Source organism: Lampetra fluviatilis, chromosome 62, assembly GCF_964198595.1.
Source record: "Lampetra fluviatilis chromosome 62, kcLamFluv1.1, whole genome shotgun sequence".
Classification (NCBI taxonomy): Eukaryota; Metazoa; Chordata; class Hyperoartia; order Petromyzontiformes; family Petromyzontidae; genus Lampetra; species Lampetra fluviatilis.
The window spans coordinates 853,413-925,501 of NC_136336.1; the positions used below are offsets into that span (position 1 = coordinate 853,413).

Below are 72,089 nucleotides of genomic sequence, written 5' to 3' on the forward strand. Positions count from 1 at the left end.
AAAGTGTCCATTTAGTGGTGGCACAGCACCCCACCTCGGCACCCCCCCCCCCCGGTTAGCATGGCAGGTCCAAGCGGGGAGCAGTCGCGTATCTGAATAAGAGGTTTATTTTCATGTTTTTGGGTTGGATCGCGTCAATATTAATGCGTGTACTTAAAACCATCACCCGACACAGCCCAATTAGTAAGAGGTTTGTTCACGTAAACAAAATATGCCGATTAGTTGCTAGTTCAGCACCACCGGTTGTGTGTTGGAGAGTAAACCCACATTTACAATTTAAGTACCGTGACGTTTCGCCCAGCAATTACAAATCAGCCTCATCAGGTGACAAACCAGAATTGTGGTTAACGACACATTTATATTTTATGCGATCTAACCCAAAAAACCCTCCTGTATGGTAATATTAGTCGTAAAAGTCACTACTACGTGTTAAACTGGTTTTATTTCGTCTGCTTCGACCACAGTTTTTTTACGTCCTATAGTCCATCAGCCAGCTACCGTCTATACTCGGTGACCTCCAGTTCACTTCCCTCTGTGTTTTTTCCTTGTTGTTGTTTATTTATAGATCTAAACAGGTCCCTATGCCCCCTTAACTTTCACAAACCCACACTGACCCGCATGGTGAAGTATGGTGCACCTCCGATTAGCACGATTCATATTGGTCGCAAAAAGCCCCACTACTACTAGTACGTGTTTAAACTGACTCACGTATTCGTCTTGCACCTGCTCCAGGTGGGCCAAGATCTTGCTGCACAGGCCCTGCACCGTGATGATATAGGCGGTGGAGCCCGACCAGGAGGAGCGTGGGGCTCCCTCCAGGGCCCCCCACAGCAGGGCGCACATCCAGCACAGCACGCCCACAGAGGAGCGCAATGCAGACACTGCGATTGAGACAGAGAAAAACCCGTGGAAGAGCGAGTCATGTAGGGGGGCTCTTAGTTCTGCTGCCCGGTGCTCTGGGAGTTCTGTTTATATGACCAGATAAGGGCCTACTGAGCTGCTATATAGTAGCAGTTTTTTTTGCTAGAAGCGACCTGCCGATCACAAATGATAGCTCAACGAAGTTGGCTTATTATCATCATCATAATCACGTGTGGATTTATAGTAGCAGCCAAATTACTCTAAACGCATGCCGTTCATTATAAATGTGGAGGGGGCCAAACTGGAGGGACCTGGACATAAATCCACGTGACCATGGGGAGAGAGAGAGAGACACCGCAAACTCCAAATATACAGCAGGCATTGTCAGGGTCGGGATCGAACCCAAGACCTGCATAGCAGGCGAGGGAGATGACATCTAGCCACTGTGGGTTTTCTCAGGGTTCTGCTGATACCACGGTGGCGAGATGTTAACTATCTCGCCTGGCATACAATAAGTCGTGGGTTCGATCCCGACCCTGAAACCTGTATATTTGGAGTTTACATGTTCTCCCCGTGGTCGCGTGGAATTTTCTCTGGGTTCCTCCGTTTTTTCCCTCCACATTTAGAAACATATCATGCGTTTAGAGTACATTTCCACGTGATAAGCCACTTCGTTGAGCTATCATTTGTGGAGAGGTCGCTTCTGAAAAAGAACTACGTAGCTCAGTAGGGCTTGCCTAGTAAAATAAAATAAAAAGTTTTAGATTAAGCCCCACACTGATTTCGATTTAAAGCTTTCGTGACTGCAGGGATTCATCTTCTTGGTTCTTTCGGTAAAGTCACGTAGAAGGGAAGTAATAAAATAATAAAAATTAAACATAATAAAATATTTTATTATATTTTTATTATTTTATCATGTTTTATTTTTATTATTTTATTACTTCCCTTCTACGTGACTTTACCGAAAGAACCAAGAAGATGAACCCACACTGATTGTTAAGGGATTGGCCATTAGAACATTCGAGCATCTACTAAACGAATCCTGTTGCATCCCAAACCAACTGGGTTTGTGTGTGTGTGCGCATGCACGCGCTGCAATAACACACGTGCTGCAGAGATGAATTCACATACTCGCCACAGGAACGTGTAAGTTGAACGACTGACTGAGAGCCAGGAATGGAGTCGATTGCAAGTGACGCTCCTCTTGAGTGACTAACTCTGTCGGTAAGTCCACCGTTGGCCTTATACCGAGGGCGAGAAAATCCAGAATTTCATACGACTCTCGCCTAAGCCTACAGTCTATCTAATAAAAACAAAGACTCCCCGTTTAGCCTGAACAGACTGTTGGGGCAAGTGCTATTGGCGTGTAGGACCTATGAAGGCCGGCACGGCACATGATGGGGGTGGGTGGCCAGCACCTACAACCGGCTGCCTTTGTCTCCCCTAGTGGCGATGTTTGCGCATTTGAGGCTGAGTCGACCTAGGTAAGGCCCAGGGCCATTTCAGATAATCGTCACCGGTGTCGGTGACGATTAACCGCTGCGCCGCCGTTCATATAAGCGCACCCCAGGCTTCCAAGCCTGACACCAGGGGTTCGACGTCCATGAAAAATGAGCCTCCTCGCTCATATGATTCCTGCGGGATAAATAAATACAGTATTCTGATTCTAAATTAGACGGATGGGCTCCATCTGTCATCCCTTTCATTCGAATACTCGGACCCGCCTGAGTGTTTGCGCAGAGAGATGTCACTCAGGGGCACAACTATGGTTGGGGGTATGTGGCAACGTTATGCAACGCATAGGGGCACAGTCGGTCACAATGGGGCACCCCCCGACTCAACAGATAAACAAGTAAATGTTAAGAAAAAATATAAAAAATATTTTCATAAAAATGTACCTGGGGTCTACCATGGACCAAGCCCGACTAACTGGCTATCGTATCAAGAGAGCAGTGTAAAGTTGCGCAATTCACTCCCTTTGAAGACATTTTACAAAACTGTCTAATTTTACCAGGTAAGGCCCCAAATACTCTAAATGGGTGATGTTGATTCTAAATGTGAAGGGAAAAACCGGAGGTCCCGGAGAAAATTCCACGCGACAAGGGGGAGAGAGAAAGAGAGTCCCACAAACTAAAAATGTAGAACCGGCGTCAGGGTCGAGACTGAACCCACGACCTCCTGTATACGAGGCGAGGTAGTTAACATCTCGCCACCGCGGCGCCCGCTTGTCCAGCGGGTTTGGGGATTCGATTGAACCGACAGCACGGACACGACGACCCCTCGCTCCTCCTGGCGCACACGGAACAAGAACGTGATCAACGCACCCCGTGGGAGGTGTTCCGACTCCACGATGCGTGTTCAGGACGCGACCGAGTCTACATCGCTGATACTCCCCTCCCCTCACCCCATCGCCCGATCACTCTACCGGGTGGCAATCAGTTTCAAGATGCAACTCACAGTCTGCAAGATCCTCCACAGGGGCACTTGAACACACACGACCTCTCGCCCTCTCACACTACTCTCCTACACACACTTTCCTAACACTCCCCTCTCGTCTCACTCTACACCCCTACACAAACTATGCTAACACTCCCCTCTCGTCTCACTCTACTCCCCGACACAAACTATGCTAACACTCTCGTCTCACTGTACTCGCCTACACAAACTATGCTAACACTATACTTTTTGGTTATTTCGGTAAAGTCACGTAGGAATAAAATAAAATTAAATCACGACGTTTCGGGCGCAACACAAGCATCCGTCATCAGGTGGGACAACCACAGCAAGAAACAATTGCAGACGTGGGCAAAAGGGTTGCTGTAACAAGCGGCTATATAGGTAAGAAAGGCGGGAAAACCAAAGAGGATGGATCCCTGCAGTCACGAAAACTTCAAATCTATGCTAACACTCCCCGCTCACCTCTCTATTCTCCTCCGCACTCTCGATCTATCTCTGCTCCAGCAATCAAGGTTTTCAGTAGCAGTCTCCCACTCACCATTCTCTCAACGGGAGGTCGCTCATTCTCCTTTGCTGCCCGCGTGGTCGAGAACCCCCTTCCCCAGATCATCCGTGCTATCGACTCCCCCTTGCACCTGGGTTCAAGTCCACGTTATGACTCTGACGAAGACCACGACGACAACAACAATCGCCCATTCTTTCTCTGAATGGCAGTGCATGGAGATACGGGCGAGTCGATATAAAGCCAACAAGTCGTGAAATCACAGTCACAATTACGATAAACAGTCGCACACAAGAACGGCTTGAGCGTTTCCTTCGCACGGGGAGCGGAAACCCAGCAGGCGCTTTTCGCATGAGCGACACAAAAAAATTGATGAAGACCGCTCCTCCCCACCGACCCCGTATAGCCTTTTACAGACTGTTGGGGAAAGTTCTGTCAAACGAGTAGCAGCACGGCACGGCACACGAGGGTGTTGTGTGGCCAGCAGCACGCCCGGGGGCCGCCTTTGTCTCCCCAGTGCTGATGTTTACACACCGCACCAGGGTACTCATATAAGGCTGAGTCGCCATAGAGGTGGGCATAGGCTGACCAGGACCCGGTTCAAATGTTTGCCGTCTCTATTATTGGCCGTGAGTGGCAATCTAACTTCGTCAGAGTCATAACGTGGACATGCCGGGTTCATAGCGTGGCGCGCTAACCGCTGTGCCACCACTCCCTGTGCAATACATACGACACGTGCGCACGCATTCACTTACTTTCGTAAAATGGCGCAGTTGCAGGTAGAGCCTGTAGGAAAATTACGTTAGTGGGAATGACAATACTGCTCCTGCTACCACACGGCACCCAGCTGGGGACTCGGAGTCGCTGTTGCTGCTGCTCATATTGAGTGGGACTCAGCGCCAATTTATATACACTCCAAGGTGGTGCTGGTGTGAGAGCGCAATATTGGAAATTCCACACAAATTTAGAGGAATTATCGTCACAAAAGTAATAGCGTTTGCTCATTCAGCATTCATAGACATTCGTGAGTCAGATTTCGACAAAAAATATATTTTTTCAACAGCTCCTAATATGGGCTATTGCGTGTTCGCAAGACACCCCTTGAGTCATCCATGCAAGGGGTGATTGCGTGTTCACACGGTTATGGCATATTACAGTAAAGACTCAGTCGGGTTGGTGAAGCGACACAGAGCCTTTGCCTTTGCAATACTCAAAACTTGGCTCATTACGGGTGCCAGTCCCGGAGTTTGCCATTGCAATACTGGTTTGTGTGATTTTCATATACCGTTATGTAGGGATTTCTTCCCTAAGACACATCAAAGCCTAAAAGCTTCTCCCACTATCACGCCCCTCGCATTCATCCGGTCAGTTTTTAGTCGACCTTTTGTTCTGGCTGCCTGGACATCCTGACGCCAGTGGTTGTCACCTCGACCATACTTCGATCCTTCGGAGGTCATTCCAAGGCTTGTGAGAACGCAGATGTTCTTAATTGCCCTTTAGAATGTCTTTTTGACTCGTATAACCTGATCCCCAGGTGTGGCGTGTGTCTGTGGCCATGTTTATTGTGAAATGGCCTCTATATTATCCACGAGGTGTGGGATGGCCTCCCTTCCTCTCTCTCTCTCTGGGTTTATCTTGTCGTCCTCTCTGCAGGTGAAGCCAGCGGCGGCGGGCCGTATGGGGGGGGGGGTGCCTGCAATGGACCTGGGTCCAGCAGGCGATCCGCGTGGAGTAGCGGCCTGCCCGCGGGTGCGTCGCCAGTGCCCCCACCGATGGCGCTGCCAGGGGTGCCTACACTGGCGGATGTGCCAGCGGCCGAGTCAGACAAGGCTGGGCATCGCCCTCGTCACCAGAACCCACACGGCCCGGCTTGTCGCGCGCATCAATCGGCGGCCGCTGCAGAAGTGGGGATGAATCCGGGAGGCCCGGCGGTACAACCCGCTTGAGCCTAGACGGGTGAACGATCCACCGGTGGCGACCCAACCTAATATGCACACACTGTGGCCGACGAACCTCCACCACCTCGACGGGACCCTGCCAAGGGCGATGCAACTTCGGGGACGTGCCAACAGGCACTTGGGGGCAGTGCAGCCATGCCAACTCCACGGAAGGTCGGCAGCCTGGTGTTTGGGCAGGCGCTGGTTAGCTGCCTGCCGGCTGGCCAAATTTTCTACCGCCGCTTGCCGCGCCTCGCGCAGCCGATCGAGCGCAACCCTCATGGGCGCAGGGACAGGCGAGCCCTTCCTGGAAAGCCCCAGGTCCAACTGGACATGCATCGGGTGCTCAAGTTCCCTCCCGTACATGAGATAAAATGGGGAGTACCCCGTCGAGGCATGAGGAGCCAACCTGTATGCGGCCAGCACCCCCGGGATGAACAGGTCCCAGTCTGAATGGGACGCGCTTACGTGATGACACAGCATAGACGTGAGTGTACGGTTCAGTCGCTCTACCAACCCGTCGGACTGGGGGTGGTAGGGCGAGGTGCGGACCTTCTTCGTCCCAAGGAGGTCACAGACCTCCTTGAGCAAACGAGAAGAAAAATTCCGCCCCTGATCAGTCAAGAGCTGTTCTGGCGCCCCCTTATAAAAACATACCCCTGAATGAACGCCTCAGTGATGGACGAGGCCGATTGGTCCACCAAAGGCCATGCCATAGGCCAACGCGTGAGGTAATCCACCCCCACCAAGCGGTACCTGTGGCCCCGTTGGGATGCAGGGAATGGCCCCAAAATGTCGAGTGCAACCAGCTCATTCACACGAGAAACCCGGATGGACTGCAGCGGGGCCCGATCTTGACCCACTGGGGCCTTCCTCCTCGCACAGTCGTGGCAACCTTTCAAAATAAGGGCCACATTATCCTCCACATCCGGCCAATAGTCATCCCGTTTAAGGGTTAACAAGGTCTTATGGTAGTCGAAGTGCATAAGTTTCTCGTGAATGGCCCTGGTCAACTTACCTCGCAAACCAATGGGCACAACCACACAATAGCATTCCAACTTGGCATCCCAACGCATGAGGAGGCCGTCAAGTGTGGCGATCACCGGGGCAGCCGACAGAGCGGAGCTCCGGGCCTTCGAGTCCACACGGCGTCGCAGCCTCAGCAGAGAGGAATCCTACATCTGCAACCATACCTCCCGGGGGAGTCCCAGGCCGAAATCAACAGGCAATGCCACACCCGGAGGGGGCGCCGCTTCGGCCGATGCGACCAACTGGGCCGTGGTGTCCACCGGGGCCTTACAGCGGCTGGAACCCAGGGCACAAGCGCACCTGCCGTCCGGGGGCAGCCTGGAAAGGCCATCCGCATTCCCATGCCGAGTCCCCTTCCTGTGGATGACATCGAAGGGGTACTCCTGGAGCACCTCGAGTCAACAGGACATCTGGCCCGAAGGTTGGTCAATCCGCAGAGAATACTGAAGGGCCGCGTGGTCGGTCCGGAAGGTGAACCAGCGACGATATAAGTACGGCCGGTAGAGCTGGACAAAAAAAAACAATAGCCAACAGCTCCCTCCTGGTCACGCAATACCACTGCTCAGTGGGAGACAGTACGCGGCTGCCGTAGGCCACCACCCTTTCAACCCCGTCGATCACCTGGGCGAGAACAGCCCCAATGCCCGTGTCACTGGCATCGGTGTCGAGGAGGAACGGCCTAGAGAAATCAGGGTACCCCAAAGGCGGCGCATCCGCCAAGGCTCTCTGAAGTGCCCCGAAAGCAGCTTCCTCCTCCGTCCCCCAGCGAAATTTCTGACCCTTGGCGGAAGAGCGTGCAGTGGCTTCACAATAGTCGCAACATCACGGACGAACCGGTGATAATACGATGCAAAGCCAACCAAACTACGCACCTCATGACAGATGTGGGAGTCGGCCACGTCCGAACACAAGCAGTTTTTTCCGGATCTGTGGCTACACCCGACGCACTCACAATGTGTCCCAAATACTTCACCGATGGCTGCAACAAATGACACTTCTGTGGTTTGAACTTCAAGCCTGCGGCATGCACCTTAGCGAACACTGCCTCCAGACGAAGCAAGTACTCGTCAAATGTGCGACCGAAAACAATAACGTCGTCCAAGTATATTAGACAAGATTCCCACTGCAGCCCCGCCAAGACCATCTCCATGAGACGCTGGAAGGTGGCCGGGGCCGAATGAAGACCCATAGGAAGCCGATTGAATTGGAACTACCCCTGGGGTGTGCGGAACGCGGTCTAAGGTCTGGAGGCCTCATCAAGTGGCAACTGCCAGAAGCCCGAGAGCAAATCTAGGGTCAAAAAGAACCACGCACCAGAGAGAGCGTCGAGGGAATCATCCATGTGAAGCAATGGATATGCATCAGCCACCGAGATCTTGTTCAATTTACGGAAGTCGACGCAGAAACGGAGACTCCCATCTCGTTTCTTGACCAGCACAATGGGGGCACCCCATTGGCTGGTGAATGGAGAGATGATGTCCGCCGCCAACATCTCATCAACCGTGGAGCGGACATGATCCTTTTCCGCCGGGCTAAAGCGGTGTGAATTTAGCCGAATAGGGGCCGAATCGCCCGTATCTATGTGATGTTCCAGGAGAGTGGTACGTCCTAGATCGAATTTACCCTGGCTAAACACATCGGCAAACCTGATGATGAGATCGCGGAGCCGCTGGCGCTCCCTGGAAGACAACGAGACATTGTCGTTGCACAACGCATCGATCCATGATGTGTCGGTCCTCCCTTTGGGCAGCACGCCCGCCACAACCCCTCCCGGCGGCCTAGCGTCGTCGGCCGGAGGACCCGGGACGGCGTGCGCCAACACCGCACCCACCGGAACAATGACCAGCGAGGGCCCCAAATTCAGGACCTGTAAAAAGAGGTCCCGGCCCGCCGACATGGCCGTCAAGGCGCCCACCAACCCGTCGGACCTCGAGAAATAATTGGATGAAGACAGGAGGACACCTGTCAACGGACTGTGCAGCCTGAGGGGTAGCAAGACCTGAGACCCGGGTGGAACGGTGATGGACATCGTGGTTAGGGCCCGCACACTCGCGGCCAAGGGTGGCAACCCAGAGGGGGGTTGCAGAAAATGCAACCGCCCTCCCGACAGCATATCCACGCACCCCTGGTCGACCAGGATCCGCACAGGCATCCTGGCCAAAAAATCTGTCCCCAAAAGGCACGGCACCGCCAAGGTCTTTGAGACCAGAATGGGCCCCACCAATTCAATGTCGCCGAGTGCGATGGAAGCGACGACGTGACCCACAATACCCAGGCTGCCCCCGTTCACGGCCACACAAACCCCGCGAACCGGATGCAGTGGGTCGACGCTGTGTGGCAGCAGCCGATAAATGGCCTCCAAAACCATGGTGGCAGACGCACCCGTATCCACGAGGATCCGCACGTCCACCCCCTGCACGCATCCTGCCATGGCCGAGGACCCCGCAGCGGCAGCCACAACGCGACGCGTGAGGGCCCTCCACTGGTGGGTCCGTCTGGGCCATCCAACCAACGTGCCCGACTGCGCAGCCCGACCCCCTCGAGATGACCCCCTGAGGATGGACCCTAACCCTGCTAGGTGCATGAGGTGAAGGGAGTGGCCGCGCGATTGATGCGTCGCGACTCGCCTGTGGGCGCGAAGGCCCCGCCGTCGGAGACCCAGTGGCAGAAGGGGAGGCCCGCACGAAGGCCCCGGGGTCGTCATTACAGCCCCGTTCAAAGTGGCCCTGCTGGCCACACTGGAAACAGGTGACCTGCCCCGTGCCTTGCGGACGAGGAGGTCCCGCCCGCCACTGCCTCTCCGTCCGGCGAGCAGCGGCGCCCCTCCCGCGGCGGTCAAAGGTGGCCACAGCTGCGAGGGTGCCCTCACCCTGGGGCGCGACCCCCGCCGCCGGCGCTGCCAGTAGCGGGACGCTCACGCACGCCGCCAACACGGCCAGGTCTTGCAGAGCGAGGTGAGCCTGCATGTAAATGAACTTGAACTTGATGTGCGCCACAGCCAGCGAAGTTATCTGGGCCTCCTCCGGGATGGACAACACGATGCCCAGCTCAGCCGCGAAGGCCAACAACCTGTCGAGGGCTAGGGAGTCCAAACCCTTCCCCTCCAGGTCGGGGTAGGCGGCCTGAGCCAGCGCTAAAAGCGCACACCTGAAGGCCAAGGGCGACTCCCCCTCCTCCTGCCGGCACGTGGAAAATTTGTGGCGTGCCCTCGACGGCGGCTCAAACACCGCAGCCATCTGTCAACAAGCTACCTGGAGCGTCGCCCTGTCAGCTGGTGGGATGCTCCGGTATGCCTGCAATGCACGCGCGTCTACGCAGGTCAGCAGAGCCCGCAGCGCCTCCTCCATGGGCCACCCCACCGACTCATAGACGACCTCAAAACGGGCCTGGAAGTCGAGCCAGTCGCCCCCCTTCGCTGTGAACGGCGCGACAGGGGGCAGCCGGCGCAGCTGTGACCCCCATGGCAACCCACCTGGCCGACACTCACCTCCAGCCCCGCCCGACGCCGTCCCCACGGCAGGAGCAGCGACGTCGGACCCCCGGGTCGCCTCTGGCCCCGCGTCTAGCCGGGAAGCCGCAGTGAGTTGCGGAGCCGCGGTCGCGTACGCGGCAGTCGCGGTGCGCCGCGCAGCCGTGCTCGGCGCACAAAATGGCGGCTGGTTTCGGCGTCGCTTCTAAAATGGCGCCCAACTCCCGTGTCGCACCCGCCGATGAGCTGGCGCGAACCCCGGATTTGCCGGGCGACAAACCGGCGGGAACCCCTCGCAGCCCGTCGAACCCCGTGGCCGGCGTGGGTGCGCGACTCCCCACCTCGGCCATGGTGATGACGAGCTGGCCCAGCGTGTGCTGGAGCAGCTCCAGCTGCCCCGGGATGGCCCACCACGCATCCGGCGGCGGCGCGGCAGCTCCTGCAGCCGCCGTCCCCTCCAGCTCCGGCCGAGCTGGCTCCACGGGGCGATGTTCCGGGCCCCCGGCCCCCAGGTTCGTCGCGAGGCCCTCCCCGACGTCCTCCTCATCGTGAAACTGCGCCGCCGACGTGAGTCGTCGTCTCTTGCTGGGTCCTGACATAGCGGCGACGGACGAAGCCACTTCTGACACCAGTTGTTGTAGTGCAAGTCACGACTACGAGGCAGGTTGCTGTTAGGGGCTCACGTCACGTTTATTAAGGGCTTATGCCAGGTTGTTAAGGGCTTACGCCGAACCAACACCCCCTAGCCAATAACTCCCCAGGGGACAGGGTACTGGGATCCCTACACCCTGGCTAACCCGGCTCTCCACCCTGCCCCGGCCCGGGACTACCCCCAACCTCGGCCGGTCAGGCGGAGTAGCCTCCCTAGCCTCGTGTGAGGACCAACTACCCGAGTCCCCACTCCTATCCCCGACGAACCCCGGTTACATCCTGGGTCCCCCTTTAAATACCCCCCTGGAGGCATGACGTCACCGTCCCCCACGGCCCGGCTGACGTCACGTCCCGCGACGCCACTCTCTCCGAAGGCGCGCGTGATGTGATGTCACCCACTACACCTCTACAAATGCACTCCGGAGATTCTTCGCCATCAGAGGGCCGGCCTGATTGTGGAACCAATTTCACCGGAGCATGTAAAGAGCTTAAGATCAATACGGAAAATGTTGAAGATGATTCTGTGGGGAAATACCTTAGTGACCAGGGCTACACATGGATCTTCAATCCTCCTCACTCTTCGCATATGGGTGGAGCCTGGGAACGCATGATCGGGATTGCTCAACGCATTCTCGACTCCATGCTGAGTGATGTCTGGTCCACACGGCTCTCTCACGAGGTCTTGACCACTCTCATGGCCGAGGTCTCAGCTATAATTAACTCAAGATCCCCGCCTCAACTGACCCGGAGTCACCATTCACTTTGACTCCTGCTACACTTCTTACCTAGAAGACAAACGTGCTCACATCACCCACCGAGGAGGTCAGCACTGCAGACCTCTACAGATGTCAATGAAGACGTGCAGAGCTTCGCCAACACGTTCTGGCGTCGCTGGAAAAACGAGTAACTTACGACACTTCAAGTGTGCAGGAAGTGGCAGTCGAACAGACCATAAAGGTGACCTCATCCTACTAATGGACAACCAACTCAAATGGAATGAGTGGCCAATCGGCCGCATCCTCAAGACGATTCCCAGTGCCGATAGAAAAGTTAGAAAGGTTGAGGTTATGATAGCGAAGCAAGGTGTCGCAAGAACTTTCGTCAGGCCTATAGCTGAGACAATACTACTTCTCTCTCGCAAAGATATGGACAAATAATTTGACCTGTTAAAGTTTGTTGTACATTTGTTTATGAGATAGGAAAATAAATGGTGGTATCTCCTAGCTAACAGACGGGGAGTGTTCTGCCTCATGGCAGGTGTGGTGTGTGTACACAGGAATTTCCTGATGTTGAGTTTGGTCACGTGACCAGGAAGTTACGATTTGACATTCTCTAAGCCATGAGGCAGGGTATCAGCCATTACACAGAGTACAACATGGAGGCACAAATAGCGTCTCAGTGAAGACAGGTGCATCTGTTCATTGTGGGACTTTGAGAAGCATTGTCTGAAAGTTCGCTTATGTTCTTATAATACTGGGAATGCTGCTATAATGTTACGATTGTCGTGATAATGCTGTAAATGCCTTTATAATGCTGTTAAATTGTTATGATAAATATGAGGCCTAGTTAACAACAAAGCCTCCCACTTGCATTATTGTGAATGTTACTTGTAATTGAATAAGTCGAGTCAGATTTGATTTGTACCCATGTAACTTTCATGCGATCTTGAGAGCAAGGATGAAGAAGTATCTCATCCACAGTTCAGTGTTTTGTGCAGCACTGTACATTTAGGCTGCAGTATGGTGATTACACGAAGTGACCTTATTCAACACAGCAGCTTATTATTTTTTTACAGCTATTCAGTGCTAATGTAGGTGCCTGGTCCATCCAGGAGCTATTGTGGAGTTTCATGTTATCTAAGACAATGTTATGATACTGCAGTGTTCATTGTGTTGTGTAGTGAAGATGCATCTGTTCATTGTGGGACTTTGAGAAGCATTGTCTGTAAGTTCGCTTATGTTCTTATAATACTGGGAATGCTGTTATAATGTTAGGATTGTCGTGATAATGCTGTAAATGCCTTTATAATGTTGTTAAATTGGTATAATAAATATGAGGCCTAGTTAACAACGAAGCCTGCCACTTGCATTATTGTGAACGTTACTTGTAATTGAATAAATATAGTCAGATTTGTACCCATGTAACTTTAATGCGATCTTGAGAGCAAGGATGAAGAAGTATCTCATCCACAGTTCAGTGTTTTGTGCAACGCTGTACATTTAGGCTGCGGTATGGTGATTACACGAAGTTACCTTATTCAACACAGCTTATTTTTTTTTTATAGCTATTCAGTGGTAATGTAGGTGCCTGGTCCATCCAGGAGCAATTGTGGAGTTTCATGTTATCTTAGATAATGTTACAATACTGCAGTGTTCATTGTGTTGTGTAATGAAAATGCACACGAAAACAGAACTTCATGTAGGGGCTTACGCCAGTTTATTAACACAAGGGTAACAAATCACACCAGAGATAGGTGTCCCTACACTCGGTCCTTCACTCGGACCTCAAGCTCTATCTGTCCCTATCCTCAGCTATCTCTTGGGCTCTCTTACTCGAGTCTGGACGGGGTTCAGCCAACACCGCCCGACCGAGGAGAGCAGAACCCTTCGCAACTCTAGCCGGCTCTCCTAGACTTCTCTGAGCCATACCCCTAGCTATCTCTTCGGCTCTCCTACTCGTAGAACCCGGACGGGGGATGAGCCAACTCAGTCCGGTCACGAGCAGGAGAGACCTCCTTTTCAGACGCTCAGCATCCCGGGCTCCCCCAACGGCCACGCTTACGTCACGGGGTCCCCCTTAAGTACCCGCCTTACAATCCCTGTGACATGACGTCATCCCGCTTCATGGCGCTCATGACGTCATGTCATCCATTACTCTACAATTGTATTAATATTTTAAGAATTAACAGATATGTATTGTGTGCTGTGTTTTTCCATCAGTTTTACCTCGTTCAATTAATTAAATACGTTTGGAGTTGGATGTTCACTCTGGCTCTGAATGTTTATTCAATGCGAGGTTGACTACTCGGATAGTGATGCAACGCAGCGCACAGAGAGGCCGAGACATGCCCCATTTTGCGAGTGCGTGACGAGTGGGAAGAGAATGGCTGGGATGAGAGAGATAAGAGAGAGGGCCTTGACACAATAACTACCTGGCTTGGAGGAGTGGTGTGGATGAGTGGTGGCGCAAGTGGTTAGCGCACTCTGCTTATTACGAACCCTTTTACGAACCCCGGCGGACCCGAGTTCTATTCCCGCTCACAGCGGCGGCTTTCCCCCAAGTCGGACTCGGCCTCAAATGGGGCACCTGGTGCAAGTGTGTGATCATCGGCACTCGGGGAGACAAAGGCGGTCGGGCGTGGTGTTGGCCACCCACCCCCTCATGTGCTGTCTTAATATTTATAGGTGTGTGATGCCACAGCGGCAAAGCCGCTCTGCCGGCGCCGCACCTGCGATCTCACCTCCACCAAGCAGCTTGGCCGACGCTGCTCTTCCCTCACCACCCCCCACATGAACACACGCACACCCCCCCACATAGGGCCTCGTGAGGAAGTCACCTGGCCTACAGGTTTTCACCCAGGAGCCCTCCTCGTGGGGAACCTTCTCCACGGTTTTCTGGGGCCAGGGAATTGGCCGAGGCTTCCCCTAGGTTAAATAGCACTGCAGCGCCGTGAATTAACGTGGAATTACACGGTCACGACGAGGCTACTCAGCTACCGCGGCTAAGACACACACAAACACAGACGGGTTAGCAGGCAGGTAGGGGGCGGAGCCACGAACGGCGGGAAACCAGGGTAAGCATCTGATTGGCAGGACAAATGTGCTTGTGCACGGCTGCCAACCCAGCAGCCCAGCGGCATACCCTTTGATATGGAAACCGGGATGCGGACGGCGCTGAGAGCACCGATACAAGAGATAAGGCACGGCAGGCGGGCAATCTGATTGGCCGGGAAGGCCATCGGATCAGCGACAGGTTTTCTTTGATGTAAAGAACAATAAAAGGGGAGGGAAGGGAGAGATAGAATTAGTCGTGTTCTTCTCAAGCCAGGATCGGTCGACTCTCCAGCACTCGAACGTCTGTGTGACGAGTCGCAGTGCAGTGAGGACTGGCCCGCAAGAGCGCCGTCCGAATCAAACCGTGAGTACAAGAGAGAGAGATAGCGAACAGCGTGATAACTCCTCGAGAGATGCATTCGAAATCGACAGGGTGAATTGGGTTTAGACCGTCGGGAAACAGAGCAGCTTCCTCACTGATTTCGGCCCCGGGTTACGTAAAATATAACATCAGGCACGCCGGCAATAAACCATTAGTAATTAATACACAGTTTCGAGTGGTTTCTGCGAGTGTGGGGAGAGCGTGTGGTGGCGTGAGTAAACTCGTCGTAACGCGGAGATTGGCGCGTGTATAACTATATCGGGGCGACCATTGCGCAAGAGTCCTAAGTGCGCATCCAGTCGAATACCGCGACCGTTGTGCCCGAGTCTGGTGCACGAATCCTGTCGCTAGTTATTCATCATTGCGCAGAGGAGCCGGAGGACGATTAACGTATCTCATTAATTCCCCAACATACAGCAACGCTCGTTCTAAAATCAATCCCGAATACCCGCCCCACAGCCCTTTAAATAATCTCCATTACCCATTCTCAGCGGCAACGCCTGTTCGAGTGACGTCACTGCCCTTTGACCCCTGACCCCCCGTTCAGCGCGTGCGATTGGCGCGCGTGGTTGTGAGAGCGGAGACGTCGCGTTTGAATGGCTGCACGTACACGAGTGTGGCTCGTGGCGTGCAGGGAGTCTCCTACTAACGTTTGGAGGGGGAATGCACGCGGGGAGTGTGGGTGAATGACCCGAGGTGGCCGAGAGCCAGCCAAGAGTTATGTCTCACAGGGGAGACGCAGAGGCAGCGAGGCCAAAGCTATGAGCAGAAAAGCGAGGAGGGAGCAAGAGGAGGATGAAGGGAGAGAGGAATCGGGGGGCAGCAGCCGTCACAGGTGCTACTGGCTGACAGCACTTGCGCCAATGGCCTGGGCCTGTTAAAGGCGACCCGGGGGAACCCTTGTCTTTGGCTGCTACTGTATATATTTCCACGCGATGATGCTAAGCCACTTCGTTGAGCTATCATTTGTGTTAGCCAGGTCGCTTCTGAAAATTAAGCTAATAGCTCAGTGTGCTTTACCTGGAAAGATAAAACATTGCTTAGTTTTATACGTATACATATTTTTAAGTGATTTATTTACGATTTAAAGCTTTCGTGACTGCAGGGATTCATCTTCTTGGTTCTTTCGGTAAAGTCACGTAGAAGGAAAATAATAAAATAATAAAAATAAAACATAATAAAATTATTCTCACGACGTTTCGGCCACAGTCTGCCTTCTCGACAGACCTGTTCTCCACCTGAAGACGGCTGCTTGCGTTGTCGAGAAGAGTCTGCCTTCTCGACAGACCTGTTCTCCACCTGAAGACGGCTGCTTGCGTTGTGGTCGAAACGTCGTGAGAATGTTTTAATTATGTTTTATTTTTATTATTTTATTATTTTCCTTTTACGTGACTTTACCGAAAGAACCAAGAAGATGATTTATTTACCTTTCCTATACTTTGCACTGCTATCGTTTTTGCATTGTTGTAATGTTGTGACCTGCCCGTACGGGGCATCTGCGCAAAAAGAGCTTCATAGCTCATCGGATTCCTCCTGCAGTATAAATAATAATTCTCATCCAAAATTATGAAAATATAAGTTTTTACCATCTAATCTATATAATTCATTTTTTGTCTGTCTGTCCGTCCGTCTGTCCGTCTGCGTACGCTCCCTTCCGGGGGATGTAGCTCTCGGACCGTGGGGTTCGCCGAGATTAAATTTTGCAGGTGGGCACGCCCCCGGCCCTGCGGTAAACTTAGGCATTTCCGATTTTTCGTCTCTAAACTTTAAATCGGACCGATTATATATTTAGTGCGATTTCTCTTTATTTATTTACTATTGCCGACCAGCACGTAACGAAGCACGCCGTTGCGCATGCGGGAAGGCGGTTGCCCCTGGCAACGGGCGGTTGGCCCCTGGCAACGGGCAGCAACGCTGTCGCTGCGGGGTGGACGCCATTTTTAATTCCCGTTAAAAATATGCGCATGCATTAACACGCGACTCTGAGGTCAATTCATCAAAGTTTCACGTCCTCTTCACTCCCCCCCCCACCCCAATGTGTGCAATTACTATTATAGGGTCGGTAGATAATAAAATTATAGCGATTAGACAGTATTATTGTAGCGCGGGGGGGGGGGGGGGGTAACGGCCCCAGTACCCAGCCTCAGCCGGGTGGGCAATCTAGGCGAGGCCGGAGGCTCTGCACGATACTAGGCCTCGACACGCAACTCTGTCAGGCGACGACTTTGTGGTATAAACTCGATATACCCAGCGTTGCCCGGGGGAAAAATACATTTAAAATCTTCTGAAAACTTTAAAACATAACATACCAATGAAAATACAACTGTGTAATTAAAATTCTAAACCCGACCGCGCCAAGAATTGATTCTCTGAATCGCGAAAAGGAATCGAAGGTTGTAGATTCATTTAGAATCGCCCTGTTCCCGTTTAATATAAGTTTGTTATAGAGTCGATGTAAACTGCTACGAATGGGAAATATCCGGCGTTGACCAGGGCAAAAATATAATTAAAAACTCCTGAAAACTTTAAAACATAACATACCAATGAAAATAAAACTCTGTAATTAAATATGGAAACCTCCTACGCGCCAGGAATCGATTCTTTGAATCGCGAAAAGGAATCATCGAAGGTTTTTAGATTCCTTTAGAATCGTCCTATTCCTGCCACGTTTGCTTAACATTTCCCACACACACACATTTAGCTTTTACATTTAACATACAAAACGTCAGCATGTACTGCTGTCATCATAGGTAAAAATATATACACCTTCACCACTCTCCCTCACCACTCTCCCTCACTCACCATCACCACTCACCCTCAACACTCACTATCACTCACCACTCACTATCACTGACCACTCACCACTCACACTCACCCTCACCACTTACCCTCACAACTCACCCTCACCACTATTCCTCACTACTTACCCTCACCACTCTCCCTCACCAATCACCAATCACCATCAAGCATACTTGGCGACACGTAAGTAAGTTTTTAAAACGGGAATAGGGTGAGTGGTGGTGGTGAGGGTGAGTATTGAGGGTGAGTGGTGAGTGGTTAGGGTGAGTAGTGAGGATGAGTGGTGAGCGTGAGTGGTGAGCGTGACTGGTGAGGGTGAGTGGTGAGGAAGAGTGGTGAGGGAGAGTGGTGATTGGTGAGGGTGAGTGGTGAGGGTTTGATTGGTGAGGATGAGTGGTGAGGGTGAGTAGTGAGGGTGAGTGGTTGTTGTGAGGGTGAGTGGTTGTTGTGAGGGTGAGTGGTGAGGGTGAGTGGTAAGAGTGAGTGGTGAGGGTGAGTGACGGTTGTGAGAGGTGATTAGTGAGTGGTGAGGGTGAGTGGTGATTGTTGAGGGTGTGATTGGTGAGAATGAGTGGTGAGGGTGAGTGGTGAGGGTGAGTGGCGGTTGTGAGTGGTGATTAGTGAGGGGTGAGTGGTGAGGGTGAGCGTGAGTGGTGAGGGTGAGTGGTGAGGGTGAGCAGTGAGGGTGAGCAGTGAGGGTGAGTGGTGATTGGTGAGGGTGTGATTGGTGAGGATGAGTGGTGAGTGGTCAGGGTGAGTGGTGAGGGTGAGTGGTGAGCGGTGAGGGTGAGTGTTGAGGGTGAGTGGTGAGTAGTGATGGTGAGTGGTGAGCATGACTGGTGAGTGGTGAGGGAGAGTGGTGAGGGAGAGTGGTGAGGGTGAATGGTGAGGGTGAGTGGTGAGGGTGAGTGGCAAGTGGTGAGGGTGAGTGGTGATTGGTGAGGGTGTGATTGGTGAGGATGAGTGGTGAGTAGTGAGGGTGAGTGGGGAGGGTGAGTGGCGGTTGTGAGTGGTGATTAGTGAGGGGTGAGTGGTGAGGGTGAGGTTGAGTGGTGAGGGGAGGTTGAGTGGTGAGGGTGAGTGGTGAGCGGTGAGGGTGAGCAGTGAGGGTGAGTGGTAATTGGTGAGGGTGTGATTGGTGAGGATGAGTGGTGAGTGGTGAGGGTGAGTAGTGAGGGTGAGTGGTGAGCGGTGAGGGTGAGTGGTTGTTGTGAGGGTGAGTGGTGAGTGGTGAGAGTGAGTGGTGAGGGTGAGTGGTGAGCGTGAGTGGTGAGGGTGAGTGGTGATTGTTGAGGGTGTGATTGGTGAGGATGAGTGGTGAGTAGTGAGGGTGAGTGGTGAGGGTGAGTGGTGAGGGTGAGTGGTGAGTGGTGAGGGTGAGTGGCGGTTATGAGTGGTGATTAGTGAGGGGTGATTAGTGAAGCGTGAGTGGTGAGGGTGAGCGGTGAGTGGTGAGGGTGAGCAGTGCGGGTGAGTGGTGATTGGTGAGGGTGTGATTGGTGAGGATGAGTGGTGAGTGGTCAGGGTGAGTGGTGAGCGGTGAGGGTGAGTGGTTGTTGTGAGGGTGAGTGGTGAGGGTGAGTGGTGAGGGTGAGTGGCGGTTGTGAGTGGTGATGGGTGAGTGGTGAGGGTGAGTGGTGAGAGAGTGGTTAGTTTTGAGGGTGAGTGGTGAGGTTGAGTGGTGAGGGTTAGTGGAGAGTGGTGAGTGGTGATTGGTGATTGGTCAGTGGTGATTGGTGAGGATGAATGGTGAGTAGTGAGGGTGAGGTTGTGTGGTGAGGGTGAGTGGTGGTTGTGACGGTGAGTGGTGAGGGTGAGTGGTGAGGCTGAATGGTGAGAGTGAGTGGTGAGTGGTGAGGGAGAGTGGTGAGGGAGAGTGGTGAGGGTTAGTGGTGAGGGTTAGTGGTGAGGGAGATTGGTGAGGGAGATTGGTGAGGGAGATTGGTGAGTGGTGAGTTGTGAGGGTGAATGGTGAATAGTGAGTGGGAGTGGTGAGGATGAGTGGTAAGGGTGAGTTGTGAGTGGTGAGGGTGAGTGGCGGTTATGAGTGGTGATTAGTGAGGGGTGATTAGTGAGGCGTGAGTGGTGAGGGTGAGCGGTGAGGGTGAGCAGTGCGGGTGAGTGGTGATTGGTGAGGGTGTGATTGGTGAGGATGAGTGGTGAGTGGTCAGGGTGAGTGGTGAGCGGTGAGGGTGAGTGGTTGTTGTGAGGGTGAGTGGTGAGGGTGAGTGGTGAGGGTGAGTGGCGGTTGTGAGTGGTGATGGGTGAGTGGTGTGTGGTGAGGGTGAGTGGTGAGAGAGTGGTTAGTTTTGAGGGTGAGTGGTGAGGTTGAGTGGTGAGGGTTAGTGGAGAGTGGTGAGTGGTGATTGGTGATTGGTCAGTGGTGATTGGTGAGGATGAATGGTGAGTAGTGAGGGTGAGGTTGTGTGGTGAGGGTGAGTGGTGGTTGTGACGGTGAGTGGTGAGGGTGAGTGGTGAGGCTGAATGGTGAGAGTGAGTGGTGAGCGGTGAGGGTGAGTGGTGAGGGTGAGCAGTGAGGGTGAGCAGTGAGGGTGAGTGGTGATTGGTGAGGGTGTGATTGGTGAGGATGAGTGGTGAGTGGTCAGGGTGAGTGGTGAGGGTGAGTGGTGAGCGGTGAGGGTGAGTGTTGAGGGTGAGTGGTGAGTAGTGATGGTGAGTGGTGAGCATGACTGGTGAGTGGTGAGGGAGAGTGGTGAGGGAGAGTGGTGAGGGTGAATGGTGAGGGTGAGTGGTGAGGGTGAGTGGCAAGTGGTGAGGGTGAGTGGTGATTGGTGAGGGTGTGATTGGTGAGGATGAGTGGTGAGTAGTGAGGGTGAGTGGGGAGGGTGAGTGGCGGTTGTGAGTGGTGATTAGTGAGGGGTGAGTGGTGAGGGTGAGGTTGAGTGGTGAGGGGAGGTTGAGTGGTGAGGGTGAGTGGTGAGCGGTGAGGGTGAGCAGTGAGGATGAGTGGTAATTGGTGAGGGTGTGATTGGTGAGGATGAGTGGTGAGTGGTGAGGGTGAGTAGTGAGGGTGAGTGGTGAGCGGTGAGGGTGAGTGGTTGTTGTGAGGGTGAGTGGTGAGTGGTGAGAGTGAGTGGTGAGGGTGAGTGGTGAGCGTGAGTGGTGAGGGTGAGTGGTGATTGTTGAGGGTGTGATTGGTGAGGATGAATGGTGAGTAGTGAGGGTGAGGTTGTGTGGTGAGGGTGAGTGGTGGTTGTGACGGTGAGTGGTGAGGGTGAGTGGTGAGGCTGAATGGTGAGAGTGAGTGGTGAGTGGTGAGGGAGAGTGGTGAGGGAGAGTGGTGAGGGTTAGTGGTGAGGGTTAGTGGTGAGGGTGAGTGGTGAGGGAGATTGGTGAGGGAGATTGGTGAGGGAGATTGGTGAGTGGTGAGTTGTGAGGGTGAATGGTGAATAGTGAGTGGGAGTGGTGAGGATGAGTGGTAAGGGTGAGTTGTGAGTGGTGAGGGTGAGTGGCGGTTATGAGTGGTGATTAGTGAGGGGTGATTAGTGAGGCGTGAGTGGTGAGGGTGAGCGGTGAGTGGTGAGGGTGAGCAGTGCGGGTGAGTGGTGATTGGTGAGGGTGTGATTGGTGAGGATGAGTGGTGAGTGGTCAGGGTGAGTGGTGAGCGGTGAGGGTGAGTGGTTGTTGTGAGGGTGAGTGGTGAGGGTGAGTGGCGGTTGTGAGTGGTGATGGGTGAGTGGTGTGTGGTGAGGGTGAGTGGTGAGAGAGTGGTTAGTTTTGAGGGTGAGTGGTGAGGTTGAGTGGTGAGGGTTAGTGGAGAGTGGTGAGTGGTGATTGGTGATTGGTCAGTGGTGATTGGTGAGGATGAATGGTGAGTAGTGAGGGTGAGGTTGTGTGGTGAGGGTGAGTGGTGGTTGTGACGGTGAGTGGTGAGGGTGAGTGGTGAGGCTGAATGGTGAGAGTGAGTGGTGAGCGGTGAGGGTGAGTGGTGAGGGTGAGCAGTGAGGGTGAGCAGTGAGGGTGAGTGGTGATTGGTGAGGGTGTGATTGGTGAGGATGAGTGGTGAGTGGTCAGGGTGAGTGGTGAGGGTGAGTGGTGAGCGGTGAGGGTGAGTGTTGAGGGTGAGTGGTGAGTAGTGATGGTGAGTGGTGAGCATGACTGGTGAGTGGTGAGGGAGAGTGGTGAGGGTGAATGGTGAGGGTGAGTGGTGAGGGTGAGTGGCAAGTGGTGAGGGTGAGTGGTGATTGGTGAGGGTGTGATTGGTGAGGATGAGTGGTGAGTAGTGAGGGTGAGTGGGGAGGGTGAGTGGCGGTTGTGAGTGGTGATTAGTGAGGGGTGAGTGGTGAGGGTGAGGTTGAGTGGTGAGGGGAGGTTGAGTGGTGAGGGTGAGTGGTGAGCGGTGAGGGTGAGCAGTGAGGGTGAGTGGTAATTGGTGAGGGTGTGATTGGTGAGGATGAGTGGTGAGTGGTGAGGGTGAGTAGTGAGGGTGAGTGGTGAGCGGTGAGGGTGAGTGGTTGTTGTGAGGGTGAGTGGTGAGTGGTGAGGGTGAGTGGTGAGCGTGAGTGGTGAGGGTGAGTGGTGATTGTTGAGGGTGTGATTGGTGAGGATGAGTGGTGAGTAGTGAGGGTGAGTGGTGAGGGTGAGTGGTGAGGGTGAGTGGTGAGGGTGAGTGGCGGTTATGAGTGGTGATTAGTGAGGGGTGATTAGTGAGGCGTGAGTGGTGAGGGTGAGCGGTGAGTGGTGAGGGTGAGCAGTGCGGGTGAGTGGTGATTGGTGAGGGTGTGATTGGTGAGGATGAGTGGTGAGTGGTCAGGGTGAGTGGTGAGCGGTGAGGGTGAGTGGTTGTTGTGAGGGTGAGTGGTGAGGGTGAGTGGTGAGGGTGAGTGGCGGTTGTGAGTGGTGATGGGTGAGTGGTGAGTGGTGAGGGTGAGTGGTGAGAGAGTGGTTAGTTTTGAGGGTGAGTGGTGAGGTTGAGTGGTGAGGGTTAGTGGAGAGTGGTGAGTGGTGATTGGTCAGTGGTGATTGGTGAGGATGAATGGTGAGTAGTGAGGGTGAGGTTGTGTGGTGAGGGTGAGTGGTGGTTGTGACGGTGAGTGGTGAGGGTGAGTGGTGAGGCTGAATGGTGAGAGTGAGTGGTGAGTGGTGAGGGAGAGTGGTGAGGGAGAGTGGTGAGGGTTAGTGGTGAGGGTTAGTGGTGAGGGTGAGTGGTGAGGGAGATTGGTGAGGGAGATTGGTGAGGGAGATTGGTGAGTGGTGAGTTGTGAGGGTGAATGGTGAATAGTGAGTGGGAGTGGTGAGGATGAGTGGTAAGGGTGAGTTGTGAGTGGTGAATGGTGAGGGTGAATGATGAGTACAGTCAATATGCACTGCTGTAATCATAGCAGGTACCACCACCACAGAATGTACTGCTGTCATCATAGCAGGTACCACCACAGTATGTACTGCTGTCGTCATAGCAGGTGCCACCACACTCGGTATGTACTGCTGTTATCATACCAGGTACCACCACCACAATATGTACTCCTCTCATCATAGCAGATTCCACCACAGCAGTAGGCACTGCTGTAATCATAGCAGGTTCCACCACAATATGCACTGCTGTCATCATAACAGGTACCAACACAGCAGTATGCACTGCTGTAGTGATAGCAGGTACGACCTCAGTCGGTATACACTGCTGTAGTGATAGTAGATACTGCTATCGAGTTGGTAGATACCGCTGTAGTAAATACTAAAACAGTCAGTATATACCGCTACAGTCAGTCAATACTGCTACAGTCAGTATATACTACTATACAGTCAGTACATACTACCACGGTGAGTAGCTACTAGAGTCAGTAGATACTATTATAGAGTGAGTAGATACTGCTATAGATTTTGTAGTTACTACTATAGTCAGTGGATACAACTATAGAGTCAGCAGATACTATACAGTTAGTCGTTACGAGTATATAGTCGGTAGATACTACTGTAGGCCCAGTAAATACTACTATGGTCAGTAGTTATTACAGTCACTAAATACTACTACACAGTCAGTAGCTACTACTGGCTCAGTAGATACTACGGTACAGTCAGTAGTTACTACTACAGAGTCAATAGATACCACTTCCTCTGTTGTATGTAAGGTGTTGTTAGTATATATACCTACGAGGGGTAAAGATATTTTTTGAGGGGGGGGGGGAGACCACAATTTTCGGAAACCTTTTGACATCAACTATTTACCCCACACTTTCTAAAACTTTTTGGACTTGTGAAAGCCTCTTATATATTTGTTGGTGGAGAAATGTACAAACAGCCCACCGGGCTTTGACAATACCTTAGTATCTTCTTTATATATAAAAGTCTCCGTGCGCTCGCGCTTGCGGGGGATTTGGCTCTCGGACGGTGGGGTTTAAGACCGAAATAATTTGCCAGGCGGCACGCCCTAAGCCCCGTGGTGGGAATAGACTATTCCGTTTTCCCGTCTGTAAACTTTAAAGTAGTTTAATTAACACATTTGTGCCGTTTCTATTATTCATTATTTACTTATTGCACGACATCGACCGTACCAAGTGACGGCAATTGCGTGGGGGGGGCGGACCCTGCCAAGTCATGTGCGTTCGCTCGAGCTCACGGCAGACATTTTCTTTTACGCGTTTCACAGTCAACACGTACACACATCACGTCCTCTTCGCCCCCCCCCCCCCAACACGCTGCATTCAGTTTATACTACAGACTCCGTAGATAATAATATTTTACTTCTTGCACGGGCGGCGGATGTTGGAGAGGGGGTAGCGGCCCAGCCCCTAGCCTGGCAACGCGCCAACTCCGCGCCTCGCCAATGTAGGCCAGGACGGGGGCTACGCATCGCACAAGGCCTCAACACGCCTATGCTAAGTAAATGTCCTTGCTTCTTACGCTAACCACTCAAGTCCATTGCTTATTATTGTTAAACACATTACTTGACAAACATTACAATAATAATGTTTGTGTGCAGATAAAAACTCAGCTTCATTGTTTTCCATTATAAATCAAGTTCACAGATGTTACAATAATTATGTTTGCGTGAAGATAGCAACTCAAGTTCATTGTTTACCATTATGAAACGAGTTGACATGTTACAATAATTATGTTTGTGTACGCAAAACTCTTTTTGGATTTTTGGGTTGCTCAATTGCCCCTTTTTTTGCTGCGCTTTTATTACGCTGCCACGGTCTACTGCCAGTCTGTGATTTCTGCTTATTTCTTAAATGCATTTCTATTGTTTCCATCGCTCACGTCACGCTATTTACTCATACGTAGTACTGCCATACTGATAGCTGTGCCATCATCGGGGATTGCTGTGCCCGTCGATGTGTGTGTGTGTGAGTCCATGTGTGTGTCTTTGAGTCCATATGTGTGTGCGTGTAGAGCCATGCGTGTCTTTAACTCCATGTGGGTGTCTTTTTCGAACGGACAACGTCAAAGTGTTTTTGTGTGTGTGTTAGTCTATGTGTGTGTGTCAGTCGATCTGTGTGCATGTACGTCGATGTGTATGTCAGTCCATATGTGTGTGTGTTAGTCCACATGTGTAAGTCTATACATGTGTGTGTCACTCGATGTGTGTGTGTAAGTCAATGCGTCTGTGTGTGAGTCCATTTGTGTGTTAATCCATGTCTGTGTATCTAAAGTAGATATCTGTGTGTCACAGTCCATATGTGTATGTGTGTGTAGGGCTATGTGTGTGTCAGTCTATGTATGTGTAAGTTCATGTGTGTGCGTCTTAGTCCATATGTGTGTGTGTGAGTACATATGTGTGTTTACGTCAATGTGTGTTTTAGTCCACGTATTGCTGTGTGCCAGTCGGTGTGTGTGTGTGAGTCGCTGTATGTGTGTACGTCCATTTATGTGTGTGCAACTCCATGTGTGTATATCTCAAGTGGATGTCTGTGTGACAGTCCACATGTGTATATGTGTGTGTACGGCAATGTGTGTGTCACTCTATGTATGTGTGTGTGTCGCTGTATGTGTGTACGTCGATATGTGTGTGTAACTCAAGTGCATGTCTATGTGTGTGTGAGTCCATATGTGTGTGTGTCTGTAAGTCGATGTGTTTGTGTGTGTCAGTCCATATGTCTGCGTGTGTGTGTGTGTCTCAGTCCATGTGCGTGTGTGTTAGTCGCTGTGTGTGCATGCCTCCATGTTAGTCAGCGTAACTCCATTTCTTTGCGTGTCTGTAGGTCTATGTGTGCATCTTAGTCCATGCGTGTGCTATATTGACCTGCTCAAGGCCTATAATACCATCACTAGGCCTGGCCTCTGGGTTTCTCTTCGTGCTTTCCGAGTCCCGAACCCACTCATCACCATCCTGAAGGACCTTCATGATGGTGAGCGGCCCGCGTCTTAACTACGTGGCCGTGAGTCAGAGGCATTCCCTTTACACCTTGGGGTGCAACAGGGATGTCCTCTGGCTCCCACATTGGACCACGTAGTTCGTCGAGCCTTCAATGCCTGTACCGCAAAAAATCCCATCTGCTACAGATACAATGGGAGGCTGATCGATGCCCGGGTGCGGTCAAGGGATGGATCCCTGTTGCTCAACCACGTTATGTATACCGATGATCTGCTAATGGCTGCTCACTCCGAAGAGGAGTTCGAGGTGCTGCTGCTGAACCTGGAGCTTGCCACCAACAGGTGGGGCCTTACCATCAGCCCAACCAAAGCTAAGCAGCTGCCTGGCTATTTTGTACCATCGGACACTCCACCCCCACAACTCCCAATTGGTGATGGGGCAGTTTGGATACAGTGGAGAGTTTCCCTGGGCAGTGTGCTAATGACCGGCTCCGGTTTAACAGCAGAGGTCTCACTCCGAATCAGTCGAACTGCAGTATCTTTTCATTGGCTGCGTAACGCTGTGTGGAAGCTACCTGGTCTATCACTCCGTAAGAAGCTTCAGGTCTTCTCGGCCATGGTCATTCCCTCCCTTCTCTACGCTTGCGAAACTTGGACCCCCCTAATAGAACATCTTCGTCGGTTATAAACATTTAGGCTGGCCTGCCTACGATCCATCCTGGGTTTAACCAGGCTGCATTGTGTGAGGAGCTCACAAATCCTTGAAAGATGTGGACAAAGTCCCATCGGTGACCTCCGGCAGGCAAGGCTGCGTTGCCTGAGTCATGTAGCCCGCATGGCCAGCCACCGCATGCCTAAACAGCTGGAGAAGACATGGAGTGATGTACTACAGGAGGACTTGAAGCTGAGTCCACTTGCAGATGACTGGTACCAGCCATGTCAGATCGGCCTCTGTGGAGGAGGCTCCTGAAGGACGCTACTGGCCAGTTGGAGGCAGTCACCCTCCAACAACAACGGAGGGCGGAGGAGCGATGCTCACAACAACGAGCGGAGCTCCGGGTGGCTAAAGCACAGAAAGTTGCCACAGTAGGGGCCACAGGTGGTGCATCAGCCAGTCGTCTCAATCCGTCGACCTGTGCTATCTGGGTTTGCCCCGTGATTTCCTGCCAGCGGGCTTTCGACACTTCACGCGGCCTCAAGGTGCACATAGCCGGCACAAACGTTGTTGTGACGTCACCGCCATTTTGTGCCGAATGGCGGTTGTTGTTGTTCAGTCTATGTATGTATGTGTGAGTCCATTTGTGTGTGTAACTCTATGTGTGTGTATCAATGGATTTGCGTGTGTAACTACATGTGTCTGCCTTATTCGCCCGGGCAACGCCGGGTACTAACCGCTAGTCTGTGTATATATATGTAAGGTTTTTAAGAAATATATTTTTCACCCGGGCAAAGCCGGGTACTTCCGCTAGTTGGCAATAAAACAGTTGTGTTAAGAAGTTCAAACACCAAAATAAAATAGCCTTTACATCAAGTCTGCATTAACTAACACATTCTTGTGGCAAAACGTGCAAACAAAACATGCTCTGATAATATATGCATTCATCATCTTGGATACTGGCAAAATGTCCCATAGATATAACTGCTCAATCTGAGCTATAAGAGCTCTGATACTTGCATTGTATTTGTACTATGTTCTTGGTTCTTTCGGTAAAGTCACGTAGAAGTGAAATAATAAAATAAATAAAATGGTCTAACACTGGTAGTGAGACAAGGCCATAAAGGACGCCTCTGGTATAAGCCAATCAGTTACAAAGACAATTCGTATATTATCAGAGCATGGTTTGTTTGCATGTTATGCCACAAGTACGTGTGGTTAATGCAGACTGAATGACTTGGATTGATTTTGGTGTTTGAACATATTAACCTGTTTTATTGCCAGAAAAGGGGAAAAACGCAGCATATATTATCATACACAGCATATACATTGACAATGCGTATACCATATGCATTGACAGCATATGACCAATGCATGTAATGCATATATTATACTATATGCATTGTTAATACATATATTATCTCAACGTTCAATATATTATTGACAACGCATATAATATATAAACATTGGCAATGCATATTATTATTGCTATCTTCAGAGGACGTCTCCTTCCGGGTTTGCTTTGCAGGCCGAGACACGCGCATTGGCCGCGTGACGTCACCGACACGGAAGTCGTCTCCCAGGGCGCGGGGCTCGTGACGACCCTTCCGTGTTGTTGTTGTGGGTGCCGGCCGTGTTTGTCTCTCCCTGCAGGGCGGTGGTAGCAGCTTTACTCCTCTTGCCACGGCCCTGTTTGTCTCTCCCTGCCGTGCTGCTGCCATGACGACGAGGCGGCGGCTGCTGCTGGTGGTGGTGGCGGTGGCCGCGCTGGCGCTGTGCGGCCTCCCCGGACTCGGAGCGGCCCAGGGTGAGCGTCGAGATCACCACGGGATTACCATGGGATTACCATGGGATTACCTTGCTATTACCATGGGATTACCATGGGATTACCATGGGATTACTATGGGCTTACCATGCAATTACTATGGGATTACCATTGGATTACTCTCGGATTACCCCGGGATTAATCGGAGTAATGAGGGCATTAATGGATTACTATAGGATTATAAGTCGATTATAAGGGGATTACTCGCGATTACCAGATGGTTATCGGGGGGTAACTATGTGATTACCAGGGGAATACGAGGTGATTAATCGAGGATTACTCTGAGATTACTCGGGGGTTATTCAGAGGTCACTCGAGGATGACTCGCGGTTACGAGGTTACCGGTCGTCACGATGCGACTCATGTGTGGACCACAGTTTGACGATCATCGCTGTGCTATCGCAGTGGTCGATAATCAGAACATTGCATACCTTCACACTAACCCCTTTGGTTCTTTCGGTAAAGTCACGTAGGTAGAAATAAAATATATTGTAACATATGCATTGACAACGCTTGAGCGACTGCCCAAGTGTTTTTTTTGGAGTCACGAAAGCTTCAAATCTAGATTCATTGCATCCCTGTCAACCATACGGTTTACCCGTATTCTTGTACACGGAATTTCAGTTTTCAGGTTCATACGGCGTTACAGCCGTTTCAATATGGGCACATTTTGTCTATTTGTTTGTGTATTTCTCTTGTGATGGGATAAGGGCACGGGGTGGCCAAAAATGTCTGAATTGGTCTGTAATAAGGTAGGGACTGATAAGGGGTTGATAGGTATGACATGCCAGCAGTTGGCGAATGTTGGGTCCTTATTGTTGGGCCATCCTTCTGCCAGTCAACTTATCAGCGATGTTGTATATTGCACACGAGTGTATGATCAGTTCCATCATTCTATTAGTTAATGAATCTGTTCGGAAAATTGTTGGATTTATGATTAGATTATCGGTGACTTTGATTTACTTTAATCATCAATTATATTCAGAGATTATTACAGTGGTAGATGTTGTGAACACACTTGGTTCGCTGCCGTTTTATGTTTTAACTCGATGATCGATTATTCTGTTGTGTTATTTTGGCAGCAATTGGTTAAGCTGCACACGTCGTCACGTCATCTTTAGCAGAGTTATTTACTACGTAGTTAAATATTAGTCGATTGTTATATATATTTTTTATTAGTTGGGGGTTATGGGGTGCGTTGCAGAGGGCAGTAGAGCAAAGTACAATTTTTGTATTGTCCAGGTTTCCCTCGCTTTTATGCAGTTTCGGTTTGTGCTATTTCTATCATCAAGTCTACTCAGAAATTCGCTCTGCTATGCGGTTTGAATTCGTTCTGACACGCGGCCTACGCGGTTCGGACATGGCACAGCAATGGTTGAGTTACTGCAAAGGGGGGTGGGGGAGGTCGGCAACCTGCGGCTCCGGAAGCCGTGTGCGGCTCTTTAAGGACTTTGTTTCGTGACGTTATTTATTCAAGACTAAAACCGGCTCGTATTCACCACGTTGCATTGTGAGGCTCTTGAAAAACAGTAGAATCTCGATTATCCGCGTGCTCTTCCGATTTGTGGATTAACCACGCACCTGAGATTTTGACGCAAATTACTGATTCATGGATTTTCCCTTTAAGCCCAAATTAATAATCTGTAAACAGGTCTACATTTTGATTTAAAGCTTTCGTGACTGCAGGGATTCATATTTTTGGTTCTTTAGGGAAAGTCACGTAGAAGGGAATTAATAAAATAAAAATATAAAACAAAATTATCACGACGTTTCGACTGCAACACAAGCAATCATCATCAGGTGTCAAATCCACAACAAGAAAATATAAAAAAGTGGCGTTTTTTTCTTAACGTCAGCACCACAGACAGCGATTTGGCAGTTGGCCAGATGGACGAGTCCATCTATGTTCGGAAAAGAGGAGGGGGGAGAAGAAAATGGAATGCGGTCTGAAAGTCACCGTAAGCGTGAACACAATCAATTAAGACCCGAAATGGTTTATCAAATCCTTCCAGTGATTGCTAAGCCAGAATCCATCTTCTCGGTTGAAATTGTCTCTGTGTTTGTATATGTGGATAGCCTCATGAACGAATCTTTCATGGTAGCCAGATGGCTTGCAGAGGACCTCTGTCTTGGAGAAGTCAATGTCATGTGGGCCCACTGAATTACAACAGTGATCTGCCACGGCCGAGGTGTTGGTCCTACCGTGTATCAGGTCTGCTTTGTGCTCACGCATGCGGTCCGAGACATGTCGTTTGGTTTCCCCAATGTAACTACTACCACAGATTTCGATTTAAAGCTTTCGTGACTGCAGGGATTCATCTTCTTGGTTCTTTCGGTAAAGTCACGTAGAAGGGAAGTAATAAAGTAATTTTTATTTTTATTATTTTATTACTTCCCTTCTACGTGACTTTACCGAAAGAACCAAGAAGATACTACCACAGAGGCAACTCAGTTTGTAGACGCTAGGGTACTGTAAGTCTACATTGTTATTCTTGGAAATGTGTATTCCAAGTCACGTGCTTAAATCGAGCAAATGTGTGCTCCGGTTAATCTGAAATCCACGTGATCGCCACTACAGTACAGTAGTTGCATATCTTTATAACAGTAGGCGGAGTTTGATTGTTTGATTGGGGCATGGCTCTGCTGTCATCCACTAAGTGAGTGGACTCTTCTGTGCATACAGATCCGCGGAAAATGTATGTTGTTGGATTAATCGCAATGTTTTATTATCCACGGCCAGCCTCCCTGTCAGTAGTGCGGAAAATCGAGAGCCTATTGTATTGAGTTTTTTACTGAATAAAAAAAAATGGCTCCTTGTTATTTTGGTTTTGCCGATTCCCCTGGCGTACACTATATATGTTGCACGGCAGACAGCTGTCTCGTGCGGTGCATTGTGAGTTAGGTGACTTGCAGTCCCGTGGTACACGCAGCCACCACTAAGTCTCGCGTCACCTCGTGCTGTCCGAATACATGCTACTTGCTCTCATTTTTGCGGCGCACGTGCCCCTGTCATTACCTCTTCTCAAGACCACGAAACATCCCGCCAGCCCCCCCTCTCCCTGGCCCGTCAATGAAGCGGGGAAAAATGGGCTGCGTTGGCACCGCCGGAGGTTGTAAGGCGTTGCAGAAACTGGCGAGGGGCTGGCTTCTCCTCGGGCCGCACATTCAAGCTTTGGCGAGTCGACTGTAAAACGCGCCATCGAAAAAAAGCGCTGACGAAAGCAGGAGTTTTGTGACGTCACAAACCTTACTAATTGGGCTGTATCGGGTAGTGGCGGGTTTCACGACACATATTTACGCGATCTAACAAATAAAACTGTTATGGATAATTATTGCTCGCGAAAGCCTACTATGTGTTAAACCAAACGTGGCTCCGTTTTACGCGATTCGCTTCATGCGCCTTTTTTTTTATTTGGAATCCATCTACCGCGTAATGCAAGGGGGAAACTCAGCACTCGTGTGCTCCCCCCTCCATGCCCACACCCCCCACACTCCACCAACCCGCAATGACACAACATGGCTAGATGAACCCCGTGACGCACACCGCTCGCCCGGGGAGGCACTCATCATCCAGCAGCGGATTGACGGAGCACCGTACATGCACACAGTCGGTTTGATTTTTATGAGAGACTACTCGGGCAGGTAGCAAGCTCTGTAGTCCACGGCTGATTACATGGACCGCACAGCGTGCTCTTCGTTGCTTCTCTCTCTCCAGGTTATTCCTCTTAACTCACATGTCAGGTCCTTCTTGACGTGTAATTCTCTCCAGAATGTTTGTGTCGCACTCTCTCTGAGTCGTTTCTCTGACCGTGTGGCGCACTCGCCAGGCTATTCCTCCCAAACCACATTGTCTTTCCCTCCTCGATGTTCCTTCATTGTAACCACGTGTCTCTCGTTTTGCAGACTGTTCGTCCTTGAACAACAGCAGCTGTGAGAAGTGCCTGAAGAATGTGACGGTAAGGGCACCTCGGAATTACGACGCCGTCAGCTCATCGGTATCGAGCTTGCTGCGTGCTCTCACCTGACTGCTCCCGCCTTTGCCCCCGCCCCCCACCATGTAACTGCAGTGCCTGTGGTGCAACACCAACAGCCGATGCATGGACTACCCGGTGAAGAGAATCCTGCCGCACACGGAGGACTGCGCCCTGTCGGCGGCTCGCTGGGGCGTGTGCTGGGGTGAGAGATGCTGGCGGCGTTGCCGTCGCGCGGGGGGTGGGTGGTTGGGGGGAAGGGGGAAGAGGGGGGGGTTGTGACGATTCTCTGTCTGGGCAGCGCATGAGCCGGAGAAACTGGCCCCAAGTCGGTAGGCTCGGAGCGACATCCTGAGTGCGCATTTTTATTTTGTTCTTCGTAACTTCGCTTAGGTCCAATGAGGCGTGGGAAATGCGAGCACCCTGCTCTTTAATATACATACGTATGTTGAGCCTCTTTAAGCACCGTGCATCGCCAATCGTGAGAATCGAAGGTGTGGGGGGAAGGACAACAAACTAAAAGACAAGAAGAAGTTCTAAAGAAATGAGCTTTTAATGTAGATTTTAAATAAAAAATGTGCGACAGGCACCATCTATTTGAGTCTATGGGTCTCAGTGTGAAATAGTAGATCTGTCTTCTTCTTATGGCTGATGTTGATGTAGAGCAACAACTAAATTAAAATTGTGGCTGATGGGCCAAATGATTGTTGCGTCAGGAGTAGCTGTGATGATGATGTCTGTGTGCATGTTGAACTTCTTTCGCACCGTACGGAGGCAACTGCGCCAGTCGGAGGTGCGAGGGGGAAGGACAACAAACTAAAACACAAAAATCAGTTAAAAAGAAATTAGTTTATTAGCTAGATTATTTAAAAATGCACAGTTCCAAGGGATTCCTAATATTGGAAGGTAGAGCGTTCCAGATGGCCACAGAAGCACATTTTAAAGCACGTGATGTGGTGACCGTCTTTATTTGATGGTTAGCCAAAAGCCACTGCTGCTGTGAGGATACTGGAGTTTGCGTGATAGTTTAAACTTCTTGATGAGATCAGCAAGGTATTGTGTTTCGTTTGTGGCGAGTACTTTATGTGTAATTAGCGTGACCTTATAGAAATTATAAAATGTACTGATTCAGCAACCGCTGATGTCACCACTGGAGCTGCTAATTCCAGTCTCCAAGGGGAAACCCAAATAAGTAGGGACTGGAGGTGGTTGTGCTGTTAACGCACAAAAACGGAAATGGCTCTTGCTTGAAATGCTACCCGACTGTACAGGGTTATGGTCCAAATGTGTTGTGACCCCCAGTTTAGTTGATAGTTTGATTTGGACCGATCGGTCGAAGTGAGTCGTAACTTTTTGGCGGCTCCACCACTGCCCCTTCTGTGAAGGTTTTCTGGCTTGGTTGGGAAGTTGAAACTGTGATCTGGGATGTGTGAGACTCAACAGACTTATTTGTCGATGGTGATAACTTTTGTGGGTTTAACACGCAGTAGTCTTTCGCGACCCATATTGTCCATGATAGAGTTTTTTTGTCAGATCACAGAAATATTTTTAGTTTTGATGCCATTTTTTTATTCGTTCATTCATGTTTTATTGTTGCTCGGTGGTGGTCGTAGTAGTAGGGATTTTCATTTGCTTGGTGTGTGTATGTGCGTTCTTTAGCACCGTACTTAGCCAACCGTGTATATGGGATTTGGTCCTCACATATTTAATGTAATTGGCATGAATGACGTCGCTACATTTAACATTAAAGTATTATTATTAATTAATTGACCCCTAACAATTTTTTTCCTTTGCATATTCATTTTTGTTTTTAAAAATAAATTTCCCTTAAAAATAATTATACATTCAGTTTTCGAGAATTAAATGGGGGGTCACAAGACATCTGGACCACCTTGTACAATGCAATACCATTTCAAACACTTTACAACTAAAGTTGAAAAGAGTAAAAAAAACATTGCAACTTGAATTTTAAAGTGTTCACGTATTACATATACAAGAAGGTGGGAGGCACGATTTATCTCGTAAAGATTATGAAACGCGAAGAAAACTTAATCATAAAATAGTTCTGTCTGTGAAACACCAGCCAAGCTGATCGCAGGGTTTTTCCAAAACTTGACTTTGAAAGGAACGAGTGCTTAAAGTATTTTATAAACTATTTAAAACTATAAACTGTCTTACCAGCTCAGGCCCACTGAGCTATGTATAGATATTTTATCCGTAGCAGAATATTTATTTAGCCTTGGAGGAATCTGGTGAGCTATAAAGCTCTTTTTCACAGATGTCCAGTCGAGGCAAGTAAGAATGTTACAACAATAAAATATAAATACACTAGCTTTACTACCCGGCTTCGCCCGAGACTTGGATTCTTGTCTTGGATTAATACACGGCCTACACGGAGGGTGGGGGGGGATGCGTGACGTCAGCAGGCATACTGCGTGACGCTGCTGCATGCGGGTAACATCAAAGATATGACGTCACCGCTCACTTGCTGTGCAAAATATATCTATTATTGCGTCCTCCACCCCCCCAAAATACAAAAGTCTATTTTTATACTTTTTGCATTGTGTATAGTCCGGAAGTTACCCACATGCCAAATTTCAAGTTTGTTGCAGATTGGGAAGTATGCTAAACATTTCGAACAGACACACATTCACTAATTTCCTTTTTATATATATAGATGATAGGAGTGCAAAGTACAAGAAAGCTAAACAAATCATCCAAACACATACAAAAACTAAGCCATCCCCATCCTAGCAGGCAAAGCTCACTGAAGTATTAACTTAATTTTTTTAACTGACCTGGCCACAAATGATAGCTCAACAAAGTGGCTTATCATTTGGACATTTATAGCAGCAAAATAATCTAAATAGTCTAAATGCTTGTTTCTAAATATGGAGGGAAACACCAGAGGACCCGGAGAAAAAAATCCACGCGACCACGGGGAGAACATGCTAACTCCAAATATACAGCAGGTGTCAGTGTCGGGATCGAACCACTGACCTCCTGCATACCAGGCGAGGAAGGTAATATCACTCTACTGTGGTGACCTGGCTCAGAAATGATAGCTCGACTAAGCGGCCTAACGCGTGGAAATGTATAGCAGCAGCCAAATACTTAAACGTGCGGTGTTGATTCTAAACGTGTAAGGGAAAAACGGGTTTGGACGGGAGAAAAATCCACGTGACCACGGAGAGAGAGAGAACAAACACGTAAACTCCAAATGTACAACAGCAGGCATTGTCAGAGTCGGGATCGAACTCTTCACCTCGTGCATCTGTGAGCTGTCTCCCTGACGTTGCCTCCATTGTCTGAGTAATGAATGGTTTTTTCATTTCCCGAAAATATCTGACGCATTCACATTTGCGTTTCCCCCACGCACTTGTTTTCCCCACGCTATTTGTAGTCCATTCCGGAGGATGTTCTTGACTGCTGAAACTATTACACCCAAACGAAGTGATTACCATTCTAAACTCTAAAAGATGTTAAACTAAACTATTTTTTATTTTACCAGGTAAGGCCTCCCCCACTGACCCAATGGGAACGCCCATTGCCAAACCCTTAGTTAAGGCGCTATATATGAATTCCGTTAGGATATCAATGTGACCCTTGCATTTCCTGAGGTGTGTGCATCGCTTGCAACTCCCTGTTTTGTTTGTATTGTCTGTCTTACTTTGCTGTCTTGTTCGTTTGTACTATCCCGTGCTTATTTAATGTTCCGTCTGTTTGGTTTATTCCACTTTGTGTGCTGTGTATGTTTTCTTATTTGCATATTATTATTCATATAAAAAATAATAATTCTCCCACGGATTTGAGCTGCATTTTATGCACGTGTGGATCAATTTTAATACCGATTCCATATACTGTCCATTGCCTGGCTCTAATGTCCTCTCCGTTACACGTGACTCAAGAATAGTGGACAAGACATTCATTGTAGGGGAGAGACATGTATGTACGTTGAACTTCTTTCACACCATACGTAGCCAACCGTGCTTATCGAAGATGCAGTGTATGTATGTATCAGTTTAACACGTAGGCTTTCGCGACCAATATTCATAATAAAGGTTTTTGGGTTAGATCGCGTTATTTATAAACATGTCGTAACCTTCCACCACCCGATATGGCCAAACAGTAAAAAATGTGTCACGTTTACAAAAGACAAATAGTTCACTACTTTAGCCCACCGGTGTGTTGAAGAGTGAATCAACATCATTTAAAATTTTGAGTACGACGTTTCGCTGGTAATTACATCAGCATCATCGGGCAATTTGCCAGAATGGTGAGGCCCTCCACTTGCTTCCGGTCTTAAATAGCGCAGCACGGTGACGTCATCTTTTAATTCAATCTGGTGCAGTGATTTGAGGTGGAGAGGGGGAGGGTATTGTAATTATATAATAAATTGATAATCATTCAATTGTTATTCATTGGTATTTGTTTCCGCTATAAGGAATTGTATATTTTATTTAATAATACGCTGTATGTATGTTGAACTTTTTTCGCTCTGTACCTAGCCAACCGTGCTAATCGGAGGTGCGGGGTGGAAGGACAACAAACTAAACCCAAAAAGCACTAAAGAAATTAGTTTTCAATCTAAATGATGTTGTTAGTGCACAGCTCCCAAGTGGCTTCCTAATATCGGAAGGAAGATTGTTCCAGACGGCCGCAGAAGGGCGTATGAACGCGCGCACGACACGGTGACCGACAAGCGTAGATGAAATGGTTATTGCAGAGTGGCAAGGAAAACCAGTGGACTGTTAAAAATGTTTTCTGGGTAGATGGACGGGAGAAATCTTGAGCGCAATTTTTTTTAGATCAGTCATGCGAGGGTTGGGCTAAGAATTAGACTTGGTTTCTGCAGGAGGAGTACATGTTGAGTGGAAAACTCACCAGTGAGTATCATGAATCATCCAAGCTTTATTTGTCATGGAGTTCTTTCTGAATACAGTTACCAAACATGGATAAGGGTGGCTGGGGTGGGGCATGGATGCACAATGTGTGAGCTGTATCCTCTCTACATCATTCTAAACCCTTTATTTTATGGACGTGTCACTGATGTGTTTGCGTGCTGAAGCCGCATCCCGAGTGCATGATGTGGGATCATGCCCCACCCTTTTGATGCTCACAGTCGTTAGACGGAAAAGTTTATTCCCCAAAATATTGAGTGGGGAAACCGTTAAAAGCGAGGCGATGTTGAATCACACCACAATCTGTTGCATGCAAGGATTTATTGAGTCATGGTGTATCTCTGGCTCATCCTGTTTATTATGTATGGCACTCATGATATGCCTCCATTTTCTGAGAAGGAATCTTGTTGTGACATTTTTACTTTAATTATATTTTATTTTAGTTCCCTTGGCAGTTTTGAAACCCAAAGCTATACATTGTTTTTTTACTCTCACGACTTTGACCACCGGCGGTCAACTCAACCTCAACCCCCCCAGACACGTCATCGTCAGACGCTTAACGCCCGTCGAATCTTTACGTGGAGGGAAAAATTTGGGAGGAGATGGAGGAAAAAGCCACGTGACCACAGGGAGAGAGAGCGAGAAAGAGAGACACAAACTCCAAACACAGTTGATCATCGATTATCCGGCTGCTTCCAACATTACCCGGCGGACCCGGGCCGATCCGGAGAAATCGGCAAAACCGCCCCAATGGCTGTAACCGGCCCGGTGATTGGCGATTTTAAATCATGATGATTCGTGATTATCCGGCGTTGTTGAAAATCCGCCACCCCCTCCCCCCCCCTTTATCCCCCGGATGATTGATGATCTACTGCAGGGGTCCTCAAACTTTTTAAACAGGGGGCCAGTACACTGTCCCTCAGACCGTTGGAGGGCCGGACTGTAGTTAAAAAAAAATATGAACAAATTCCTGTGCATACTGCATATATCTTATTTTGAAGTGAAGAAACAAAACGGGAACAAATACAATATTTAAAATGAAGAACAAGTAGAGTTAAATCAACAAACTTGCCAGTATTTCCATGGGAACTATGGGCCTGCTTTTGGCTAATGAGATGGTCAATGTCCGGTTCCATATTTTTTTGTGGAGTTTTGCCAATGCTGATGCAAATTGTCTCCCATTTCTTCAATCCTCCGTGTAATTGTAGGTCCTGAAAGACTCACTGTACTAAATAAATCGGCCTTCTCTGGACACATCTCTTTGGCAACAGAAAGAAGGCATTCTTTAACAAATTCTTCCTCCACGAATGGTCTGCCAGTGCACGCTATTAGCTTGGCAACTTGAAAACTTGCTCGCAGTGATGAAATATTTAGCTGCTTCTGCTTCACAAAAGTATTTTGCTGAGTTGTTAATGTATTTTTCAGTTTTAATATTTTATCTTTTCTCACTTCTCCGACCAAACAATCATATTTATCTTTATGTTGAGTTTCATAGTGTCGACGTAAATTGTATTATTTGAACACAGACACTATATTCTGGAATATCAGACACACAGCTCTTTCCTTGTACTGCATGAAAAAGTAATCATAAGTCCACTGTTCTTTGAATATCCTACACTCCGAGTCAATTTTTCTCTTTCTTGACATCAGTTTCCTAGGGAGTCAAAATTGCTATTAGTAAAATACCTATATATATACAGCGCTACAAAAACAATATACCAGCAATAACTTTGCCCACACAGAGACATACAGACTGCACTGCCCATCAATGCAGTCTGATTGGGGGAACTCCGCTTTTACCTTAGGCTCACACTGGTGCGGGTGCCATTAAAAAGTTAATTACACCTGCAGTTTTGTTCACAGATCGCAGTACATCCCCAGCACACAGGAATATCACTGGGAGTGGAGCCGAGGGGAAAGTGAGGGAGCTGAGGGGAGGGAGAGCCAGTCAAGCGCAGCCAGGGGGGGGCTGGCAGCCTTAGGCCTGGGGGGCAAGTCCAGTCAATTGGCCCATTGAATCATTCACCAGCGCAGCCCAATGAGTGCCCACCGCCGCAGCTCAATCAGTGCCCACCGCCGCAGCTCAATCAGTGCTCACCAGCGCAGCCAAATCAGTGCTCGCCACCGCAGCCCAATCAGTGCCCACCACCGCAGCCCATTGAGTGCTCACCAGCGCAGCCCAATTAGTGCTCACCAGCGCAGCCCAATTACTGCTCACAAGCGCAGCCCAATTCGTGACCATGGGCCGGATAAATGTCCTCGGCGGGCCGCATGTGGCCCGCGGGCCGTAGTTTGAGGACCCCTGATCTACTGTATACAGCAGTATCAGGGTCAGGATTGAACCCACGACTTCCTGCATACCAGGCGAGGGAGATAACATCTCCTAGCCACTACGGACAGCCCCTCCCAGTGGCCACAAGTGTCACGTGCAAACACATAAAAAAAACTTCGTCACCAATGCCACCATCGCCAACTCTGGGTCTATGCTACGTTGCCCCTTTTCCATCACGACCATCCGTGAGACGGTCGTTGAGTGCTCGACAAATCTCATCCCTTAAAGTTTTAATTTGATTTATTTTAATTTCTTATATATGTGTGTGTATACTGTACCTCACATTTTATCTCTCCGATTTCTCCACTTCGGGAAGGTTGAATATGATGATTGGGCCCAGGGTGCATTACAGTAGTGGTTTGTACCTTGCGCTCAAAGGTCAAACCTTCCTACAAAGCAATGCACTGCCAATATGCTACATTTATTTTCGTGTAAATTTTTTTTAAGTAATATTAATACTTAATTTTTTATTTAAGGGTTTGTATGGTACTCAATAGGTCGGTAACTTCATATGCCAATTTCCATACTAATTAATCATAAAACGCAAAGAATCTGATCATACCTGATGGTGTAGATTGCAATCTTCAACTCTTATTATTCATACTATCTCTCCGATCTCTATTGCGTGCCACAATGGTGAGATGTTAATTACCTCGCCTGGTATGCAGAAGGTCGTGGGTTCGATCTCAACCCTGAGCCTGCTGTATGTTCGGAGTTCGTGTGTGTCTCTCTCCCCACCCCATGGTGGCGTGGATTTCCCTCCAGGTCCTCCGGTTTTTCACATTTAGAATCAACGTCACGTGCTTAAAAGTTTTTGGCTACTATAATTTTCCACATCATGATAAGCCACTTCATTGAGCTATCATTTGTGATAGCCAAGTCGCTTCTGAAAAAGAGCTAGACAGCTAAGTGGGCCTTACCTCGTAATATAAAAATTGTTTAGTTTATGCGTTATGAAGAATGACCATTGTCCGAAACGTCACATATTTACTTTTATGCAGGCGTGTCCCGCTTAACGAGCGAGTTGAGTTCCGCCAAAAATGGCTCGGTAAGGGAGAACTCGTTTAAAGATAATCGTTTTTCTCCAAAATTTCCATTCTTGAACACTTTTTTGTAACATGAGAAATGCAAATTATAATTTTCAAGTGAAGTGGTAAAACATCAAATGTAACACTCACCACATGTGAGGAACCACAGCGCTTGCAGATTGCCTGGCATTGATGTTGTTTTAAGGGTACTAGATGTTTTAAGGGTACTAGATGTTGATGTTCGTAGGATTGCTGGTTCAAACTTCACTCGCCACTGATGTTAGCCGTGGCTGGGAATCGAACCCGGGTCACTGGGTTCTTAGCAACGATGCGGGGATGGGGAGATGGAGCACTACTTCATGTCCTCATGAGCGTCTGCGATTAATTCGCGCCACCCCCCTCCCCTCACCCACGCCTCCCCTCACCCCCCTTCCCTTCTCCCACCTCTTACCACCCACTTCTCTCCCTCTCTATCCCTCTCTGTTTTTTTCTCACCAATATAGCCTCGCTCTCCTTACCATTTTTTCTCCCACCTCTACCTTTTCCATCTGAAATCTCTCTTGACTCTCCCTGACCCTCTATCCCACTGCTCTCTTCTGCTGCCCTCTTTCCCTTTTGCTCTTTTTCATCTCCGTTTAATGACCTCTTTCACTCTGTCCTTGCCCCCCTCTGCTCCCCATCTTTTCTTCTATTTACCCACCCTCACCTCCCTCTAACCAGCCTCCCTCATTCCCTCCTCTGTTCCAATGTAGTATTATGGTAGCATGACATAAGAGTATGATTGCATCATAGCGTGATAGAGCGTCACACACATTCGTGTGTGGGATACCCATTTGGGGTGGATGGCAGGCATGACGTCAGCGTGTCGTCAGCCTGATGCACGGACCCCGCTAAATACTTCGGGATACGGGTGACGTGACATCACCCAGACAAATGAGGTGAAGTCACTACCACACTCGCGCACTTGCACGCCAGCCAGACAGGCAGGAATCCACCCAGGTCATCCAGCCAGAAAATGTATTTTGAATATGGTATGAAAAATAAATATTGAAATGTTTTATGTATGTTGGACTTGTTTCGCACCGTATGTAGCCAACCGTGCTAATCGGAGGTGCGGAGGAATGGCAAAAAACTAAGCACAGAAATAAGTGAGACGATACAAGAATATTGAAGATAGCAAGGCAAGCGTAATTGTACCAAAAACTAAAATTAATGTTTTACACTGTTAAACATCTGCAGGGGGTTGTCGGTAAAAAATATCGATGCGAGGCTGGAGCCCTGGGTCACGTGATGAACCATTCCTCTGCTGCAGTGCACATGGCAAGTGCGCCCCCAAGTGCAAATACAATTAAAATGTTACTGGACAGGATCTCTGAAGTAGTTCTCTAACACACAGGGCTGCTCTCTAACACACAGCACGATGCAAACCACTCTCGAGAATTCCACATGGGCACCTCGTTTCATAGCACAAATAGGAGTGCCACGGTGGCATGGAGATGTTAACTAACTCGCCTGTTATGCAGGATGGTCGTGGGTTTGATCCCAACCCTGACGCCTGAGTATATTTGGAGTTTACGTGTATCTTTCCCCGTCGTCGTGTGGATTTTTCTCCGGGTCCTCCGGTTTTTTCCCCTCCACATTTAGAATCAACTTCACGCGTTTAGAGTGTGTGGCTGCTATAAATGTCTACACGATGAGCCACTTCGTTGAGTACTCTTAGGTTTTTTCGGTAAAGTCACGTAGGTAAAAAATAAGAATAATAAAATAATAATAAATGAAAATAACGAAATTAAATCACGACCTTTCGGAGGCAACACAAGTCTCTGTATTCAGGTGGGACCGTCACAGCCAAATTTACTGTATCAAGTGAAGGGAAATCCAAGAGACAAGATCTTATATACTGGTTAAGGGGAGGGGGGAGGAGCTTATCTAAATGTGGCAGTCAGGGACTGGGAGGGTGGGGAGGGGAGGTGTGCGGGGCTAGAAGGGGATGTGCAGGAGTGTGGTGGTAGGTTGTGTGGGGTGCCACGGTGGTATACAGGAGGTTGTGGGTTCCATCCCGAGCCTGACGCCTGCTGTATATTTGGAGTTTGCGTGTCTCTCTCTCTCCTCTTGTGGTGGCGTGGATTTTTCTTGCTGTTCGGTATTTCCCTCCGCATTCTAGAATCAACATCACACGTTTAGATTATTTGGCTGCTATAAATATCCCCAAGTTAAGCCACTTGGTTGAGCTATCATTTGCGATAGTTCGGTTGCTTCTGAAAAAAAAGCTACATGTGCTTAGTGGACTTTACCTGGTAGAATAAAAAAATGTTTAGTTTTATAGTTCAGTTTACAATTTCGAGTTTGGCAGTACTTCCACATTGGTTCACTGTGGGGCAGCATTTCTCCGTGTTTGAAAAGGCTGTGTCACCATTTTTACGTGCACCCTGCTCCTGCCGTTCAATCAATCACTATTTTACGTGCCAATATCGCCCCTCAATAAAGTGGGCATCACATGCACATTACAGCGGAACGGAAACGGTACAGGGGGCACGGAGCAAGAGGATTGAAGATAGAATGAAGATATATCAAATAGTGCCTTTAGAACAGTTGTTTAAGGGCGTTTCATAAATTTAACTTATTATTATTAGAAACCCCATTACGACCTCGGCGGCTAACACCGACCGAGCAAAGTAAATAAAAACCGTGTGCGAAATAAAGTGCGACCGTGCGCAGCGAATTGCGTGAGAAAAGTAAGAACAGTAGTCCCTCGGTAAATGTTTTTAAACCGTTCCACGAAAAACTACTGTTAACCTGGAATCACTGTTTTAATGGAATTTGCTTATAAGTTGAAAAAATAAGTAAAAATCACTACAATAGAGCTGCACTGGTAAAATAAAAAAAACGTGGCTCAGCCCCACTTAAGAGTCTTCGGATTGCCCGAAATTGGCGCCCCAAGTACATAATGTTGACCGGAAAAAATGTTAACCGATGTCCCTGTTTAACCGAGGGACTACTGTTGTAAATAAAATGAATAATAAGTAAAGATACTTCCCCCCCCCTTAAATTTTATATTTCATGGGAAGGCGAGTCTGAGTAGACGTGTCTTGCACGAGATCACGGATGTACCCAGAGGCGTTGATGTACTCAGCGTTGTGTCTCTTCTCAGTCTTGTAACCCGAGGAATCCAAAGATGTAGCGGTAAAATGAGAAGACGTACGAAAATCTGCTCAATGTTTCACCTTCCCATATTGTATTTTTGTTTTTGATGAAGACGCCGTTACCCGCCGTCCCCGCAGAGCGTGCTAACGTCGACCGATGATTTCCATTTCAATCACGCTGGCATTTGGGGGGGGGGGGGGTAGCGGTGACACGACCCGGCCGACGTGCCATTCATCTCTCGTTGCGGAGGTTCGCCCGTTTATATCCAGCGGGCTGCCCTGGTTGATGCTGTGCGGTATGAACACTACGGTGCTGCAAGAGAAAGCGTCTATTTATCCGACATCCATTGGGGGGATGGAGGGTGCCGGTTAATCAAACGTGCCAGTTATCTAAGAGTTGTACAGTACTCATGGTTCACCAAATTTTTCAAGTGCATGAAACTCTTCAAAAATAAATTAAGCCTACATTTGAACAATGACGTAACAAATAACATACTATTTTACAGAGGTACTCCCCAGTCAGTTGTAGAGCATTCTAAGTTGATTGCAGAGAAGCAGTACGGTAGTACAGTACTGTATGTACAGTACAGTACTACAGTACTGTAGTACTGTAGTACAGTACTGTACTACAGTCTTCGGCTAGCGCCACCACTCGGCAGTATCCTGAAGCTCCCGTAAACACAAACAATAACATATTCTTGGTTCTTTCGGTAAAGTGACTTTACCGAAAGAACCAAGAATATGAATCCCTGCAGTCACGAAAGCTTTAAATAAAAACAACAATAACAACGGGTCTACAATAGGCAGCATGGGAAGATACCGGATGTCTGTCGGAATTTTGTCCGGATACGTGAAGGAAGATACATTGCCGTCTATGACAGATGCCGGTTAAGAGAGCATTCCGGGATGGTAGGGTGCCGGATAACGGAGCGTTTTGCTGTGATACGATTACGCGCCAAGTCTGCTTCACCTTTGGAGTTCGAGATTCCGTGGCTTCCTTCGCAAGAGGAGGCTATAGTTTGAGCTGACATCATGCTCTAAATTAGCCTTTTTTTCGTCAGAATTTTCCACATTTATTCAATTGTGTTTACAGAATCAGAGTCTCTATTTAGACTGAAGGAGGAATCCAGTAAAGATATGAAACCCCTTTGTTCACAAATGTCCAGCATGGGCGGGTCAGCAAATTACAACAGCAAACGATACAAAATCGTGATAGGAGTGCAAAATTGAGAAAATGGTAAGCAAGTCACGGAATGTAATTTAATGATAAACAAATTAATTATATAGGTCTGGTTTATCAAGCATTGGGCGAGGCACCAAAACCAAAACAGTCCCAGACCACACACCAAGATGACACCACACAGCAGCAGTCGTCCCCTAGTAACGTTGCACATTAACATCAGACTCTCGATACAAGTGTATTGGATTCTATTGAAGCGCACACTTGAATCTGGAGGCAACACGTTTATTTACTAACACAACAGGTAAGTCTACACTCAACGGGATAACAACTAAGGGTGGTGACCACCACAGATAGCTACATAACCACACACGGGAACACTATATAATCGGCCGAGTCAGCTAACACGCTGCCCGGCTCTCGACGGCTTGTTTGACGCCCGAAGACCGAGGACCTGGCTGGCGGATTCCATTTCCTCGGACAGCAACAACGACAACCCTGCCTGCTTCTCCTCACCGGGATTTTATCCGTCCCGGCGTGGCCAGGGGCTCCACCGGGGCCACGCCCCATTCCAGATTCTTCTCGAGGGTTCTGGTTCCCCATCACGTGTCCCTCTCACCCCCTTTGGGGGGTAGCCCCTTCCACCTTGTCCGGTCACGTGTCCTCCCGGGTTCACCCAAGGGCCATGTCCTCATTCACCCTCTCTCACCGTTGCCAGGGTTATGCCCCTACAGTATCATTTGTCACTTGCTGCCCTCTAGTGACACCTAGTATGTCACTTCACAAGCATAATGACAAAAGTTGCCAATCACGTTTGCAAACGTGGTTGTTGTCCAGCGCTCATCTTCTTGCTTGAGGAATATGTTTTTTTTCCAAGGAAGATGTCACGATGTTAAGGGCAGGAAGCGAGAGTTGTTCCACAACGTTGGTGGTGGCTGCAACGGCATAGCCTTTTTGATCACTCCTTCCAATGCTCTAGGGATATCTAAAAGGCAATTTCAGTCGATTACCGATTATCCAGCGGCTTTGGGGGTGGGGGGGTGCCGGATTTTCAAAAACGCTGCATAATCACTCAATCATTATTTAAAATAGCTTATTTTTGCACATTCTTTTATAACATGTTTTTAGGTGTCGTGTATATGTTATTTTTGTCTTTTTGTTTACGATGTAAAATTTGCATAAGTAAACATACAAATAGACAAAAATAAATATCCTGTAAAAAGTTACTGTGTTTACTGTACTGTACTTACCACTCCAATGTCGAAGATTCTGCATGGGGTGATTTACACACGTGCAGTATTTTCATTGTTTATATGTAGTGTATAATGTACTGCATATAATATTTAATGCTGAAATCAAGCAAAGCTGCTTTTGTCGTCACGTATACGGTGCCAATCACTGGACTAGGTCACAGCCTTTGGAGCGGTGTTGATGGATTAACATGCAACGATGTCGAATCAGTGATGATATTGTTGCTTTTCGTAACCAGGCGGTTGGTGGGATCTCTAATGATTTTGGTATAGCCATCCTACATCCTTGTGGAAGAGATACGCAGATGACACGTTCGTCATCTGGCCACATGGCCTGCCAGCATTGAACCAATTCTTCAACAACATCAATTTCATACACCCAGCCATCAAATTCACCATGGAGGTGGAAAAGGATGGCAAGTTACCATTCTTGGATGTTTTAATCGAAAAGAGACCAAATGGTTCATTGGGACACTCTGTCTACAGGAAAGCCACCCACATGAATGCCTATCTAAAACCTGACTCCCACCACCATCCAGCCCAGAAGAAGTCCCTCATCAAAACTCTACACCATAGGGCTCGTTGCATTTCCGACCATCACCACCTAGCCAGTGAACTGGAGCACGTACACCAAGCCCTCAAGATGAATGGATATTCGGACTGCACAATCCGTAAAGCTGTCACCCAAACCGTTGTGAGAGAACCATCTGAGGACCCAATAAAAACCATCACCTTGCCATACATAGCAGGGGTCACCAAACAGATTTCCAAAATCATGAGCAAACACAAGATCCAGGTTTGATTCAACACAGTACATAAAATTCGTGATCTGATCCCATCTATGAAGGATGTTATCCCTGACATGCAATACCCCGGTGTCTACAAACTAAGTTGTGTCTGCGGCAGTAGTTACATTGGGGAAACTAAGCGATATGTCTCAGACCGTGTTCGTGAACATAAGGCAGATCTGAAACACGATCGGACCAATACATCGGCCGTGGTTGTGGCTGATCATTGTTTTAACGCTGTGGGCACACACAAAATAGATTTTTCCAAGACGAAGGTACTCTGCAAACCCACTGGCTATCAACAAAGATTCGTTCATGAAGCCATTCATATATATAAACACAGACACAATTTCAACCGAGAAGATGGGTACAAACTGAGCAATCATTGGTAGGACGTTATTAACCAGTTTAAGTCATAACTGGCTCTGATGTTTCCATCCTACCTGCCGATTTTAGCAGTTATTTCCGACTCTCTGAGTTCCATTGCCAGGTTGGAGGTCTTTGCATTGACAGGCTGGATGTCTTCCTAGCATAGTCACCGATGCTTCTTTCCGTCGATGTGGCGGTGGCTCTCGTTTTTTCACAATACAATGGCTACCTTCACAGCCTCAGTGTGCCCTCCGTTCTCACAATACATTGACATGCTAATCTCTCTCAATATAATGGCCACCCCCGCAGCCTCGGCACCCTCCGATCTTACATTTCCATGCAAATACCATCTCTAACCCTTCCCACTTACCCTTGGAATGCACCCATCTCAGGCCTAAAAACATCCTGCTTCAGCAGCTCTCTCGCTGTACTTTTTTCACCTGAAGACGATTGCTTGTGTTGTGATCAAAACATCGTGATTTTTTTTACTTTTATATCTACGTGACTTTACCGAAAGACCCAAAGAGGATGAATCTCTGCAGTCACAAAAGCTTTAAGTCATGATAAATTAATTACTCGTAGATTTTCCATGATGCCAAAATTAATCATCTAAAAACATTTATACATTGTTATTCTTGGAAAAGTGTATTTCCAAGTCACGTGCTTAAACCGAACAAATATGTGCTCCAGTTAATCTGAAATCTACGTGATTGCCTTTAGAGTACAGTAGATGCCATATCTTTACAACAGTGGGCGGAGTTTGATTGATGTTGATTGGCATGGCTCTGCTGTTATCCACTGTGCAGGAGCAGGAAAGTTTTATCAATGAGCACGCGCATCAACCGGTCGATCGTGAGTATTCGTTCTAAACCGAAATTTTCAGTTGTGCTTCGTTTTGAGTGCTTTATCCGATCATTTCTTTTGTTGAGTTTTAATTGAGAAACTGTGGGATGGCAGAGAAACTTAAACATAATGTACACCTATATCAGTGGTTTTTGGTATAGAGATCCACGGAAAATGTATATTTGTGAATTATCGGCGATTTTTTTTTTTTCCCGTGGCCATCCTCCCAGTGATTAACGTGGATAATTGAGAGTTTACTGTAAATAACGTGGCATTGCGTGCGCGTGTGCCATTTGCTGTGTCCGCAGTGAACTTTGAGGCTCTTATCATCGCCATGTCGGTGGTGGGAGGCATCCTCCTCCTGGGCCTGGCCACCTGCTGCTACTGCTGCTGCCGCTCCCGCAAGAGGTGATGTCGAGTGACACAGGGCACGGGAGCCTTGCAGTGAATGAGGGCCTCAGTCACAGTGAATAGGAGCCTCAGTCAGGGTGATTGGGAGACCCAGTTACAGTGAATGGGAGCCTCAGGTACAGGGAATGGGATCCTCAGTCACAGTGAGTGGGAGCCTCAGTCACAGTGAATAGGGGACTCAGTTACAGTGAATAGGGGACCCAGTCACAGTGATTGGGATCGTCAGTCACAGTGAATGGGAGCCTCAGTCAGGGTGATTGGGAGACCCAGTCACAGTGAATGGGAGCCTCAGGCACAGGGAATGGGATCCTCAGTCAGTGAGTGGGAGCCCCAGTCACTGAATGGGAGACCCTGTCGCGGTGAATGGGAGACCCAGTCACTGAATGGGAGACCCTGTCACGGTGAATGGAGACCCAGTTAATTGGAGTCTTAAGTGACCAATGGATGAGCATTATGGTGAATGGCCGCCCTGTCTGCACATGTGTTAACAGTTGTTAATGCACGAAAATTTTCCATCCTACTATGTCCACAATTTCAGTACGTATGATGTGAAAAACATAAATGTTTCCAAGTTAATAATTTCGTTGCGTGTTGGTGCGGTGTGCTGTATGGTGGTGGTGTGTGGTGGCTGTGTGCTCTGTGCCTGGCGGTGTGCTGTGTGGTGGAGGTGTGCTGTTTGGTGGCATGGCGGTGTGCTGCGCATTCTGTGCTGTGTGGTGGCGGTGTGCTGTGTCTGTGCTGTGTGGTGGCGGTGTGCTGAGTATCTGTGGTGGTGTTCTGCGTGGTGGTGTGCTGCGTGGTGGTGGTGCGATTGCGCCCCCACAGCGGCCCGACTCGCGAGGATGTGCGCCTCCACCAGCAGCAGGAGGAGCGGCGCGCGCAGAGCGAGGAGAGGTATGGCTGCCCCTCTCCACCCTCGTCCCCTCCAGCGTGCAAGTAGCCGGCATCGGTAGTCGCATGCCGACTTGCGTGAACTCGTCACCGCGCAACAAACCGCTAAATCCATTGGCAGTATCATGGCAACATGACGGAGTGCCACCCCAGTGAGTCCACAACTTGTCACAGTTCGCGATCGGCGTTTGATTCCAAGAGTCGGTTCTCTCTTTTTTATTTATGAAGTGGTGAATGTGTTGCCTCTAGCAGCTGCAGAGATTTGAGAGAACTGGTGACATTGAAATCAAGACGGATCGTAGGCAACCGATTTCTGCACACACAACTGTGCGCATTGCGTTGTGAGCATGGCAAGACGTTTCGCACGACAAATCAACGCGTCGTTGCGCGCTTCACAAGTGGCGTTTTAATCGGGCAGGATTTTTACAACAGTGTTACGGCGATTTGTTAATCATCACATCCATCGCTGATTAAGACGGTGGCGTAAAAGCGCACTCATCCAATGAGCGGGGTTGAGAACATCTTGACCTCAAACTATTCACATTCCCACGGTGGCGAGATGTTAACTACTTCACCTGGTATACAGAAGGTTGTGGGTTCGATCCCAACCCTGACCCCTGCTGTATATTTGGAGTTTGCATGCTGTCCCTGTGGTCGCGTGGATTTTTCTCTGGGTCCTCCAGTTTTTCCCTCCACATTTAGATATATGAAATTGTAATATTTGGCTGCTATACATTTTCACGTGCTGATATGCCACTTAGTTGGATTAGCATTTGTTGCCAGGTCACTCAGTGGGCCTTACCTAGTAAAATAAAATTAAATAATAGGAATAGAAATAGTAAACTGAACTATAAAACGAATGCCCACTCAGCTACATAACTATTTTTCAGTGGCGAACTTGCTATTACAAATGATAGCTGAAGGAAGTGGGCTTATCATCACGTGGAAATTCATAGCGGGAGCCAAATACTCTTAAACGCGTGACGATTCTGAACATGGGGGGGAAAAACCGGAGGACCCGGAGAAAAATCCACGCGACCACAGGGAGAGAGGCTGAGAGAGACACGCAAAATCCAAATATACAGCTGGGGAATCAACATCTATTAATAATTATTAATTATTATACTTTACCGAGTGTTGACATCCCCAGCGTTTAACAGTACTACCTTTTTTGTATTTGGATTGTCAGCCAACACCGGTTACAACCCGAAGTCGAGGTACACCGATTGTTCTCTTTTAGCCCCGCCCATCCCCCAACACGTTCCATTCACTGGCTACCACATTCAGATAAGCCCCTCCCCCCCCCCCTCCCCCTCTTGGAATTTTGCCTCACTTGATACAGTAAATTTTAGCTGTGACGGTCCCACCTGATGACGGAGACTTGTGTTGCCTCCAAAACATCGTGATTTATTATTTTATTTCTATGATTATTTCTATTATTTTTATTATTTATTATTTTTATTTATGTTTACCTACGTGACTTTACCGAAAAAACCTAAGAGTAATTATTAACAGTGCTTTCTTTTGCAGTACCCCCACTTTACAGTCTTATTTTTTGGCAAAGTTTGACACAGACTACGAATTACTATGGTTTGGCAAGGAGGTTTGATTTAAAACATAAAAAAATGTTTCTCGTACTCTTTTAAATAAACCCGCATCCTCTTGTGTGGTGTGCGTGCGTGTGTTTTGACAGGCGGGCCGATCGTAAGGCAAGACACGACGAGATCCGAAAGAAATACGGTGAATGTCTCTCTCGTTGTTATTCGACTGCTGCACACCGTCGTCTGGCAAAGCGCACATCTGGTCGTTAATAAGTCACAGTGCCAGCGTTTTGTGGGATTCTAAGGAGCTCTTGCGGAGTCGCACCGAGATTGTCACAAAATCTTGTGTTGAACGAGAAAGCAGATTTGAATACATCGTGGATAGATCAGTCGTCGTGGCATTCCGGTGATGTCACTCGCCATTTTTACCTCCGTAAATAAAAATAAAAATTCGTTCACGCGTCATTGAACGTCGGTGTCGTGGTGTCGTGGTGCCGTGGTGGCGGCATTCGAAGGAATATTTTAAAACGCTTTATTTTCCAATGAACAAAGCTTAAAAATGTAGTTGCACAGCCTGCGACACACAACATACGTATGTATGCATGTCGAACTTCTTTGGGACCATAACGTAGCCAACAGTACTAATGGGAGGTGCGGGTGGGGAAGGACAACAAATTAAACACAAAAGGAGTTGTAAAGAAATTAGTTTTCTATCTTCATTTTTTTCCTTTCCTAGTGTAGCTGCACATAGACAAGGTGAGAGCTTCCCGCTTTGTCACCGAGTCACTCGGTCGTGAGGACCAAGTCACCCGGTCGCGTGCATCCTGATGATGCATCTCGCCGCTGTCAATCTGTACGTGGGAAATGCGGACGAGCCGAGCACGTGAACCCCGACCCACGGCTGCTGATTCTCAACGTCGTTGACTTTTTTAATCGGAAAAAAATGTTTTTTGTAAATTCGTTCACTTGGCAACGCCACCAAATTGCCCTTTGGAGAACCGGACGACCGTCTCCGTCGTGAGTAACAAAGCAAACGGTGTTAGAAAGAAAAAGACTCTCGTCATCGCCGACACCCCCCCCCTTCCACCGTTAGGCTTACAGGGGATTCGAGTCCGCGTTTTCCATCGTGCAGCCAACCTCCAGCGTGTGAGCATAGCCTGCTCTATGGATGTGGTCATCGATCGAGCGATTACATATTTATTTTATTTTACGTGCCCCTATCGCCCTCATTAACGTTTGGCGTCGGTGCGCATTACAGTGGCTAGCACCGACTGACCATAATAAATGGCAACCACGCACAAAATTAAACTGTTAAAAAACTATGAAGTGACCTGGCTATCAGAAATGATAGCTCAAAGAAGTGGCTTATCACGTGTAAATGTATAGCAGTCAAATAATCTAAATGTGTGACGTAGATTCTAAATGTGGAGGGAAAAACCAGAGGAGCCAGAGAAAAATCCCTGCGATCAGGCAGAGAGAGACACGCAAACTCCAAATATACAGTAGGCGTCAGGGTCAGGATCGAAATAGCATAAGAGGGGTGAGTAAATAAAAATAAATAAAATAAGTGAAAAGTAATGTTACATTCTTGGATCTTTCGGTAAAGTCATATAGAAGGGAAATAGTAAAATATGCTTATGTTGTGGCCGAAACGTCGTGAGAATTTTATTGTTTTATTTAGATTATTTTATTATTTCCCTTCTACGTGACTTTCCCGAAAGATCCAAGAATATGAATCCCTGCAGTCACGAAAGCTTTAAATGTTATGGGAAGGCAATGTGAGCCTTCCTCCCTCCAAAAGTCCGTCCAGTGGTCGCCGAGCTGCATTGGCTTCCGGTTGCTGAATGAATATATTATAAGGTTGAATTTATTACACACAAAGTACTTGCCACATTTAACCACAATACTTTGCTGATCTCATCAAGGAGCAGAAACCATCAAATCGCAAACATCCTCACAGCAGCAGCGGCTTTTGGCTGGCCATCGAACAAAGACGGTCACCGCATCGCACGGCACTTTCGGATGCGCTTCTGCGGCCATCTGCAACGCCCTTCCAATACTAGGAAGCCACTGGGAGCTACGCACTATTAAATCATCATCTAGATTGAAAACTTAATTTTTTAGAACTGCTTTTTGTGTTTAGTTTGTTGCTCCTCCGCACCTCCGATAAGCACGATTGGCTAGGTTGGTTGCCGTTGCTCGTTGTCGTCGTTGTTAACGCTCCTCTCGTTGTGCCATCGTGTTTGTTGTGCGCGTGACCGCACCTGCAGGCCTCATCAAGGACGACCACGCTTACTCTCGCCTGGCCAGCGCCTAGCGGGACGCTGGCGGCGCTGGTGCCAGCGCTCCGCACTGCTGCCACTCCGCTCGACAGGAATGCGGTCGCAAGCACCGCACTCACCCTCACCCCGCTCGCCCTCACCCCGCTCGCCCTCACCCTCACACCGCTCACCCTTATCCCGCTTACCTTCACACTGCTCCTCCTCACCTGCACCCTGCTCACCCTCACCCCGCTGCTCCTCACCCTGACTCCACTCACGGTTACCCTGCTCACCCTCACCCTTCTCACCCTTGCCCCTCTCTTCACCTTCTCCTCGCCCTGCTCCTCATCCTTTCACCCCATTCACCCTCACTCTTACCCTCTCCTCCTCACTCTCATCCCTCTTCTGACCCTCTCACCCCTCTCCTCCTCCTCCCCCTCTCACCCCTTTCCAGAGAGATTCACCCCCCTGTTGTTTTTTGCAGTCCTGCCAAATCCCGAGTACCGCAGGCTATTAAGTTGGAACCGTACGTTTGAACGGGAAATGAGTCGGGACTAAAGTTAATGAAAGATCGCATAATTCCAAATGAGCGAATGTGAGTTGGTGAGTATTCCTGGGCAGCACAGGGCTCTGGCTTTGCCTGGTGATTTTTGGAGGCTGATTGCAGCTGAGTGCACTTGCTTGTTTCAGGAGTTTGCAGAGTTCTTGAACTGCTTTCTTTTCGTAAATGTTCCGTTCATGTCTTTAAAACTTACGTAAGCTGACTTCATTGTTAACTTTAGTGAGATACTGTAGAACTAAACTATTTTAAAACTAAACTATTTTTTATTTTACTAGATTTGGCCCACTGAGCTAGATAGCTCTTTTTCAGAAGCGACCTGGCCACAATCATAGCTCAATGAAGTGGCCAATCATGTGGAAATGTATAGTATTAGCCAAATACTCTATACGTGTGACGTTGATTCTAAATGTGAACGGAAAAACCGGAGGACCCAGATAAAAGTCCACGCAACCATGGGGAGAACATGCAAACTCCAAATATACTGCGGGCATCAGGGTCGGGATCGAACTCACGACCTCCTGCATACCAGGCGAGGGAATTAGCATCTCGTCACCATGAGATTAACAACTTCTTTTGCACCGTACATAGCCAACCGTGCCAATCGGGCCAATCGGAGGTGCAGTGTATGTGTGTGTTGAACTTTCGCACCGTACGTAGCGTAAGCATCCTAATCAGAGGTGCGGTGTATGTTGTACTTTAGCACTGCACCTAACCAACCGTGCCAATCGGAGGTGTGACATCACCATGTCATGTGGCAAGTGACTATATGGGTTTCGACTAGTCACATGACATGGTGATGCCCTGTGCATGCAAGGCATGATGGGAGGACTGATGTAGAGGTCACAGTAGCACCTGTTGCCAATCAAAACTAATAGTTTCGCGAGGTACAATTATTCTTTATTTCCAGCCTGCACGCACTGTTGTGTCTGTGACAAGTTTCTCATTCAATGGAGAGTCATGGGATTGTGTTCTTGCTATTCTGATTAAAGTGCCTATTTTTGTTTTACCCTGAGAAAATTTTTATACGTTTTTTTTTCACTTGTGTTAAGTTGGCTAATGCAAGTTAAGTCATTATTTTTGCAAAAAAGCACCGTGTGTCACAGATATTCTCCAAGTGTAAGAATATATGCGTCTATTGATGTACACGACTGCTGCTGCCGTTGCCGATGCCGCTGCTGATGCCGCTGATGCCGCTGCCGCCAATGCCATTGATGCTGATGATGATGCTGCTGATGCTGCTGATGCTGCTGATATCTGAGCACTTTCAAGCATTGGGTATAGACGTGCTTGTCAAGTCGTGCCCTCTCCTGCAGACAGAGGCTCCCGAGAGGCCTACTCGCTCACTGGGCCACGAACTTCGTGAAAGACCTAAACCCCAGGATCATCTGCCTTGTCAAAGACCCAAACGCAGAAGATCCCCTGGGTTTAAATCTTCCACGAAGCTCATGGTCCACCCATAAACCGTATCAACCACTGCACAAACCATGGCAGCAGCAGATGCGGATATCTGATGATGCACAAATGGAAAAGTATAAACTGTCTAGTAGTCTGGTGACTCGGGTCATCCAGAACAGAGCCGCACGACGTATAAGGACGCAATAATGCCCCGATCCACAAAATAAGGAGACCTCACGGCGATACACTTCTCCCGCCGCTCCTGATGCAGTTCAGAATCAGAATATTTATACTGGAGGAGGATTCCGATGAGCTATAAAGCTATTTTTTTCAAAATGTCCACTAGGGGCAAGGGGTCAGAACGCTACAACAACGAATAATACAAACACGGACAGCAGTGAAAAGTATATTCAGGTGGCTTGGACCACAGTGAATGTGAAATTGCAGCTGTTGCTCGGCATCTACATCAGCTGCCGTACGACAGAAGAAGAGGAGGATGAGGGCTCGCTGCTTCCACAACAGCCAGACGAGCGACGCGCTCACGCTCAGAGCCGCCCCTAGGGTCCAGCGAATCAGGGTGACTGCCCTGAGCCCCTCGCTTTGGGGGGGGGGGGGGGGTTAGCCCTGCGTTTCGACGTCAAGATGTCGGATGTAAATGCACTTCAGTACCAAGGCGCCGGGGGTGAACCACAGTGTGATCGATTTACACCCCTGTGGACAGCACGGTTTTGGGGGATTCTTCGCTCGCTCGTGCGCGTGAAGCCACAACGCAAAAAATGTGTCTCCACCGAGCGGTAATTGATTGGAGCCGCTGTGACGACAGGGTGAGGATCGTGCAGAGATGCGCTCGCTCGCAATGCGATAGCTCGCATCTCAACAACAAAACCGGTGCCATCACGACCCACTGGCCACGGGTTGCGTCCGATGGTCTTGCGAGCGTGCTTTAGATTTTTCTCAGGTTATCGTTTTTATTTACCGCTTTCTTTTATAGATTAGTGGAAAAAAACGCGTTTTGCTTTTTTTTTGGCGGAGGGTGGTTAGGGGTACGCTTATCATTCCACGTGTTGGCAGTGAGGGGGCACTGCGACAGCAGTCTGGAACGTTCCAGTTGCATGCGCCCCCCCCCCTACGCATTTCCACCTGGGCTTGAGTTTTCCTTTCAAAAACGTGTGCTTGAGTAATTTTTTTCCTTCATATTATTTTAGGTAATTTTGGTTTTACTTTTGTTCCTCCTTAAGCTTAATAAACTGTTATAAATTGACAACTGGGTTTTATTGCTTGCAGCATGAATTTCATTATCATCATCATCCCTTCATCACCAGGTGGTGTCCCATCGAGACTCGTGGTGTTTGACTTGTGAGGTCAGAGGTAGATGTGCCGATCATGCGACCTCTACAAACACATCTGACCCGTGCAGCAGAGTCGGTCACCTGATGTGAGATGCAGGCGACACGTTAAATACCTCGCCTGGTATACAGGAGGCCGTGGGTTCGATCACAACCCTGATGCCTGATGTATATTTGGAGTTGCATGTTTCTCCCCGTGATCACGTGGATTTTTCTCCGTGTTTTCCGCTTTTTCCTCCACATTTAGAATCAACGCCACGCGTTTAGGGTATTTGGCAGGTCTAAATGTCCACATTTTGATAAGAAACTTCGTTGGGCTATCATTTTTGATAGCCAGATCGCTTCTGAAAAATATTTATATAGCTCGGTGGGCCTTACTTGGTAAGATAAAAAAAAATATTTTAATTTTCACTGCAGGTGTTGAGCAGTCGCACAGCATGAGTGGGATAGTTTACATATAGTCCGGATTATAAAATTAAAACGCATCCCAGACTTTTGCACATTATCAATGAAGTTATTCAAATCTGTGAGCAACAACAACCGCAATTCGCTACGAAGTGGCGGTGACTTCACCACGGCGCTTGTGCCTGGCGATGTGCACCTTTACGCCACGTAAAATGTCGGAACGCCCGCCGGCAGCAGGTCACGGGACAGACCCAGGTGCCATAGGTCGACCGACAGATGACTGACCGATGCACCACCTGTGCCGCCTACTGTGCCAACGTGCTGTGTTTTCGCCACACGGCGCTCCGCTTGTGAGTCTTGCTCCTCCGCCCTCCGTTGTTGCTGGAGCTAGACTGCCTCCAACTGCCCAGTAGCGTCCTTCACGAGCCTCCTCCACAGAGGCCGATCTTGACAATGCTGGTACAAGTCATCGTCAGGTCCACTCGGTTACACATCCTCTTACCACATCACTCAATCTCTTTCTAGCCCATGCCGTGCCCATTTAGCCCCCTCTATCAAGCCGAACAAAAGCTATTTAGGCATGCAGTGGCTGGGCATGCGGGCTATATAACTCAGCCAACACAGCATCGCCTGCCTGATGAGCTCACCAATGGGACTTTGTCCAGATTCTTCAAGGATTTGTGAGCTCACACAATCCAGCCTGGTTAAATCCAGGATGGATTGTAGGCAGGCCAGCCTAAATGTGTCAAACCAGCAAAGATGTTTCATTCGGGGGGAGGGTGGTCCACGTTTCACAAGCATAGAGAAGGGAGGGTATGACTGTGGCCGAGAAGACCTGATGCTTCATGTGGAGTGACAGACCAGGTAGCTTCCACACAGCATTACCAACCGAAGAAAAGATAATGCCGCTCGACTGATTCGGAGTGAGACTTCTGCTATCAAACTGGAGCTGGTCATGAGCACACTGCCCAGGTATGGAAAACTCTCCACTCTCTACACCACTGCCCCATCACCAATTTGGAGTTGTGGGGTGGCGTTTGTGATGACACAAAATACTCAGGTGCTTAGTTTTGGTGGGGCTGATGGTAAGGCCCCACCTCTTAGTGGCACGCTCCAGGTCCAGCAGCAGTGCCTCCAACTTCTTCTCTGAGTGAGCAGCAATCACCAGATCATCAGCATACATAACATGGTTGACCAATAAGGAGCCATCCCTTGATTGCACCCGGGCATCAATTAGCCTCCCATTGTATCTGTACCAGATGGAAATTCCTCTGGTATAGCCATCAAAGGCTTCACGAACTACGTGGTCGAAAAAGATGTTAAACAATATGGGAGCCAGAGGACATCCCTGTGGCACCCCAAGGTGAACAGAGAATGGCGCCGATTCCCGGCCACGTAGTTTTACCCGCGCCCACTCACCATCATGAAGGTCCATAATCAACGTTTTTGGGTTTAGATCGCGTTATTTATAAATGTGTCGTAACACTCCACCACTCGACACGACCAATCAGTAAAAAAGTGTCACGTTGACAAAAGACAATTAGTTCACTGCTTTAGCCCACCGGTGTGTTGAAGCGTGAAACCACAACATTTACAATTTGAGTACGACGTTTCGCTGGTAATTGCATCCAGCATCATCGGGCAATTCGCCAGAATGGTGAGGCTCTGCTGTGTCTCCCGTTCTATAAGAACGGGAGACTATAAGAGTACGACGTTTCGCTGGTAATTGCATCCAGCATCATCGGGCAATTCGCCAGAATGGTGAGGCTCTGCTGTGTCTCCCGTTCTATAAGAACGGGAGACTATAAGAACGGGAGACACAGCAGAGCCTCACCATTCTGGCGAATTGCCCGATGATTGCTGGATGCAATTACCAGCGAAACGTCGTACTCAAATTGTAAATGTTGTGGTTTCACGCTTCAACACACCGGTGGGCTAAAGCAGTGAACTAATTGTCTTTTGCAACGTGACACTTTTTTACTGATTGGCCGTGTCGGGTGGTGGAGGGTTACGACACATTTATAAATAACGCGATCTAAACCCAAAAACGTTGATTATGAATAATATTGGTCGCGAAAGCCTACGTGTTAAACTGATCATGAAGGTCCTTAATGATTTTGAACTGAGGGTCAGGGACTCCAAAAGCACGAAGAACAACCCAGAGCCCAGGCCTACCGATGGTATCATAGGCCTTTACCAGGTCAATAAAGCAGAGATGTAGGTCTTGTTGGAATTCCCTACACATCTGCTGTAGCAAACGGATAGAAAATATGACATCTGTGCAGGACCGCCCTTTCCTGAAACCACATTGAGGCTCCGCAAGTCTCTCCTCAGCATGCCTAGCAAGGCGATGTTGAATAATCCTTGCCAGGACCTTTCCCGGCACACTGGAGAGTGAGATGCCCCTGTAGTTGTTACAGTCTGTGCAGTCCCCTTCTTAAAGAGGGGGACCACAAGGGCATCCTTCCAATCCTGCGGAACCCCATCCAGTGGTCCAGACTGTTGTTATGATGTCATGTAGGGCAGTCTGTGCACAAACGCCACCCTCCCTCAGCATTTCGCTTGGCAGATCATCTCTGCCCAGTGCCTTTCCTGGTCTTAGACTCTGGGTCGCCTTTAGTACTTACTCAACAGATGACACCTCAGCCAGCCACTCATAGGGGGTGACTTCTTCCAATATTTGAGGCACCGCAGCCTCAGCAGGGTCATACCCACTTTGTTCCACGATGTTTTCCATATCGAGGGATTTCCCCTCCCCCAGGACTTTACAGAAGTGCTTATCAAATCTGCTAACCTGTTCCTGGGGGTCTGAGATTGGATCACCGTTTTTTCCCCTAATGATGGTAATAGGTGTGGCGCTGCAGGTTACTTTTTTGATGGCGTTAAATAGGGATTTGTGATCGCGGGACATTGAGGCAGACTCCATCTCCTCAGCAACCCGCGACCACCACCCATCCTTGCAGCACCTCGTGGCTCTCCGAACCTCCGAGCGAAGGCTGCGGTAAGCCTCCTCGATCTCTGACGTACGTGGGATGCTGTAGAGCAGGGGTGTCCAAACTTTTTGCAAAGAGGGCCAAATTTGATAAAGTGAAGATGCCCAGGGGCCAATAGTTCCTTCTGACATTTTTTTAACCACAAAGTTACATGAAAATACACACTGTTATAAAACTATTTTCATTGTCACAATTATCTATATTTTTCAAATGACAATGTAACCAAATATAAGCCACTCAGGCAGACGTGAAAAACTCTAAAAACACAATTCTGCCTTTCATTCAGTCAGATAACATTGAACAAACTGTATAGAATACCTTAAATTTCCGTGAGTTAAATATCTTTGCCTCGTGAACATTTTAAACAGGAGTTATAAGTAATGCAAAGTGGTCTGTTTTCATTAAACTTTAAAACAAGTGAATTTTGCCCTTGACTTTTACAATATTTTTCAGAAAGCAATAGTTTGTGTCACATTTACAGGTACATAACATCAACAGTTATAACCAAATCTTATTCAAGAGTTTAATAAAAACAAGTGCCATAAGTCCAAGTGCATTAGTGTGCTTTGGGCCTTTCGCTGTTAATAGTGACAGATGTTACCGTTCAAAACACTCAATTTCAGATTGATCAAGGAACAGATAACTTGCTGACACTAATGAGAAGGGTGATACTGAGATCTAGATTTCAGTAAAGAGATCAGGTATGGCTTAAAGGCAGTGGTTGAGATGCGTAAAATGTCACGCAAGTGGGAGTCACTCATCCTTGACCTCAATCAGTTCTTGTTTTAGTTCATGACTGAGAATGTTTGCTCACACAAATATGTGGAGCCGAATAAGCTCAGCATTTTCTTAGCGAATGACCGCATTTCTGGAAACCTGCTTTTGTCCAGCTGCCGGTAAAAGTCAACAAGAGAACACTGCTGGTGTTTTCCGCGGTACTCATCGTCACACTGCAGCTCAAAGAGCTCCAGCTGCAGCTGTGGAGGAGCATCATCAGGGTCCACGGAGAAGGGAGAAGAGAAAAGCAACATGTCCTTTTCAATAACTGCAAAGTCCCGAAAGCGTGTGTTAAATTCCACAGAAAGAGATGCGATAGCTGTTGCATAACTCTTCATTTGCGCACCGATGCTGTCCTGTGGGAAACTGTCAATGACCTCTTTCAAAGCTGAAAAGTGCGCGGTGCAGGGCTCTGTTTGGGACAAGTGTCTTTGGAAAAGTTGCAGTTTGGTTCCAAAGGCCTTGATGTGAGTGTATAGCTGGCTCACCACTGCATCTTTTCCTTGAAGATTACCATTCAGCGCATTTAGATGCTTCATTATGTCAACCAAAAAAGACATTTGCCAGCCATACAGGATCGGACAGTTCTTCCATTGGTTGTCTCTTCTCACCCAAAAAATGTCCAATTTCCTCTTTGAGAGAGAAAAATTGCTGCAGTGCGGACCCCCGGCTTAGCCACCTCACATCGTTGTGATATATTACGTCACCGTATTCAGCCTGGATGTCACGCAAGAACTGCTGAAACTGTCGGTGGTATAGAGCTTTAGAGCGAATATAATTGATTGCCTTTGCCACTGGTTTCATAACATCGTCACATTTTAGATGTTTGGTGCAGAGAGCCTGCTGGTGAATGATACAGTGAAGTTTAATAGCGTTACCTGCTTTTTCGCTGACTTTATTGCAGATCAGTGCGGACAATCCACTTCGCTCACCAGTCATGGAAGGCGCACCATCGGTAATGATCCCAGAAACTTTACTCCATGGTAGTTTCATATAATCAACAGCTTCACAAACAGAAACGAATACATCTGTTCCTCTGGTTTGCCCTTTAAGGCTTTTGAGGTCAAGCAGCTCCTCTGTCACGTTCATGTTGTCATCAACTCCTCTTTAAAAAATAAGTAGTTGAGCAGTGTCAGATGCATCGGAGCTTTCATGGCAGGCTAATGAGAAATAATCAAAAGCCACTCCCCTGTCCCTCAGTTGTCTCTGAATATCTGACGATATGTCCTCAACTCTCCGTGCCACAGTGTTGCGCGCCAGGGAAACATTAATACATTCTTGCTTCTTCTTGGGGCAAATGTTCTCCACCATTTTCATGACACAGTCTTTGATAAACGCACCTTCAGTAAAAGGTTTGCCATGTTTAGCTATTAACATGGCCACTTCGTAACTGGCTTTGGTGATGTTTTCCTTTGACTCACAGGCCCTCGTGAAGAGCAGCATGGAGTTGCTTCACTTTTTCAGCGCGGTCACTCCCTGTTAGCTTGTCGTATGTTGTAGCATGTTTAGTCACGTAGTGTCTCTTTATGTTAAAATCCTTAAACAAGGCAACTGCCTCTTTACAAATTAGACAAACACAATTGCCTTGATTTTCAGTGAAGAAGTATTGTAATTCCCACCGCTCCTGAAAGCGGCGGCCCTCACTGTCAACTTTTCTCTTTTTTTTTGCAGTCGCCATGGCAGAAATTATTCGAGAAGGGTTCGCGGCACGGATGCAGATCCAGATAGCATTAGAATGGTGCTGCCACCGTGTGGTGAAAGGAGGAATTACATTTCGATTTAAAGCTTTCGTGACTGCAGGGATTCATCTTCTTGGTTCTTTCGGTAAAGTCACGTAGAAGGGAAGTAATAAAATAATAAAAATAAAACATAATAAAACAATTCTCATGACGTTTCGGCCACAACGCAAGGAGCCATCCTCAGGTGAAAACCAGGTCTGTCGAGGCGACAGCGTCTGAGGACGGCTGCTTGCGTTGTGGCTGAAACGTCGTGAGAATTGTTTTATTATGTTTATTTGTATTATTTTATTACTTCCCTTCTACGTGACTTTACCGAAAGAACCAAGAAGAGGAATTACATCTTTAAAGTTTTATGATTTATTTATTCTGACAGAGCTAGCGAGCCATAAATAACACATTATAAGACCGAAGCTGCGGGCCGTATGAAATCTGACCACGGGCCGTGATTGGCCCACGGGCCGGACGTTGGGCATGCCTGCTGTAGACGATTAGAGTGGGCCTGTCTCTTTTTCTCAGCCATCCTGAACACCTCCTCTGTCAGCCAGGATCTCTGGGGAGGTCTGGATCACGTACCCAAAGCAGCCATTGCAGCTGCCTGAGTCACAGTCCTAAACCTTGCCCATTTACCCTCGACATCTGGAGGAGTGGGGGACGATGCCAACCCCAGCCGCAAGCGAGGATGAAATTCTTGCTTACAACTTTCATCAGCTAGCTGAGACCAGGCCACCTTAGGTTGGAATGGGGTCCTGGGTGTACACCCACCACCGGAGTGAAAGAATGGCAGGCACATCTTACAGATGACAAGTCGATGGTCAGAGGGTAGATCAGCTCCACGGTAGGTCCTGGTGTCGAGGACATGGGCCCGCATCCGTTATTCCGTCACGATGTAGTCCAGCAGATGTTCTTGCTTGGACCCGGCATGCATCCATGATGTTGTGTGGATGCGCCGACCAATGCACCGATGCCGGAACAGCGTGTTGGTAATTACAAGCCCATGGGCTGCACAAAAATCTCGCAGCCTCCTACCATTGTTAGAGCTGATCTGGCCCATGTCTTCCAATCACTCCAAACCAGGTGCCAAGCATCATGACCAACTCGGGCATTGAAGTCACCCAACAAGATTACTCTATCCCGAGGGGCCACTTGAGCCAGCACCTGTAACAGGTCATTGAATTCTAGATTTGAAGCTTTCGTGACTGCAAAGATTCATATTCTTAGGTTTTTTCGGTAAAGTCAGGTAGGTAAAACATTAAAATTAATAAAAGTAAAATAAAATAAAAATCACGACGTTTCGGAAGCAACACAAGCTTCCGTCTTCAGGTGGAACCGTCACAGCCCGACAGCTGTATCAAGTAAATGAGAGATTACAGGAGATACCACTCCGTATATATAATGGTTGAGGGCGGGGGAGGGGGGGGGGGAGGAGCAGGGATGGCCCACTTTTTATTATTATGGTAAGGTGCGGTTTGAGACTATGAATAGACTGCATAACAAAAGACTGAGCCTTTATTATGGAGAGGTTCGGTTTGTGACTACACCTAGCCTACATAATAAAAGTGTGAAAAAAGAAGAAAGCTAAACCTGGTAGAAAGCTAAACCTGGTGAAACAACTGGCTGTCCATCAGTAACCTGCAATAGTTTTCTGTCAAATAAGATGGTTCAAATAAGTGTAGTTAGATCTTTTTTGCATGGTTAATCACATCTTTCCAATGATTAAAGGTGCGGCTTGAGACTATGAATAGACTGCATAACAAAAGACTGAGCCTTTATTATGGAGAGGTTCGGTTTGTGACTACGCCTAGCCTACATAATAAAAGTGTGAAAAAAGAAGAAAGCTTAACCTGGTAGAAAGCTAAACATGGTAAAACAAAACTGGCTGTCTATCAGTAACCTGAAATAGTTTTCTGTCAAATAAGATGGTCCAAATAAGTGTAGTTAAATCTTTTTTGCATGGTTAATCACATCTTTCCAATGATTACTCAGTTTGTAACCATCATCACGGTTGAAATTATGTCTGTGTTTGTATATTTGTATGGCTTCGTGTACAAACCTTTGATGGTAGCCAGGAGGTTTGCAGAGAACCTTGGTATCGGAAAAGACAATTTCATGAGAGCCCACCGAGTTGTAGCAATGATCGGCAACGGCCGAAGAATCAGTTCTGCCGTGTTTCAGATCTGACTTGTGTTCGCGGACACGATCAGAAACATGACGTTTCGTTTCTACAATGTAGCAATCACCACAAATGCAACTGAATTTGTAGACTCCAGGATACTGTAAGTCAGGAACGACATCCTTCACAGATGGAATCAGATCACGGATTTTATGCACTGTACTGAATCGGACTTGAATCTTATGTTTGTTTAGAATTTTGGAGATCTTTTTGGTCACGCCTGTTATGTATGGTAACGTGATAGTTTTGGTCGGAGTTTCATGTGGCTGTTTCTGTGTGGTGGGAGAAACAGCTTGGCGGATAGTGCGGTCAGAGTATCCGTTCATCCTGAGGGCCCGATGTACATGTCTTAATTCACCAGCCAGGTGGTGTTGGTCAGAAATGCCATGGGCTCTGTGGTATAGCGTTTTGATGAGATAATTCTTTTGAGATGGGTGGTGGTGGGAATCCGGTTTCAAGTAGGAATCTGTGTGGGTGGCTTTCCTGTAGACAGAATGTCCCAAGGATCCGTCAGGCCTCCTCTCAAACAGAATATCCAAGAATGGTAGTTTACCGTCTTTCTCCACTTCCATGGTGAATCTGATGGATGGGTGTCTAGAATTGATGTGGTCCAAGAAGTGGTTCAATGCTGGGAGGCCATGTGGCCAGATGATGAAAGTGTCATCCACATACCTCTTCCACAGGGAAGGACGCAGGGTGGATGTCTGGATGGCGTCTGATTCAAACTTTTCCATGAACATGTTGGCTATAACTGGTGACAAGGGGGAGCCCATAGGGGTACCTTCATTCTGTTTGTAGAAGGTGCCATTCCAGGTAAAATAGGTGTTGGTGAGGCAATGCCTAACCAGCGCAGGTACATCAGAATTCAATCCATGTTGGACTAAGTCCTCAATTATTGTTAGGGTGTCCGGTACTGGGACTTTGGTGAACAGAGATACTACATCAAAGCTGACGAGGATGTCATCAGGAGATAGTACCATGTCCTTAACCATAGAGACTAATTGGGTTGAGTTGAGTACTGCCGAAGAGGTCTTGCCTGTGAAGGGGAATAGAGTATCTGATAGAAAACGGGCTAGTTTGTACGTAGGAGAGTTTATCGTCGACACGATGGGTCGTAGCGGGGTGCCTTCTCACGTGCGCCCCGCGTACGCTCTCTCTCCCTCTCCCGGACCAGTCCTGTCTCGCGTGCGTCTCGCGTACACTCTCTCCCTCTCTCTCTCTCTCGTGCCCCGCACACTCCCTCGTTAACTTCCCTATTCCCGCACTCCGCACACCGCTAGACGACGGCGTGCAGAGGTCCTTCGGCCACGTGGCCGAGGGCGCGGATGCCTCTCACCACCCAACGTGGCTCAGCCTCTTAGATTCCCCGACTGCCCCGATCTCTTCCGGGCTCTCACTTAAATAAATTCCCCCCACGTGACCCTGACTCCTCCCCTTCCGGATCCTCAGATCAATGCCATGAGGGGAAAGAACAATCGGAACTGGCCCTCCCCCCCACAGCACTGTCCACGACAGCATTGCCCGTCCGGCACCACGAGGAGGTAGGGGGTTGTTTTTCCCAGACACACACACAGCACACACACACACAGTGGAAGGTGCAACCAGGTTCGCATCAAGCGTCGGCACCCTCCAGTGGAAATGCTGAAGCTTTAGTGGTAGGGGGGAGCAGGCAGGAATTGTGTAATGGTCGCGTTGTGCCTTTTCGCCTCCCTGCCAATCCGGGAATTGAACTCGCGTCTTTCTCGGATGTGTTGGCTCTGCACCGTGGCACGGAACAGGGTCGTTGGGTCCCCCCGAGACCTTGAGCAAACAACGTGGCGCTCGCTGCGCCCGATCTCTTGCCAGCTGGGCGCTGTTGGGGGGATATCGCGCCCAGTTTTGTTTGACGGCGCAGCCAAGCAGCCACCAGCAGCCAGCAGCAGCAGCACGACTGTAGACGTTCCAAGCGGTGTGGAAACCACAACACGCCGCGTGATTCACGGACGCACACACGCGCACGTGCACTTGGAGATGTCAAACTCTTCATCACCATCGAACAAAACAAAAATGACAAAGCTCACTCGCGTAGCCCGAGCAGAGTTGTGGGGCAAGTGCTTTTAGCGAGTAATGAGAACCTATGAAGGCACGAAACGGCACACGAGGTGGGTGATGTGGCCAGCACCACGCCCATACTTTGTCTCCCCAGTGGCGATGCTTACTCCACACCGCACCAGGTACCAAAGGTCGCAAACGGGTTTTGATTCCTTACCCGTACCCGGCCGCACCAGGATCGCAAACGGGTACCCGTACCCTACCCGATACCCGGCTACCCGTACCCGGCCGGGTATCGGGGAGGGTACGGGGACGGGTACCCGATTGCGACCTCTGGGATGAAGCCATGTTGCAGACGCGGGTGGGTTGATTCTAGGAACTTGAATTGTGAGAAGAGACAAGACGTTTGGAAATGAGTGACAAACGGTTACTCACCAGTGACTCACGGCTTACCCGTACCCGGCCGCACCAGGGTCGCAAACGGGTACCCGTAACCCGGCCGGGTACGGGTATCTGGGTATCGGGTAGGGTACGGGTATCGGGTACCCGATTGCGACCTCTGCCAGGTACTCATTTGAGGCTGAGTCGACCTAGGGGCGGTCCAGGACCGATTTCGATAATCGCCACTGGTGCCGTTGGCCGTGAGCGGGAATCGAACTCGGGTTCGTAGGGGGATCGTAAAGTGGCTACACTTTTGTTCCCCCATTTCAGTCAACGCCACCACCACGCGTTCGCACGGATTGAGACGGAGCTAGAGTCAGCAACACCCTGGCATGTCAACTCGCTCGGGGCTCATCCACAATCTTCTGGCAGCTTTTTGTTGTTGTTTCGGCACAGTTCTGCCAATTGTAGTTATTTTGGAGCCGTCCGAGGCCCGTTAAGTTGTCCGTTGCAAATAAATAACGCGTCAAACACGCTCAAGAAGAATATTGCCGCTCGGAGATGGGCGGCCTGATGAATGAGGCAGTTTCCGTTGGTATTTCGGTGTGACAAAAGAAAATAAATTACACTGGAGAGTATTCTGCACATTTGGCTGATTTTATTTTTAATTCTTTGTGTGTGTGTTCCTCTGGCGGAAACGGCCATCATGAATCAGTGCTGTTATAGCTCCATGCAGAACAAAGCAATGGGAAGTCTCTTGGCCAGGTGCCACTCTGACCCTGAACCTGTGTTCCATACGGAGAGGGGGGGGGGAGAACAAAACATCATCTGAAGTCGAGCGATTCTGGTCGTGGGCAGAACCTGAAATGTTCGTCCAAGTTGGTGAAAGGTTTTAAGGGACATTGTTGAGACGGACGGACGCACAACAAAGACAAACGTCCCCGTGTAGCCTGAACAGTGGCGTTAGTGAGCAGCTGTGAAGGCCGTCACGGCACACGAAGGGGTGGGAGGCCAGCACCACACCCGGCAGCCTTTCTCTCCCCAGTGGCGATGTTTTCTACACACCGCACCACATACTCATTTAAGGCTGAGTTGACCTAGCGGTGGCCCAGGACCACATCAGATACACGTTACACACAGACACCTACGCACACTCACACCGACACACACACGAGCGCATAGCTTCCCCAAACCCAGACACGTGCGTTCCGTTCCTCAGCTTGAATAACGTGCCTGTAACGTTAACTCATATTTTCCGAGAGGCCACGCAGAGCCAACATAATACCTCTGACAGAGGAGCAAATATTTTAATATTCTGAGCAGCCAAGCATGTCTCCGTTGCTAAAACAACAACAAAAAAACGCACTTTGACAGAAATCGGGCCCAAACCAAAAGTTGTTTTGGAATGGAGGGGGGGTTCGGCTGGGCCGCCTCTCGCCTTCACGATGCCCTTTCGTCTTTCTCCACCTGTCTTCACTTTGGCGTGTGCATGCGTGTCTCTGGTGTGAACAGGCGCGTGTGTACGTGTATGTGTGTAGACGCACGTGCGCGTGTGTGCGGGGGGGGGGGTCCAACGGTTGGCCCACTCACGGTCGACATCAATAACGAACCGGTCCTGGGCCTCCCCTGGGTCGACTCAGCCTTAAATGAGTATCTGGTGCGGTATGTAAACATCGCCATTCGGGAGACAAAGGCGACCGGGCGTGGTGCTGGCCGCCTACCCCGTCGTGTGCCGTGCTACTCGTTAACAGCACTTACCCCAACGGTCTGTTAAGTTTACATGGGGATCTTTGTCTTCGTTGCAACTACCACACTCACAAGTTAATTTACAAAGGAGAACGTGCATTTATGATCATGTTTACTAGAATAGATCTACATTTCAAACGGATATTCATGATAAGCATCAGCCTCGATCTGGATGAACTCCCTAAACTGGATGAAGGACTCCCTAAACTGGCACTGTCTCTCACAGTCCACCCGATGGCACAATCGCAACAGCTGTATGCGGGCTATACATATGTGTCGTGGCTATAAATGGAGAGAGAGAGGCTTCTCTGGAGGCAACATGTTTACTATAACAATAACGATAACAGGCCCCTTCCACCCGATACTCTAGGGAAGTATGTCCTTCTGGGATAGCGTGCCCTACACACTGAGGTAACAGCTCTAGTGTCGGTCCTCCGGCTAACAGGGTCTAGGGAGACTAACTCTGACCCGACCCAGCCAAGGTCCTCGGGTCCTATCCACAGGGCAATCTCGGACCCAACCCAGCCAAGGTCCTCAGGTCCTGCCCCTGGCTCCAGGTCTTCAGGGTGGCGTCTTTGGATCTTCATGTGGACAACAACAGCCGGACCCGTTCAGGGGTCTGGCTTTTATACACAATCCCAGCTCTCTCCGTCCCTAGCCACGCCTTCTTTCTCGAACCTTCGAGAGGGAACTGGAGTGTGACGTCATCTCCTCAGCCCCCTCTTGAGGGTTTGGGGTCGGCACCTCCAGCCAATATAGTTCGGCCCTTCTTCCGCCCCCTGTTTACACGGGGCCAGTATTACAGGCCAAGAGTATTGGCGATCGCGCATCGCACCCAAAAATGCCACTACACCACTCCCCCCCCGCGTAGCATCCAGCCGTCCCGGTTGTCAAATCTCCCCCCAATGTACAGTGTATTTAACACAACGCAAGCACGTGTGCCTCAACAAGCAGTAAAGAAAACACAACAGTAACCCAATCATAAATACCCTAGCCCACCTGTTCAATATCTACACTATCTACAAATATACACAAGGAAGAACGACAGGGCCGGGAAAAAAAATTACATTGTACGCGCGAACACCCACGCCCCCCAGTACACCCCCAAACTACAACCTCGACGCGCCACCGACCATTGGCATTACAAAGGTAAGAAAAGGCTTCTGACCGAGACTACCTGCCGGACGCGAAGGTGAGCGTCCGGCGTATGTGAGTGAAGGGGGGGGGGGGGGAGTGTCACGAAAATCGAAAGGTCTTAGATCGGGTCCGCGTTGCTGGACCATCGGAAGTGTCAGGGAGGTTCGGCAGTGGGCCAGCAGAGACCGGCTCTGCCTGGGGAACATCCGGCCGGGCGGGTGAGCGCTCGACATCGGGAGTCGCAGGAGCAGCCGGCGTGGACGGCTGTGGAGACTTTACTCTTACGGCATCTGGGGATGCAATGACAGGACTCCGCTGAGGGTCAGACTCCGCAGACACACAACCCGACTCGAATACATCACACACACGGCCCCTGCATCGTGGAGATGGAGTGAGAATGTGCGGCACAATGGAGGGTTTGAGGTACGACAGGTGAACGTACCAGCACCGCCAGCCCCATTGAACCATAACACACTGCGGGTGACGACGTCAATGGGGGCCCTCCAGGGCCTGAGCAACTTTGGCGACGTGGCCAAGGGTACCTGGGGGCAGTAGAGCCTGGCCTTGTCCCCTTTGACCCACACGTGTCCGGATACATGGAGGCCTCGTAATCGCTCGTTGGCCAATTGGCGCGAATTTGAATTTGCTTTAGCCGCCGCCCGTGCTTTGGCCAACTTCTGGATGTTGAACCGCATGTGGTCCATAATTTTTACTTTGAGTCGGGCGATTTGATGCACAACTGCACCTCCATGGGGCGGTTGCTATCCCCGGTTGTACATTAAATAGAACGGCGAATAGCCGGTTGCCGTGTGAGGTGAGATCCGGTACACGGCCAGGACCCCGGGAATCTGGAGATCCCAATCAAGTTGCGATTTGCTCACTTGATGACACAGCATGGAGGGGAGCATCTTATGCAGATGCTCAACCATACTGTCCGTTTGCGAGTGATATGGCGAAGTAAGAATTTTCTGCGTACCCAGCAAGTTGCACACGTCCCGCAGCAAGGTGGTTGAATTTTTTTTCCCTTGGTCGGTCAGCAGCCGCTCAGAAGCACTTTTGCCCAGGACATAGCCCTGGAGAAAGGCCTCAGTGATGGCCGCTGCCGACTGGTTGGGGAGTAGCCAGGCCATAGGCCAGTGTGTGAAATATTCCACCCCAACCAGCAGGTACTTGTTACCCCGGGGGGTGGTGGGAAAGGGTCCAAGGATGTCCAGTGCGACAGGCTCATTGACGCGGGACACCTGTATTGACTGCAAGGGCAGACAGGACGGCCTAACTGGTGGCTGCCGCCGTGCGTACTGGACGCAGCCCTGCAGCAAGTTGGCCACATCCCTTACTATGCCCGGCGAGAAAAAATCTGGCTGGAGTGTGGCAAGGGTTTTGTGCACCCCCAAGTGCAAAAGGCGCTCGTGGACAGCCCAAACAGCCTTACCCCGCAGGGCAGTGGGCACAACAATTTTGTACCGGCATGAGCTGCCGTCCCATTTCAACAGAAGGCCGTCGCGCAGAATGACAGATAGGAAGCCCTCGCAGCCCTTAACCCCTTCGGACCGCCCGGCGCGGCGGCGGAACCTGACGAGGGAACTATCCTCCATTTGGAGGCATCCCCAATCTGCGAGGTTCAGGCCAACCATTGCATCCTGCGCAACTGCCCTGTAAGCCTCTACTGAGGAACCTACCTTAGAGGGAACCACTTCGGCCAATGCAGCGAGGGGCGGGGGCGAGCTGTCAACCGGCCGTTTGCATCACCCTGAGACCAGGAAACGCGCACATTTGTCGCTCGTTGGCAACCGCGACAAAGCGTCGGCGTTAGAGTGTTTGGTGCCCTTACAGTAGGTAACCGTAAACAAATAGTCCTGGAAGACCTCGAGCCAGCGAGAGAGTTGG

At 49.0% G+C, this 72,089-nt stretch overlaps 1 protein-coding gene across 1 annotated transcript; it reads left to right on the forward strand.

Moving 5' to 3' along the window:
* The first annotated feature begins 28,339 nt into the window (after positions 1–28,339).
* On the forward strand, positions 28,340–54,703 carry LOC144951476 (pituitary tumor-transforming gene 1 protein-interacting protein-like). The gene is made up of 7 exons (XM_078881778.1): positions 28,340–28,593; positions 32,515–32,567; positions 32,679–32,787; positions 48,725–48,824; positions 49,653–49,721; positions 51,412–51,458; positions 53,530–54,703. Exons 1-7 carry the CDS (start codon positions 28,506–28,508, stop codon positions 53,574–53,576), a joined length of 513 nt encoding a protein of 170 aa, XP_078737904.1. The 5' UTR covers positions 28,340–28,505; the 3' UTR covers positions 53,577–54,703.
* The last annotated feature ends 17,386 nt before the right edge of the window (positions 54,704–72,089 follow it).

What these genes read in the sequence shown, in the direction of transcription:
- LOC144951476 (XM_078881778.1), top strand. Translation starts at nt 28,506, where the DNA reads ATGACGACGAGGCGGCGGCTGCTGCTGGTGGTGGTGGCGGTGGCCGCG. An exon ending in AGTGCCTGAAGAATGTGACG is followed by an intron (nt 32,568 to 32,678) that starts GTAAGGGCACCT and finishes ATGTAACTGCAG; the next exon opens with TGCCTGTGGTGCAACACCAA. An exon ending in TGCTGCCGCTCCCGCAAGAG is followed by an intron (nt 48,825 to 49,652) that starts GTGATGTCGAGT and finishes GCGCCCCCACAG; the next exon opens with CGGCCCGACTCGCGAGGATG.